This window comes from Protopterus annectens, chromosome 5.part0 (assembly GCF_019279795.1).
Source record: "Protopterus annectens isolate FY-2018-M chromosome 5.part0, PAN1.0, whole genome shotgun sequence".
Classification (NCBI taxonomy): Eukaryota; Metazoa; Chordata; order Ceratodontiformes; family Protopteridae; genus Protopterus; species Protopterus annectens.
Genome location: NC_056735.1, coordinates 1,551,889,679 through 1,551,961,767, shown reverse-complemented (window position 1 = coordinate 1,551,961,767; position 72,089 = coordinate 1,551,889,679).

Sequence of the window (72,089 nt, the reverse complement as noted above, 5' to 3'; positions counted from 1 at the left end):
CAATCATCCATCCCACCTGTCCATACCTTACCACATCAGATGTAGAACACTTTATCTCTTTGTACACCAATGTAATTGCTTTCTTTTAAATCCACTTACTATACTACAGAAAATTATATAGCTCTATGATCTTAATAGTGGCAGCTGTTTATATGACATCATTTTTAGGGCCTGTAGTGTGACAGTCACACTCATCTAACAACCTAGGTTAATTTCTCTGAAACATGCATGCAGAGTTATGTTTACCAGCCCTAGACTGCACTAGGAAGCTTGTGCCTTTCCTTTTATATGCATTGTAGACTGCAAAGAGATCTGCACATACATGGGCAGGTATGTGATGCTGATGGCAACATGGGCATTTTTATTCCATTCGCATAGCCTTAAGGGGCACTATACCACTAAATTTCCATGACTGGTGGTGCATTGTCAGGTTCTGTTGCTCTTTCATTTGTCAGAGCTGACTCCAAGAGTCACCTTGTGAGCAGCCATCACTATCTAAGAAGTATTCAAGCAAAACGGAGGAATGGAAGTAGGTTGCCAGGTCTTTCTTCTATATCATACAGCCTCACACTCATACCTGTGGCAAATTTAGTGTTCCCAATATACCTAAGGCATGTCTGTAGAATATGGAAAGAAAATGGATTACCTCAGAAAACATTAAACTGTTATGTCCAGGGTTAATATCTTGTGTGATCAGCACACCTTGTTTCTTCCCCAAATGCACATGCCTGTTCTTGTTGTTGCACAACTATACTGTGACATTGAACTACAACATGTGTCAATGGGAACCTGCTACCATTTTTCTCTGGATATGAACCTGTGAAGAGGCCATGGCTTCTGGAGAAGCTGACTATGGAAGGGCTCCATAATGGTGGAGGAGAGATGCAAAAAAATCTTAACACCTCCAGCAGTGGCAACTCTGAATCTGCCTACTTGAGGACTCCATTGAGAGGCACCTTGTACAAGGATAATGCCTGGCACTGCTTTGCAAGAGTGATGAGTGATACCACAGCCATCACCTATTGTAGGCAGTAGTTTTGTCACTATTACAGTGACCTGAAGTGATGCCAACCTGACCTTCTTCTCCAATAAGAAGAAGAGGCTAGGGAAAAAGGAAGTGGAGTTCTATAGTAAGCATGCATAACTGGTAATTTGTTATACACAGGTAGGCATTCTTATACAGCAATATGCAGTTATTGTTCATCATGTTTTTTTTTTTCTCTTTTGTGTGCTTTTTAGGATCTGGTGAAATTGATGAAAATAGGCTGATATACAAGTGAAGGCAAGCATACCAGTTAAGTCATTTGGGTACATATGTGGAACTGATGATATAACTGGATATCACTTAGACAACTACTTCACTGGCTTCTTAGTCACCTGTTTCACTGTCCATGTTTTTGTTGCTGCAAAACACTTTCACCACTCCTTACAGCTTTGCTTTATGTATCACATATCTTGTAAGTGCAAGTGGAACTGTTATATCATCCTAGCTAAAGCCAGGTGTTCCCAACAGTGTCATACTGATATCGATAGGCTGACGGTGTGTGTGGGACCACAATCACAGTTGTCATCATCAGCTTCTGACCAGTGTGGTCGGCATCATTCAATGTCATGTCCCTATATAAACACCCTGCTATTAGTGCACAATGCTCTTATCAACATGCCATGGTTAGTCTTTCAATGGACATTCAGCCACAAATGGCCATGTCTGCTATAGTTAGCATACCGCAGGCAAGCAACTGTCAGACTGTCAAGTGGCACTTAATGGTGGCTGTCATATGGCAGAAATGCAGTATTATTAATGGGCTAAGGAGTCTTGTGTATACTTCTGGAATGCTGAGCCAGGATATTTTTGACATGGTCTCCTTGGTGCCTATTAGGCCATTATTTGGTAGTTTGTGAATGCCACCTGCTGCTTAGCTTCTCAAGACTGGGTACTAAATGTTCTGTAGGGTGCTTTCTACCTAACTTTGCTCCACCTTGCACTCAAATTGTTTGCCATTCATGGCTAGTGTCACTGCCCCACACATGAATGACTGGTTATGTCGCATGTACCCATCCTCTCGTGGTACACATAATTCTGCATTGTATTTGTGTCAACCTCTCTACTGATTTTCATTTGCCATTGCATATCTAAGTGCATTTTACTCCTCCATGATCTGTACTGCCAACTACTGTAGCACACGGTACTGATAATTGCTTTTACTTTTGTTTTTTTTCTCTTTATTAATCTCTTTTTCTGTTTTTATTTGTCATTTGTTGTTTTGTTTCTATCCATTTATGATTATATATTATACAGTGTAATCCACAGCATTGGTTGAAGTGAGACTGGCCACAACACCTTTCACCTGCCGTGGGGTGACCTGCAGACCTTGCTGGTTCCCTGCACTGCTCTTTGTCAGCTATGGTTGGAGGAACCCCATCTCATGATGTCACCAAGATATCCCTCTGGATCATCTAGTAGGAAATGGAAGGTCTGTTAACAGCCTTGGGGGACCAGCAGTGGACAATTGGATTGTCATCCTGGAGCATGTCATTGCACAGTAACAGAGTCTTACAGCTTTCTGATCCAGACCAGCAGTGCAAACAGTGGTTGAATGACCTAAGGTTGGGTTGGCAATGTGCATTTTGAAGTCATATTTCCCATCATGGTGTTCATTTTCCTTGTACTACATTTCCTTCACAATTCATATTCTATTTTACCCCATCACTAGTTGTCCCACCCCATCTTTCTATCTGTGTTCATAGGTTCATAGGTTGGTACTAGGCTATCAGCCCTAGGGCCTATACAAGCCTAGCCATAACAATTCCCTGGATATTTCTTCCCACGATATTTACTTCCCTGGACCTCTGTCTAGCAGGATGACTGACGTGATCTCCGATGTGGTCAATCCCCATTTGTGTTAGCACTGTGTTGTTTTGTTTACCCCTACTACCATTCCTCTACCCTCCTTCCTAACTTCACCTTCCCAATTGTACATTTCTCTTCTATCTGTCTGGAAAAAATAAAAAAGGGAAAAAATAAAAAAAGGAGACATGTTCCAGTGAGAGAAAAAAAAATGTTCCACTCTTCCTTTCACCTTGCACTTCTGTACTTTCTGCTGCTTGCTCTTTCCCATTTCTACTTGTTTTATGCACTCATTTATTTTTGGTTTCTAATATAAATGTAGAAGAGCCTTTGCTATGCAATCTTTATCTGGGCTGTTGGCTGTGCTCATAGAGGTAAATCATTGCACATGTAAACATGTATGATTGTGAGCATATAAGATGCATGCTACTAAGCCCATATGGTCATGCAACTCATTGTGTTATTGTTCAAGTCATTGTATGACCTGTTCCTGCCAGTGAGCTGAGAACTTTTTCAGATCTTGTTATGCAATGTTGAGCATACTGCATACTTAATCACTATTGGGCCTCACTATACTATTTTGACTGTGCGATTTTGCCCTTACACATTCACCTAAGTGATTTTTTGAATCCCAGCCCGAACTTTTTCAAGTTTCACAGCTAATACCCTTGCAGTGAGGAATAAATTGAGTTTTTGTACCCAAAGCTTCCAGTTTTCAAACAAATGTCGTTATTGCACAGTAAATCCAAAGGGCTACAGTTAGGTGGATGGGACATATTTTCCAGTGTGATGTATACTGACATAATTCCAAATACAAACTCTCTTAGAAGTAAATAGATTTCTTAATTTCTGCAGATACATTTATTCTATTCTTTATCAATAATTCATGACTGGGCATGGGTAACTAAGGATTTAAATAAAAAAAAAACACAAGTATGGCAAGGTGCATTGGCCAAAAGCACCTAATTCCAAAATCCAAACAGCCAATACTCAATATTTTATTGTGAAAAAACAGACCAGTTTTGGCAAAACTTTGCCTTCTTCAGTGTAATTCCTGAAGAAGTCCACGTTTTGCCGAAAACAGTCTATTTTTTCACAATAAAATATTGTATGCAGACATTGAGTGCTGGCTGTTTGGTTTTTGTAACTAAGGATTTACCCATGGTTGGTGTGGTTTAATCACAAGAGTAAAGCCAAAGTGATTAAACAAAGCCAACCATGGGTAAATCCTGCACTATCTGTGCACAGAAATAGATTATTGCTATTATACAATGACATTATTTAAGAAATAAAAGTGTTACTTTTTATAAATAATGTCATTGTATAAAATAACTTTAGCATTCTTCCATCAGGTTGTGGTAATATGGGCATGCAAGATATGACCTGTGCATGCTCTTCTGTACAGAGAGTACTTTGGTGTATCTGGCATTTTTTTCCAGTGTATCTTATTTTGCACCGTCACTTTAAAATTGCTGTATGTCTACATTTAACCAGATGGTGCATACATTTGTGTCACACCTTTTGGTCTAGTATTCATAAAACTGTAGTTTTCTGCCAAATCATCATGGGATGAAGTCACTAAATAATAACAGACATGTCCCTAACAATGTGAGAGGTTCCACGGTATGACATGATGCTGTTTGCAGAGGAACTCCTAACACAACTTCTTCTTCCAGCTTTTCCCAGTTAGGGGTCGCCACAGCGGATCACTTGTCCGCTCATGATTGGCAGTGGAGTTTTACAGTGTCGAGTTGCCAGCCCGGCGCCCAACCTTCCACAGAAGGCACACACACACACGCACGCACACCTAGGGCCAATTTAGAGTGTCCAATCCACCTGCAGCATGTTTTTGGGAGGAAACCGGAGCACCCGGAGGAAACCCACGCGACTACAGGGAGGACATGCAGACTCCGCACAGAAGGCACCCCAGCCGAGGATCGAACCGGAGAACCTCTTGCAGTGAGGTGACAATGCTAACCATTGCACCACCGTGGCCATCCCAGGAACTCCTAACACAACAATCCTTTCGATTTGTACCATTATTCTTCTCCACAGAGAGGTTTACATAAGGGGGATTTTTTTAAAAGCTTGTATTCTCTACTTAGCGGTGCAGAGAAAGTAATTTAGCAGAACTTCTGGTGGGAAAAAACAATATTCAATGGGCAGTCTGATTGGACTGTCCAACCAGCATGCTCATTTTTGAATATTAAACTACCTTCGTTAGTTTTGGTTTCAGCTCCTTTAATCAAGTTTTGGCTTTTAGAAAAGGGTAGAATCTAGAATACCTTTTAAATATTACCTTAGTACTTTAACATTTAAAAGATGTAGATGCTTTTCATGTAGGTGCACTTTTCTGAACGAAATTAAGTGTGAAATTTATCCGACAGTACTGAGTACACAATAACTGTTAGTGCAACTGTCTGGCTGGACTTATTGTTGGCATATGCTGGATTTACAATGTGCATGATAGTTGGGATGTCCAGTCAGTTTGTAATTTTTTAAACAGGAATAACCCTTTATTATATAACTGCACCATTTTTCCACATCTTAGCACTGTGTAGAGTTTGTTATGTGCAAATAAGACACACACACAAGATGTATGTTTTAATCCCTTTGAGGTGTATTCAAACTGAGAGTGTATGTGAAGCACATTACATGCAGGTTCCTGTGACCAACTGGTTAGCATTACAACTATATACCCATTAAATAACAGGAAAGGGGGTTACTTCGTATGAAAAGAAAATGTGTAGCTGCTTAATTCCTACATCACATAGAAATTGTAAGATGGAAAGTACAGTTGTACAGGTCCTACTTACCCATAAGAGTAGATGTTCAAATTTCTTCACTGCTGCAGTGCCTATGGGTAGTGTCCTGCCAAAGATACAGCACCCAGCCAGCTTAACAAAGCTTTAATTCCCCTCCCTCTTACTCTGGCTGCTGCTAGGCTGCACCCTTTTTGGACAGAAGTATATCAGCAACCAGTGTGAGGTAAATCTTCAGGATTTTACTGCCCAAAGAAGGGAAGGCAGATTCATCCTGAACCAACAACCAGCCATCAATAGTTACCATAAAATCATCCAAACAACAACAATAACAACAGTAACAGAGGAGGATGTATCCCACTCAACAATATATAAAGGGGAAAGGTGGGTGGGTGCAGCTACTGCAGCACTGCAGAAATGTGAACATCTACTGTTATGGATAAGTAGGGCTTAAACAACTATACTATGTTCTTCATTCTCACTGCTGCAGTAGGCTATAGATAGATTCCCAAAGCTTACCCTACGTAGTGGGGGAGTAAGGATAAGGGTCCAGCAGCTCCAGGAGAATGGTGTTAGCAATGCCCGTCCTGGATCATATAGAAGGAATCCAGTTTGCAGTGCTTTGTGAAGGTATGAACAGAGACCAAGTTGCTGCCTCTTAAATATTTTTAGAATCCACCCCTTTCCAGTATTTAATTAGAAATTCATATAAAAGGATAGGGCCCTGGTAGAATGTGCCTTAATTTTGCCTAGAATAGATATACCATGGTGGAATAGCAAAAAATAAAAATAGCAAAAGGACAACCATCTAGATATAATCTGTGTGGACATGGGTTGGCCTTTCTTAGTCCCAGCATAGGAAACAAACAGCTGTTTAGCCTTCCCAAAGGACGTGGTTTTGTCAAAGTAGTACCTGAGCTACCTGTGCACATCCATTGTATGTAGAGTCTATTCTCGCTTGTTTTTGGGCTATGGGAGGAAAACTGGGAGATTGGTAAGCTGATTCAAAGTAAAATCAGGAGCAACTTTAGGCATGAATGAAAGATTTATACATTATGCAATCCAATCCTTGTGGAAAACCAGATAGAGTTAACCCAACATGAGAAATGTAACTCAAATACTCACTTGCAGATGCTAGAGGAACAAGTAAAACAGTAGTTCAAGTAATAAACCACAAGTCAGCCTGAAAGACTAGATCAAAAGGAGCTAATGTCAGTTTTTATAAAACAAAATAGAGATCCCAAGGAGTAGGAATTTGATTGCTATTGTGTCTCATGTGCAGCACTTCTTTCAGAAACTGACTATAAACATACAAGCAAGAGAGAGATCCGTAGGCAGACAAAGTGATACGGCTGCAAGATGCACCTTGATGAAAATATACAAGCCATCATTAAGAAGTTCACACAAGTATTTGTGAACCAGAGGTTCTGCTTCAACATAAGACCTTCTAATAGGTTTCGTTCCCTTCTTTAGTACCTGCTACATGTCCTTGTAAAAAGGGTGCCTAAAAGGTATTAAAATTGAATCATCCAGGTTGTCAGTTGTAACTGATTAATGTCAGGGTGTATCAAACTGCTTTTGTGCTGTGTCAGTTTTTCCAGGCTGTGAGGAAGCTTGTGGTCCTTGTCCTTGGGCAATTCCATAAGAAGGGAGAACCAGTTTTGACTTTCCAAAAGAGAGCAACCACAATGATGTTTGGTAATTCTTTCTGAAGCTTTGAAGTATCTTGGAAATAATTGGAAAGGGTGGAAAAGCAGACATGAACATTCCTGGCAAAATATCTGTTCTCTATGCTTAGCTGCAAGGATGTCTCAAACATGGAGAAAAGATATTCTGTTAGGTGAACAGATCTACTTGAAGTAACCTTAACATTTGGAGTAAGTGTTGGAACATGCCTGTATGAAGTGACAATATGTTTGGGACCTGCTGAGCCTCCCTGCCACAATCTCTTGCTCTGACAGTATGTAGGAAGCCTGAAGAGCCAGAGAATGCTGAAGAACCAACTCCCAATCCATCATTGCCAACTGGCAAAGAGGGTGTGACATGTACCCCCTTGTTTGTTGAGATACACATCACTCTGGTGTTGTCTGTGACCACTTGTAAAGGGCTGAAAGCCTATAGATGGTGTACAGTTTTCAAAGCATGAATCCTTGCCAGCATCTCCTTGATTTATGTGCTTGGTTTGTCTCAAGAGTCCACAGATCTTATTTATTTATTTATTTATTTATCATTTGTTGAACGGGAAAGTCCGACTAGGTTCCACAGATCCTGTTTTCAGCGGAGGCCCGGGGAGAAATCCTCCAGAAGCATGTCTTTAGAATATTTTAGATTTAGAAAAGATACAGAATCTTGCTCTTTTACTCCCATGGATACAGCACTCCAGGCATAATCAGAAGAGTCTATCTGGACAGACAGAACTGGGGTTGAAAGAGGTAAAAGGAGTCCTGAACTGAAAGCCAATTGATCAGTCCACCACTGCAATTCTCACCTTATAAACTCCAGCATGGGAATCTGAAAGTCCAATGGGTATAGGTACTGGGTACAAGAATTTGTTTAGGTGCTATTAGAGTTTTCTCATGTATAACCTGGAAAGTGATATCATAGGGATCATGGTTACCATAAGGCCTAGAATCCTGAGAAATTCTCTTGAAGGAACCTGAAACCGTTGAGAAAAAGTCAGAAAGACTTGCTGATTAGCTATTACCTTTTCTTTTGAAAAGAAAGACTTTTACCTGAATGCATCTATCAAACATTTCAAAAAGACAATTTTGTGAGAGGGTGTGTTGTAGGTTCAGGTGAAATCCCAGATGTGACAGGAGGTTGGATACCTTTGTTAAGGACTCCAAATATCTGGGATAAGATTCTGCACAAATAAGCACATTATCTAAATAAGACAAAATATGGACATCCTGCCATCTGCAGTGAGATACCACTATGACCAAGCACTTTTTTTTTTAACATTTGATGTTCTGTGGAGACCCCAAATGGTAATGCAGAGAACTGAAAATGTGATCCAGATACAGCAAACCTTAAATATTTCTTGAAACTGTGAGCAATGGGTATGTGATGGTAAGCATCTTTGAGTTCTAGTATTACCATACAACAATGGTCCAGAAGCAGTGGAATCAGCGACTGTAGGGTCACCATCTTAAATTCTGGAACCTTCACATAAAGGTTGAAAAACGACAAATAGCATATGTCTCCTTGTGTGCTCCTCTTTTAATACTTCTATAATACATAGCACATAGCAGCACACATGATTGGACTTTATTTTTTTTAAATAAACGTATATGTAAAGAATTGTTTCTCTTTTGTTTGGCGGGGGGGGGGGGGTGACACACCAGCAGAGTCAAGATAGGCATTTTCCAAATTTTTGACATGCCGAGCCCAAAAGGTTCGCCATCAACATTCGTCAAAGATACCCACACCTCCAGGTAGGTGGCACAGCACGAAGCATCAGAGACTATCCATGTACAACTAACAGTGGGTAAAACTGCCTTCCAGTTTATAGCCTGCTGCAGACCACCCTCCCAAACCCAGGAAACCCACTCGGCCTTCCTGAGAACGCTGGAAAATATGAAGATCTCTCCAAACACCATTATATTGGGCGCCTTCAACTACCCAAACATAGACTGGGAGCATTACTCTAGCTCCAACACCCTAGCTCAAAGGTTCCTAGAATTTATAAACTCAAATGCTATGGAACAACTTGTTACCACTCCCACAAGAGGGGAAAACATACTGGACCTGATCATCACCAACATGGGGACTCTATGCTCCAGACCAGAAGTGTATCCCTCACTGGTAAGATCAGACCATAAACTAATCTCACTGGATATTCACATCCCGACCCCACCCCCTGCCCAGAAAACCACAGTGAAAAACTTCTCTAAAGCAAACTTCACACTCCTCAAAACTGAGGTGGAATCCTTCAAAGCCCCCGGGCCTGTGGAAAATACGGCCCAGACCGCAGAATCCTTTATAAACGCATTCTTTGAACACCTTCAGGAATGCATGGATCATGCAATCCCAAATAAAACCAAGACCCAATCCTCCAAAGGCAGACGTCCTGTCTGGTGGACCCCAGACATAAACAAACTATACAATAGAAGGAGGAAGCTACTACATGATAGAGCAAAATCCCAAAAAGGGAAGACATCTTTGATCAGTGTTAGCAAAAAACTACGGGCACTCATAAAATCGTCTAAGGCCAGCTTCAAGAGAAAAATTGCACAGGACACTAAGGATAATCACAAGGCTTTCTTTAGTTATGTTAGGAACCTGGGTGGGAATTCCCAGATATGCTCTGAATTAGTCCAAAATGACAACAAATACACCAAACCCACAGACATTGCCAACATCCTAGCTGACAGGTTTAGCGCAAACTCCCCACCCCCCTCCCCACCAAAAGGGCAAATATCTATCCCAGCAGAGTGCTGCCCCCCTGACATGTCAGATGCTCAGGTAAGAGCCGCCCTCTCCAAAGCAAAAAACACAGCATCAATGGGACCAGACGGTGTCCCGGGCTGCGTCCTACATGAACTCCAAAAAGAGCTAAACCCAAACATAAAACTACTGTTCAATCTCAGCCTTACCACAGGATATGTACCCAATGAGTGGAGTACAGCAACAGTGGTCCCTCTCCACAAAGGTGGTGCCTCAACGGATCCTGGAAACTATCACCCCGTAAGCCTGACAAGCTTGGTCTGCAAAGCTATGGAAAGGATCATCATGGACCTCATAAAAAAAGATATTGGGGACCTACAGACACTGGATCCTACCCAGTTCGGCTTTGTTAAGGGCAGATCCTGCCTCTTAAACCTGGTCAATTTCTTTGAAACAGTCACCAAGGCCATTGACGAGGGGAAGGTGGTCCACACAGCCTACCTGGACCTCGCAAAAGCCTTCGATACAATACCCCACTCGGGCATTATAGATAAGCTCACCAGCTTAAATATAAACCCCTATGTCACTAGATAGGTTGCAAACTGGCTCAAGGACAGAACCCACATGGTTAGAATTGCTGGAGCCATGTCAGACTCCAAATCAGTTACAAGTGGCGTCCCACAAGGCTCAGTCCTGGGACCTCTCCTGTTCGGTATATATTTCTCGGAGGTACAGGCCAACACGGAAGGACTGTGGTTGACCAAGTTCACAGATGACTGCAAAACGGGTGCTATAATAGACTCTCCAGCCGACACAAGCGTCCTCCAAAAGGGCCTCATAGAAACAGACAACTGGTGCCAGAGCCATGGCCTCAAGCTAAACGCCAAAATGTGTATAGTCATCCCCTTTGGCAGAAACAAAGTGTCCACAAATTACCACATAGGTGGTAATCCATTAAGTACAGAAGAAGTAATTAGGGACCTGGGGACCCAAGTTGATAGCAATCTCTCATTTGACAACCACGTGGCCAAAGTGGTTAGAAAAACATTTTATATAGTCCACCTAATCATGAAGGGATTCACATCTAGATCAGGGGAGGTCATCGTGGCTCTTTACTCATCCCTCATCAGGCCCATAATTGAGTACAATACCCCTTTTGGGATGTACCTTACCAGACACCTGCAGCAACTGGAAAGACCCCAAAAGTACCTCACCAAGAGGATCAAAGGGCTCAAACAGATGCCATATGCTGCACAGTTAAAGAAATTCCAGCTATACTCAGTGGCATAATGCCTGCTCAGAGGCTATCTGTGCCTGATGTATAAAGCCATGTCCAACCCGGAATTAATAGACATGCTGCACCTCAGAAAATCCAAATCCCATCGAGCTACGCGCTTGAGAGACTTGAACCTCAGCACTGAAATAAATAGGACATGCTGGAGGGACAGATTCATAACCCAGAGGCTCCCTTCACTCTGGAATAAAATCCCAGTCCAGGTTAGGCAGAGTCCCTCATTGACTCTCTTCAAGAGGAATCTTGATGAGTGAATGGGGGATCGTAGGTTTACCCCAGGTATCACTTCTGTGTCACTGTTAGACAGAGGCACAGTATACTAACCTCGAAAAAGGGCATAGCAAAATTAATTTAAAATGGGTGGCGAAAGCCAAACACACACTGGCTAGGCTTATAGGGCAGATAGCCTAGTATGAACCTATGAACCTATGAATCACTGCTCTAGAGAAAGGGTCAGCACAATCATATATATTTCTCAAAACATGCTAGAAATTTGTGTCAAGTTAGAAAGTCTGATTAACATATGACCTTGTCTTCTGGGGACAATGAAACTACATTTTTCCAAGCTATAATCACACTTCATCACAAACCTCCACATGCAGCCCTGATAATTCAAGATCCTGAAGGCAAAAATAGTAGAAGCAAACTCTCTCTTATCTTGCTTGTCTAAGCACTTGTCCTCCTGGTCAGAGGGCCAAGTTAGTGAAAGACAAAGATTTCTTGTTAGCTATTGCTGCTGAATTTATTGTGCAGAATCGTCTGACAGTTGAAAATAAAGACATTTATAATCTGAAGAGACACTATACTGCTTATGAGCTCTGTTTGGATCTGCAGCCATTGTGAGTCAGGAGTCTTGCAGGCACCTTTAAAAATGCCTTCTAGAACCTGCAAAATGGGAGGAATGAGTACAGAATTAGAAAATCCGTCCTCCATTGAATCATAAATTCTGTCCAGTTCCAGAGAAGACCCTGTTTGCTCCCAAGAAAAAAACATCTCGGGGTCTAGCAACAGTTTCAGCAAAGGAAAAAGAAAAACATCTTATGTTAACTGCAATTTCACTATCTGAAATGTTGGTGTTTTGGGTGATGGATGTCTGAAGAGATCACCCCTATCTCTGTCAGAATCCTAGTCATCTGCAAATATATTCTGTGCTCTGGCAATACCTGAACTAGAACTGTAAAAAGGTGAACAGACCCCAGAATTAACTAGCTGCAAATTACTCTCAGCCAAAGATATAGCATCTAACTTATATACAAAAACAACCTTATCATCTGTCCTGTAATTACATTTTTGCTTCTTTTTTCTAGGAATATCCCTACTTGTCAAAAGAAAATCTATTGTTCATGGCAAGAAGTCTCTTTCCCTGCACCACTCCTGTACATAAAGTGTTTGGTTCTCCCATACCTTTAACCTGTACTGGAACAGCTCATGTGGCTGTTTAATTCTTGGTACATAGTGGCCATTACAGCTATACCAGATGGAGTTGAGGCAACAGATAAGTAGTCTGTGGCACCATCTCTGGCCACACCAGTCACTACTGACAGGCTGAGGCAATAATTTTACTTGTTTTTTTTTTTTTTTTTTATGTACAAGTAGAATGGTAGAAGCAGAATCAGCAATATTATCCTTGCTGTAGTCAGAGAAGAAACCAGACTGCCTGCACAGTAAGTTCGGTAACACTGACAGAACATAAGTATTCACTAGTAAGTACAGCACTGCACTTCCTTCCCCTAAGGCAAAACAATTCTTATGCCCGTAAACACAAGCAGCATTACACTGAAATTCCTGTCACCCTACCTTCAACTTTTAGTCAGAAATATCACAGAATACTTATTACCTTAAAAATAAGAAAGCTTTCTAATTACATTAAAAACAGTACCAGGTACTGTATTCACGGATGTTTAATTCCTCTAATACTGCAGTTCTTGTTTCACAAATCTCAATACCAGTATTTGGAATTACCAAGGGATGAAGGTGCTGGGTTCAACATCTGTTCAGGTGTCACACTGCCAGCCCAGTTATCTGGAATTTTGTAAATAATGATATGTCATTTGTGAATATTAATATGATTTATATAGAAGTGTGACAGAAGGAAATAGTCAGCCCAGCTATCTGGAATTTTGTAAATATTTATATGTATTAGAACTGTATGTTATGTGTATATTAATCTGCCGATACAAAGTTATGTGTTGAACAGGGTTTGTACAGTACTGACCTTCAAAGATATATCCACAGTGTACCCTACTGAAACTTAGAAGATTAACTTGCAAAACTTAAGAATAGTTGTGCTCAAGTTACTTTATAACTGGGGCATAAACAAAATCTGTTATCTCTGTTTCAATGCAGAAGCAGGCACAATTTCTAGAGCTAGACATTTTTTGTATTGTCTTGAAAGAGAAGTAATTACTAGATTTGAGATGCAGAAGTATTTTATTGTTTTATGACTTTCAGGATCTGCAAACATCTGGCATATATATTTTTCACAGAGAGATGCAAAAAATGCTTGCACTTTCTGACAATTGGGGTAGCATGGGAACTAAAGTCAGGTGACAAAAAGTGATGTCATCCAAGCTAACCCAGCAGTAATATTTGATATTAATTTAAGAACTCTCTCCGAGAGAGATTGTGCATTTTATACTTTGTCTTTGACCTAACAAGAACATCCATTCATCATCACCATCTGCACTTGCGTTGCTGTAATGAAGTCTAGAGTACAGTAATTTCTCTTAGATACAGTTAAGAATATAGTGAAGTATAACTTATATGTTTTCTTTATTTATTTGAGACTGTCCTGCAATCTTGTTTTAAATATCTCCTGTGATTTTAAACTCTGAAGTAACTGTGTTGATTTACTGTGCATTGTCTTGTTCTTTTATTATTTATTATTAAATATATTTAAACCTATCTTTGTGGCTGATATCTGTAAGACATATTTAATCTCTTAGAGTACTTGCATATCTATTTCGTGACACTGTACAGGTCACTCCTAAATAGCCTTGCTCTTAGTCAGACTACCATTTGGATTAATAGTAACATTACATGGTAGGATTGTACATCCTTTAAGGGCCTTAAGTAGCTGATAAGTAGTGGCTGGTGGCAGCTGGAACTACCTTATAGTCTTGGCAGAAGGGGGCATAGCTAGTAAACCTGTGCCAGCCTTTCCCCAGTGTGTGTGTGTGTGTGTGTGTGTGTGTGTGTGTGTGTGTGTGTGTGTGTGTGTGTGTGTGTGTGTGTGTGTGTGTGTGTATAAATCAAATCTCAAAGGGTGTGTGTCAGCTACTTGGGCAGGGACACAAAGTACTGACTAGACAGAGACGGTGTGGGAGGTCTTAGCTTGGCCACTCAGCTGAGATCTCAACTCTATAGCTGTGCTAGTGGGGAGTCTTATTGGGGATCTGGAGAAAGAGGGAGAAACCAGCCCCAGATTGACTGTGATCTCTGTGTGCTCTTAAGGGAAACTGCACTTAACTGTGTGTGCAGTTGTCACACTCACAGTGTGTACGCCCCCTAGCTGTTGCCAGTGTTGAGGATTGAGGCTCCTTGATTACTGGGCAAGGGACAAATCTTTCTCAAATGTAATCTGGCTATGGTATCATGAAAATCATTAATGTCATGAGGCCTAGAATTTTGAGGCACACTCTTGCATAGTTTAGAAGTGAGAAATCCATGAAAATGTCATGATAAGTCTGAACTTTGTCTTCTGGCAGGAGGGCCATCCCTTTTTCTGTGTCTGTTTAACATCCCAGCAAAACAATTCACTGAGAGGGTGAGTGGAAGAAATTTATTTTATTTTATTTATTAATTTGACATGTGTTTACCGGGAAGTTCTGACTGGATGTGAAGTCCATTTTCTGCATAGGTTTGAGGAGAAAAACTCCACATTGAAAACAAAACAGAGCATTAACTTAACATTTTACATTGTCGTGGATTTGTGCAATAGCAATAACAATAAAAATAACAATAACATGACAGTGCACAACCATAGTAGTTATATACAGCAATTATATGACACAGTCTATCATATGAAAATTGAGACAAGCTAAATCAATCAGCAAGTGTTGTTTTTAGGGAAAATCTTATTTACATAATATGGTACTGAGGAAAGTGTCAATAAACAATTAAACAGTGATCACTAAATAACAAATAGTGAGGTGATAAGTGACAGGATTGAGGAAGAAGCTAGACTGAGGGTTATTGATAAGGATGTGTGTGAGATAGAAGATCAAGAATAAAGTGAAGAGTGATGATAGTGGAAAGAATGGTGTATATGAAGTTGAGAGACACAGTAAAAGAGATAATAAAGTGGGGCTAGTGAACAGCAGGTGGTGGAGTTATAAAAAGGTTATGCACTTGTGTATGTGTTAGCAGGGTGTGATGAAGAGACAGGAGTGCATGTGAGGGGTGAAGTCATCCAGGATTAGTACAAGAGCAGAGCCATGAGTTGGATAGGTAGGCTTTAAGGAGCTGTTAGAATTTAAACATCTTAGTAGTATTTATGATTTCCTGAGGGACATTGTTCCTTATCTTTGTGATATGATTAGAGTAGAGTGAGTCACCAAAGATATTGTTTGATTTTGTAATGTTTAGTAGAAATGTGTTAGAAGATCTCAGGTTTCTAATACTGGTCCAATGTTGTAGTAGTTGTTGGAGAGATGGACATTTGTCAGGTTGGTATATCATGGAAAGGGCAGCTGTTAGTTGGGTGAAGTTTAAGAGATTTGACAGCTCAAGCTATTTCAGCTGATGAAGAGCATTACAGTGGTGGGAACTAAATGGAGCGTTAGTTGCAAATCTAGCAATTTTGTTATAGCAAGATTCAAACATGGCTAAGTCTGGTTTGTTTAGGACAATAAAGCTAGGTGAAGTATATATAAGGGTAGATAGTAAATGGGTTCTGGCAAAAGATTGCCTGGTGGAGTCTTTGAGGTAAGGCTTGATTCTGTAGAAGGAGCCTAGTCTGATGTGTGTTTTTTGATTACTACTGCTAGGTGTTTATCGAATTTTAAGCATGTGTCTAGAGTTACCTCAAGCAGTTTTGTGTGAGTAATAGGTTCTATTATGGTGTTGTTAGAAGAGGCGATAAAAAGAATGTGTGATGTTGGTGGGATTTTCGGTTGGAAAAGATCATTAGTTTAGTTTTATTTAAATTAAGGATAAGTTGATGTTTAGAGATCCAGGTTTCTATAAAAGTGAAGGACTGCTGAGTTACCTCTTGAAATAGTGAGAGGGAGGGTGCAGAGCAGATTAGAGTGCAGTCATCTGCATACTGGATAATGGTGGCAGATTGAGTGGTTTTATGGAGATTGTTGGTAAAGACCGAAAAGAGGAGCAGGTCTAGAAGTGATCCTTGTGGCACTCCAACTAAGACAGATAGTAGAGAGGAGAGATCAGAATGTGATTTAACAGCCTTTTGGTTTCAGATAAGTAATGTTGGAACCATATGAGAGCAGGTTGGCTGAGGTTTATTAAAGAGAGTTTATGTAGGAGCATTTGCTCAGACACAGTGTCGAAAGATTTGGACATATCTAGAAAGATGGAGGCAACAAGATGATTATTGTTTTTAAGTTGGTTGACAGTGTGTGTGTGTGAAGCTTAATACAGCAGGTGTGGTACTATGTCTGGGTGAAATCCATGTTGGATGCTGGAAAGTATATTGTTGGAAAGGAGATGATTCATGAGTTGGAGGTGGGCACATTTTTCCAGTATTTTAGACAAAGGAGGCAAAATTGCTATTGGTCGATAGTTGGAAAGGTCTTTTGATATTTCTCCTTTGTGAAGTGGGATGATGTAGGATATTTTCCAGAGTTTTGGCACATAATGTTCTGTAATGGAATGGTTGATTAAGATAGAGATGGGATATGCAATGGCAGCAGCTGCTAGTTTTAGATATTCTTTGGGCAGATTTTTTGAAGGTTCAGTTTGAAGCCCAACTGGCAAATGAGGGATGCTACTTCTCTAAGGGCTCCAAGCACTCAGATATAGAATCTGCACAAATCAGCAAGTTATCTAAATAAGGAAAAATGTGGATGCCTAGGTTCTGCAATAGGCAACCACTGGGGCCAGACACTTTGTAAACACTCACATTGCAGCAGATAGCCCAAAGGGTAATACAGAAAATGGATAATGTAAGCCAGACACAGCAATTGAAAGCAATAGGAATATGATAATAATCATTCTGGAGAGCTACAGTCACCATGAAACAACAGTCTAGAAGCAATGCTAGGACCTACTTCAACTGTAAGATGAGCATTCTGAATTTTGGAACTTTTACAAAGGTGTTTAAAAATTTATAGCAGGTCTCCGGGAGTAGTCTTTTTTTGGTACCAAAAAGATTCTGGAGTAAAATCCTTTGCCTTTGCTTATTGCAGGCACTGGTACTATGACTCCTGCTTCTACCATGTGATGGACCACTTGAGGAAACAGCCCTGTCTGGTCTGGTGGGAGTGGGGGGAATTTCTTTGAAAGGGTGAGGACTTTCTATCCACTGCCAAGTTTATCCTCTCTGAATTATACTCAGAACCCATTTGCCTAGCACTACTTACATCCAGGCTGCAGGGATGAAAGAGAATATGGGGGAAGAAGGAAGAGAAGGAAGGGCAGCAAGGGAGCAGGGGTGCTCTGTGACTCGGCATAGTCATTATTTTGCATCAAGTTGATCCCTTTTTGAAAAGGAATCCCTGTTGTTTGGTTTTGAATAATTATTCTTCTGCCATTTCCTTTTGGATTTCTGAGTTTTGTTTGGCTGAGATTTTGTTTATTCTGCACCTTGAAGGAGGACACATTGTTTGGAGAAAACGCAGGTACATGAAACATTCTAGATACACGATGCATTAATTTGCCTCTATACTACCACGTTTTGAGAATCTGTGTAACAGAGGGCCCATGCACTAATTCAGAACTTTGAATTCAAAATTTTAGCTTTTAAATCATCAGAGAAGTTCTGATTAAGTAACCAAACATACTATCTTAATACAATAGAAGAAGCAATATTTCTTGAGACTATATCTGAACATTAAAGCACAGCTCTTAAAGCACATTTCAAAACCTTAGTGAAATTAGAAAAAAAAATCATCCATATAAGACTTTTGCTCTGCAAGTAAGGATAAAAAAATCATCCAAATTGCTCATACACTGTAAAATAAATTTCCCCATATAGCCTTGATAATTTAACATTCTAAAGTCTAGATTACTAGAAAGAGATAACCTTTTGCCTTGAAGATCTAATCATTTTTCGTCTTTATCAGGAGGCTTTGGATTATTTGTAGCAATGACTTTTTATTTGAGCAGGCAGCTGGGGAAACAGCATGGCCAGTAGACAAATTAGAAAATAGAGTTTTCACATCAGAGGAGACCCTATATCTTCACTGAATCTTTTTCAAGACTGCTGAATTAGATACTGGTAACTCCAGGCAGCTTAATAAATATCTTCCAATGCCAGTAAGAGAGGAGATAGCTACAGAATTAGGCGTCTTGGCCTCTGTAAGGTCACATGCTCTGCCTAGCTCTGGGGGTGTTCCCATCTGCTCTCAAGTAAAAACCTCACCAAATCTAGCAATCGTCTGAGGAAAAATGAAGACTTACTTTGAATTAAACTCAACTGGACTGTAATCTAGGAAATCACCAGTGTCCTCATCATGTTCCTCATCATTCTCTGAAATGACCCAAAGGTCTCTAGCCAAACTACCACTAGAGCCATGTAAGGGAACATGACCGCCAGAATTAGCTGTCTGCAGAACACTCTTAGCCAAGGAACCCACATCAGCCTTATAGGTTCATAGGTTAGTACTAGGCTAACTGCCTATATGGGCCATTTTAAGCCTAGCCAATTACCCCATGTCAGAATCAAACCCTGTACCTTATGTTTCTAAGATAAGCTCCTTAACAATTATGCCAACCTCTCACCTATAATCTGTTTATTAGCTGTATGATGAAGCTTCTATTTCTTTTTGTTGTGAACTTCAGTAGTAGATAATCTTCCCATCAAATGCTCTGTTGGTATATGCAACCTGCCCCCACCAACAGCAATTTACTCTCATTTGTTTTCCTTCAAGCAAGAATCAAGCATCAGAAATTATGCACTCATCTGCACTAGGGATCACATATTTTTTTGCTTATATGTCTTAAAGTTTTTTGATATGACTGAGGCATCCAGATTATGTTTGTTTCCAGATGACAAATCCATACTTCAGTACATGCTCTTTCCAATTTTCAACATTACATATTGCTTAGCATAAATGTTCAAGGTACTCCACATAGACCAGTCATGGCCTGCTCCCTACGGTGGGTAAACCAGTGTTATCTACTTCACTTTTACCTTTCTTTGCAAGGACCTACAGCACCCAAGCTAAGTGAACATGAGCCATCTGTTACATTGCCTGGGCTTTATCCCTAAAGCCACAGACGTGTCTTTTAATATTATGTTTTGAGTCACATACTTTCACACATAATCTCTTCAGTTCACTCTCACTTACTCTGCACAGATTTTACAAATTATGAAAATGTCAGGTATTTTTCTACCAATAGCCTTTCTCTTTTTTTTATTATTTTACAGCTCACAAACTACTATGGCTCCAATAAATTACTCATGTAACTCACCAAATTCATAATCCTTTGTTCAAATCTTCAAAATCAGTAACAGACACCTACTGTTCCTATAAGACCATGTATCCATGCTAAGATAAAATGATGTGGGCACTTTTTCTAAGCTCTACCAAATTTATGAATTTATCTTATACAGCTGTGTGTGAAAAGACAGTAACCAGCTTAGAAAGTATATCTTGTGTTTCAGGAGGGAAATGTAGGAAATGGACTAAGCTGTACTAAAACTGCATTGAATGAAGAGAAATATTATTTAAAATGTAAAATGAGTTGCACTGGAGTTATTTTAGTAAATGGGTAGTATTAAAAAGAGGTGTGTAAAATTGTGTATAGCAGAAAATTGTTAATTTGCTTTGAAAATGCACTGCACGTTGATAAAAATGAGATCATCTCTGTTATTCAACTGAGCTATAACCATACTCATGTCATATCATATCATATCATATCATATCATTGTATATTTATGGTGGTAGCAGTGGGATTCAAGATCTGTACTACTACCCGTCCATTACATACTTTTGTTAGGCAGCAGTGAAGATACTGAGCATTACATCTTTCTAACCTGTAAAAGAGTTGTGTCACTGAAAAGTATGCAAACCTTTCCAGCAATGAGTTAGGTATTCAACACCAGTATATTTTACATAGCCATTATTTTATTTTTAGTTAGTATTGTAAGGAAAACATTCAAAAGGAGCACTGTCGAATATGAAAAAATGTCAGTCTTAAAGAATGTAACTGAAAGTTATCCAGCCTGCTGGTATGACAAAAGATGAGAAGATAACTGCCTATGGTGAAACTAAAATGTAGTCTACTGAAACCCCGGTATTCCATGATAGAAGCTATAAGTGCAAATCATAAAGGAAAGAGACTCAATACATCCTCTGATGATCTCAGAATCATGCTAAAAATAAGGAGATTAGAGATAGAAAGGTTGAGACCTTTTAGAAAGGGAAAAAAGCTTTAGCTGCAAAAATAGTGAAAGGAGTAAGAAAAAAGGGAAAACAGAATCAGCATGAGACAGAGTGGTATCACTCCATAAAAGACAGTTAAGTAGTGAGGCCGAGTAGAGATCAAGGCCTTGGAGTAAAATGAATCCAATGTAACCAAATGAGGCATGTACTGAATCCAGTGTAATCAAATGCGGCATGTATTGAATCCCGTGTAACCAAATGGGGCATGTATCGAATCCAGTGTATCCAAATGGGGCATGTATCGAATCCAGTGTAACCGAATGGGGCATGTACTGAATCCAGTGTGATCAAATGCGGCATGTATTAAATCCCGTGTAACCAAATGCGGCATGTATTGAATCCCGTGTAAGCAAATGGGGCATGTATCGAATCACGTGTAATCAGCTGCGGCATGTATTGAATCCCGTGTAACCAAATGCGGCATGTATCAAATCCAGTGTAATCAAATGCGGCATGTATCGAATCCAGTGTAATCAAATGCGGCATGTATTGAATCCCGTGTAACCAAATGCGGCATGTATTGAATCCCGTGTAACCAAATGCGGCATGTATCGAATCCAGTGTAATCAAATGTGGCATGTATTGAATCCCGTGTAACCAAATGCGGCATGTATTGAATTCCGTGTAACCAAATGGGGCATGTATCGAATCCAGTGTAATCAAATGGGGCATGTATTGAATCCTGTGTAACCAAATGGGACATGTATCGAATCCAGTGTATCCAAATGGGGCATGTATCAAATCCAGTGTAATCAAATGGGGCATGTATTGAATCCCATAGGTTCATAGGTTCATAGGTTCATAGGTTCATAGGTTTATACTAGGCTATCTGCCCTAAGGCATTTATAAGCCTAGCCCAAATTATTGTGGCTTACGCCACCCCTTATATGAAAAAATACTGTGCCCATTAGTTTGTTGTGCCTCTGTCCAGCAGTGACCCAGAGATGATTCCCGGGGTAAACCTACGATCTCCCATCCACAGGTCTAGATTTCTCTTGAACAGAGTCAGCGAGGTGCTCTGCCTCACATGGACCGGGATTTTATTCCACAGCATAGGGAGTCTCTGAGTGATAAATCTATCCCTCCAGCACGCCCTATTTATATCCGTGCTAAGGTTTAAGTCGCTTGCTCTAGTGGTTTTGGTGGATTTGGATTTTTTGAGGTGGAGCATGTCCATTAATTCCGGGTTGGACATGGCCTTGTATGTCAGGCACATGTCACCTCTGAGCAGACGGTATGCGACTGAATAGAGCTGGAGTTTCTTCAATCTGGCAGCATATGACAGATTTTGGAGTCCCTTTATCCTTTTGGTGAGGAACTTTGGGGTCTCTCCAATTGCTGCAGATGTCGGGTGAGATACATCCCGAATGGGGCATTGTACTCGATCATTGGTCTGATAAGTGAAGAGTACAGGGGAACAATGACCTCACTAGATCTGGATGTGAATCCCTTCATGATCAGGTGGGCAATGTAGAAGGTCTTTCTAACCACTTTAGCAATGTGAGTGTCAAAAGAAAGGCCACTGTCAACCTGGGTCCCCAGGTCCCTGATAACCTCTTCTGTGCTTAGTGGATTGCCACCTATATGGTAGCTTGGGGTTACCTTGTTTTTCCAAGGGTATGACTATACATTTTTTGGCGTTTAACTTCAGGCCATGGCTCTGGCACCAGCTATCTGTTTCAGTGAGTCCCTTCTGAAGGATATACGTGTCCGATGCACTTTCCACTATGGCGCCCAGTTTGCAGTCATCTGCAAACTTTGTCAGCCAAAGTCCTCCCATGTTGGCCTGTACTTCTGAGAAGTAGATGCCAAACAATAGGGGGCCAAGGACCGAGCCCTGTGGGACACCACTTGTGACCGGCTTGGAGTCTGACACAGCGCCAGCAACTCTAACCCTGTGGGTTCTGTCCTTAAGCCAGTTTGCAACCCATCTTGTGACATATGGGTTTACATTTAAGCTGGTAAGTTTTTCTACAATACCCGAGTGGGTATTGTGTCGAAAGCCTTTGCAAGGTCAAGGTAGGCTGTATGGACTGCCTTTCCTCATCAATGGCCTTGGTGACTATTTCAAGAAGTCGACCAAGTTCAAAAGGCATGATCTTCCCTTGACAAAGCCAAACTGGGTCGGGTCCAATGTCTGCAAGTCCCCTATATCTTTGTTTATGAGCTCCATTATGATCCTCTCCATAGCTTTGCAGACTAGACTTGTTAAGCTTATGGGGCGGTAATTACCAGGGTCCGAGAGGCCACCTTTGTGGAGTGGGACCACAGTTGCCGACGCCACTCCTTGGGCACGATCCTGTGGTAAGGCTGAGATTAAACAGCTGCCTTATGTGCGGGTTTAATTCCTCATTTAGCTCGTGTAGCACACAGCCGGGGACACCATCCGGTCCCATTGATGCTGTGTTTTAGCTTTAGAGAGAGCAGCTTTCACCTGCGCATTTGAGATGTCCAGGAGGCTACACTCGGCTGGGATAGTTATCTCTCCTTTAGGGGAGAGGGGTGAAGTTTGCACTGAACCTGTCTGCCAGTATGTTGGCAATGTCTGTGGGTTCAGTGATTTTGTATCATTTTGGACTAATTCTGAGCATATCTGTGAGTTTCCACCCAGGTTCCTAACATAGCTGAAAAAGGCCTTATGATTGTCCTTTAATCCATGGCAATTTTTCTCTCAAAATTGGCCTTAGTTGATTTTATGAGTGCTCGTATTTTTTACTAATAATGATCAGGGGTGACTTCCCTTTTATGGATTTTGTTCTATCATGTAATAGCTTTCTCCTCTTATTGTAAAGTTTGTTAATGGCTGGGGTCCACCAGACTGGACGCTTGCCCTTTGTGGAAAGAGTCTTGGTTTTATTTGGGATTGCCTGATCCATGCAGTCCTGGAGGTGTTCATAGAAGGCATTTGTAAGGGCTTCCGCAGCTTGGGTTGTGGTTTCCTCTGACTCAGGGGCCTTGAAGGATACCACACCAGTCTTGAGTAGTGTGAAGTTTGCTTTAGAGAAGTTCTTCACTATGGTCTTTTTGTTTGGGGTGGGGCGGGATGTGGATTTCCAGTGAGATTAGTTTATGATCAGATCTCACCAATGAGGGATATACTTCCGTGTGGAGCATTTTGTCCCCATGTTTGTGACAATGAGATCTAGTATATTTTCTCCTCTCGTGGGAACAGTGACTAGCTGTTCCATGGCATTTGAATTTATGAACTCCAGGAACCGTTGGGCTAGAAAGTTAGGGCTTGAGTAATGTTCCCAGTCTATATTCGGGTAGTTGAAGTCACCCAATATGATGGTGTTTGAGATACATTTATACCCTCCAGTGTCTTCAGGAAGGCTGTGTGGGGTTCCTGAGTTTGAGAGGGTGGCCTGTAGCATGCTACAATTTGTAGAGCAGTTTTGCCTATGGTTAGTTGCACCTGGATGGTTTCCAAGCTTCATGCGTTGCCACCAACCTGGAGGTGTGAGTATCCTTTATGAATATGGATACACCCCTCCTTTTGTGGAGTGGTCCGGGTTTTGGGGCCGAACGCATGATATGAGGTAAAACCTAATAGTGCCGGGTGCTCTCAGGAGCCTTGAACCAGGTTTCAGTTACAGCACAGACATCGATGTTCTCCATACTGAGAAGGGCCTCGAGTGCGTGCATTTTGAGATTTAGACTTCTGGCATTGAGCAGCATTACCCTCAATTTCTTCCCATTTTTGTTTTCTAGGGTGGTAGGTTTAGAATTTGAGCCTTGCCTAAAAAGGCACTATGGGGTGGCAAGAGCCTTAGCCAATATCCGGAATCCCAGGGTGACAGGTGCAAGCCGCCCCTTGAAGCAGCGTGGCTTGTCAAGCATGTCATCCCAGGCAGACAGACACTGGATCCCCTTTGAATGACACCAGACATTAAGCCAATTGTTAAAGCTGATCATCTTGTCTCTATATTGTGGCATCATTCTTGGTGAAGGAAGGATACTGCTCAGGGTTAGGGTCATACCTGCCTGGGCTACATAATCAGAGAGCTCCTCTATGTCTCTTTTCATGCAGTCCAGGGAGGTACGTCAGGTCGCTCACACCAGCATGGACAATGACTGTGTCATATTTGTACTTGCTGTGGAGTGACCCGAGTGCTTGTGTTATGTGGCGGATTCTAGCGCCCGATAGGCAGCTTACTGTGACCCTCTCCTTGTTCAGCCTGGTGAGTGGGACGCCAGTGTGTCTGACTATGGAGTCACCTATGACAAGTATGTTTGGTGTTGTATTTGGCCTTAAGGGCTGTGACTGCTTTGCACACTGCTTTTGTGGTTTATGTGTTGCTTGTGGGGTGTCTTGAGGTAGCAGTTGTTTGGGTGTCTGCTTTGGAGGCCTCTGCTGTTTAGGTAAATTTTTACTCAGAGCCTCCGAGTATGTCTTTGTGTGTTTATGTGTTTGATTCAGTGGAGTGGTAGCATTATGTGAGGCTGGTTTTGTGGTGTGTGTAGTTGCCTTCTCCTCCTGTCTGGTCTTGCCAGTCCTGAGTTGAGAGAGCTCAGCCTCCAGTTTGGCTAAATAGCTGCATCTCTCGCAAGTATTTGTGTTATGTGGGAGGAGGAGAGGGTTGTCTGTGTACATGAGGCAGTTATAACATTGCCTCAAGATTCCCAGATTCACCAGCTGGACCGGAGAGGAGATTGACAACTGACCTTTGGACATGCTAGAATAATATTGGGAAATCCTTAATTGAAAACAAGGGCCAGTGGGGAGTGAGGGTGTAGTGCTTTTAATTTTTAGTGCTGACTTATATAATTGCTTTAGTGAGCAAGTGCCAGGTAACTTGAGTGCAATGTGTTACAAGTAACTAAATGCAAAACGACAAACAGTAACTTTCTTTCAAGTGAAACAAGGAAATAAGTACAGTAAGCAATGCAGATATCACTAGTGATCCACAGAAGCGCTGAGAAGTTATTAGGTGAATTAGCTTCCAGGGAAATAACAAGCAAACAAACAACAAGCATATAAACAAAGCTAGATTCAGTAGGCCTGGATCTAGTCTATGCTAGAGCAAACAAGGTGAACCAATTTCAGTAAGATACAGTTCAAATATTCAGGCACTATAAACCTTTAACCAGAAAATTCCCAGCTCAGAAGGGCAGAGTCCAGCCTCTTCTCCCACAAGAGTGCAGACCACGAACCTTCTTAATGTAAAATAACTGGCCTGAAGCCCAAGTGCCTAAACCAGAACTAATACACTTGGACACTGGGCTCTCAATCAGCAGTTCCCAACTTAGAAGGATGAAAGCTACCTGTCCTGCCACCACAGTGCTTGCCACAAACCTTCCTAATGTAAAACAACTGGTCTGAAGCCCAAGTGCTTAATCCAAAAGACTTGAATGATAGCTACACTTTAATCAAGTTACAACCAAGCAGTAATAAATACCATTGAATACTTTAGAGAATGTCTGGATTAGTGCTCAAGTTACACAAACAAAGCTAGATCCAGCAGGCCCGAATCCAGTCTATGCCACAGCAAACAAGGCGCACCAACTTCAGTAAGAAACAGTTCAGATATGCATGCACTATAAGCCTTTAACCAGAAATTCCCAGCTCAGAAGGGCAGAGTCCAGCCTCTCCTCCCACAAGAGTGCAGACCACGAACCCTCTTAATGTAAAATAACTGGTTTGAAAGCCCAAGTGCTTAAACCAGAATTAATACACTTTTAGAATAACAGACACTGAGCCCTCAATCAGCAGTTCTATACCTAGAAGGATGTAAGCTACCTGTTCTGCCACAACAGTGCAGACCACAAACCCTCTCAGTGCAAAACAACTAACTGGTCCGAAGCCCAAGTGTTTAAACCAAAAGGCTTAGAATGAGTTACACCAAGCAGTAATAAATACAATTGAGTATTTTAAGATGATGCAAAAGTAAAAAGAAGTAGGTAAAAACACAAGGACAGTAAAAGCAGATGAAATTTTTTTTTTTTTTTTTTTTTCTGAACAAGTGCTGAGATCAAAGAAACAGATTTGAGTGCTGAAACTAGAAAACTGGCTAGTTACAAGAAAAAAAAACAAGCTAGAAGGCTCCCCACAAACACAGAAGGGCTTGGGGGCTCAGAAGCCTACAAATAGTCTGTACCACTTAACAAGAAAGGCAGGAAATAAGCTTAATTTTTTTTTTTCTATTTCCCAGATGCTCTCTTTGTACACAGTAGGAGTGCCTGAAATCAGAATATGATCTCACTGCACTCAGTTGAGTGAGCAAATGAGATGGGCCCAGAGGCAGGCTGAGAGGTGGGCAGTTTCAATGCCACTAAGATTAACACCAAAACAAAAACAGGGCGGGTGGGTGGGAATAACTGAAGAGCAGAATATCCAGTTAAAAATTCCTTCAACACTCCTTCATACACAGTTTAAATCAATTTAAATACTGTATTTTTTAAAAAGTGCATAAAAAGGTACTTAAATTCTCTTATACGTCCAGTTGAATATAACCAAGTTCTTAGCTTGCCAAGCTGAAGTTTTAAAGCAGGAATTATTTCACATGCACCAGTTTAAATATGCAAGGACAGGAAATCAATGAATGTGGCTACCCCCACACCTGTAATTACTAGCAAATAACAAAATTCAGCCAACACTAGCTTTTAGTTCAAGTTACTGAAGAGCAGAATAACCAGTTAAAAATTCCTTCAACACTCCTTCATACACAGTTTAAATCAATTTAAATACTGTATTTTTAAAAAAAAAAGTGCATAAAAAGGTACTTAAATTCTCTTATACGTCCAGTTGAATATAACCAAGTTCTTAGCTTGCCAAGCTGAAGTTTTAAAGCAGGAATTATTTCACATGCACCAGTTTAAATATGCAAGGACAGGAAATCAATGAATGTGGCTACCCCCACACCTGTAATTACTAGCAAATAACAAAATTCAGCCAACACTAGCTTTTAGTTCAAGTTACTGAAGAGCAGAATAACCAGTTAAAAATTCCTTCAACACTCCTTCATACACAGTTTAAATCAATTTAAATACTGTATTTTTAAAAAAAAAGTGCATAAAAAGGTACTTAAATTCTCTTATACGTCCAGTTGAATATAACCAAGTTCTTAGCTTGCCAAGCTGAAGTTTTAAAGCAGGAATTATTTCACATGCACCAGTTTAAATATGCAAGGACAGGAAATCAATGAATGTGGCTACCCCCACACCTGTAATTACTAGCAAATAACAAAATTCAGCCAACACTAGCTTTTAGTTCAAGTTACTGAAGAGCAGAATAACCAGTTAAAAATTCCTTCAACACTCCTTCATACACAGTTTAAATCAATTTAAATACTGTATTTTTAAAAAAAAAAGTGCATAAAAAGGTACTTAAATTCTCTTATCGTCCAGTTGAATATAACCAAGTTCTTAGCTTGCCAAGCTGAAGTTTTAAAGCAGGAATTATTTCACATGCACCAGTTTAAATATGCAAGGACAGGAAATCAATGAATGTGGCTACCCCACACCTGTAATTACTAGCAAATAACAAAATTCAGCCAACACTAGCTTTTAGTTCAAGTTACTGAAGAGCAGAATAACCAGTTAAAAATTCCTTCAACACTCCTTCATACACAGTTTAAATCAATTTAAATACTGTATTTTTAAAAAAAAGTGCATAAAAAGGTACTTAAATTCTCTTATACGTCCAGTTGAATATAACCAAGTTCTTAGCTTGCCAAGCTGAAGTTTTAAAGCAGGAATTATTTCACATGCACCAGTTTAAATATGCAAGGACAGGAAATCAATGAATGTGGCTACCCCCACACCTGTAATTACTAGCAAATAACAAAATTCAGCCAACACTAGCTTTTAGTTCAAGTTACTGAAGAGCAGAATAACCAGTTAAAAATTCCTTCAACACTCCTTCATACACAGTTTAAATCAATTTAAATACTGTATTTTTAAAAAAAAAGGGCATAAAAGGTACTTAAATTCTCTTAACGTCCAGTTGAATATAACCAAGTTCTTAGCTTGCCAAGCTGAAGTTTTAAAGCAGGAATTATTTCACATGCACCAGTTTAAATATGCAAGGACAGGAAATCAATGAATGTGGCTACCCCCACACCTGTAATTACTAGCAAATAACAAAATTCAGCCAACACTAGCTTTTAGTTCAAGTTACTGAAGAGCAGAATAACCAGTTAAAAATTCCTTCAACACTCCTTCATACACAGTTTAAATCAATTTAAATACTGTATTTTAAAAAAAAGTGCATAAAAAGGTACTTAAATTCTCTTATACGTCCAGTTGAATATAACCAAGTTCTTAGCTTGCCAAGCTGAAGTTTTAAAGCAGGAATTATTTCACATGCACCAGTTTAAATATGCAAGGACAGGAAATCAATGAATGTGGCTACCCCCACACCTGTAATTACTAGCAAATAACAAAATTCAGCCAACACTAGCTTTTAGTTCAAGTTACTGAAGAGCAGAATAACCAGTTAAAAATTCCTTCAACACTCCTTCATACACAGTTTAAATCAATTTGTGAATGTAACTAAATGGGGCATGTTTCAAATCCAGTGTATCCAAATGGGGCATGTATTGAATCCAGTGTAACCAAATGGGGCATGAATTGAATCCAGTGTAACCAAATGGGGCATGTATTGAATCCAGTGTAACCAAATGGGGCATGTATTGAATCCCGTGTAACCAAATGGGGCATGTATTGAATCCAGTGTAACCAAATGGGGCATGTATTGAATCCAGTGGAACCAAATGGGGCATGTGTGCTACAAAAGCCACAGTGACAGTGACAGTGATGAATTGTCCTGAAATTGTAGCTGCTCTAGATTGTCACAAGGCTTGTATCCTACTCAGGTAAAGAGCAAAGAAATCATTAGTAAGCTGGCTGTCCTTCATCAAATGAACCATATTGTAAAACCTGTAGTTGTTAGAAGGAAACTTAATTTGCCCAAGCAGCACACTCCAATTTGAGTAATGGGATGGACCCATTTTCAGGTGTCATTGGAAAGGTTAATTTGTGGCAGAAAGGAGGTAAGGGAGGCAATTAGATGGCATTGTTTCATCATCTCGTGACAGAAGTTCGAATAGTACCTTCTGTACATGCAGTTACATGCAGCCAGGCATGGAGACAGTCATGTGCAGAAGGTAGGAGTGGGGGGAAATCCAGCCAATGTCCACAACAGCAACATTGTCTGGTGTTGTGGCTACTTCAGAGAAAGAAATAGGCAGTAGTAGGAGGCTGAAACCTCAGCCATATGTGCCAGAAAGACTTAACCTAGGAGTTATTTTAAGGGAAAAATAGTATAAGAATGTTGTGCAAACATAAGCCTTAGTTCTCAAAAATACTGGACTTCCTTAGAAAGGGGAAATGGGAAGAATGCCAAAGAGGGATATACAAAGGCACAACTCTCAGATTCATTTTACAGGAGTTGAGGGGTGTAGCTAAGAGAACTCCTAATCCTCAAGAGCAAAGGGATCCTGTATACTGGAATAAGGGATTATTGTACATAAAATGGTCTGCTTAGTAAGGCCTGGAGTATAAGGTGGTGCAGCAGATGGTAGTCTCAAGGGCCTATCAAGAGGTACTTTTAGCCATAGCCCATAATAGTCCCTTTTTGGCCTTATAGGCATAAAGGACACACACGCAAGGTTTATACAGATTTGTTTTTAGCCAATAATTGCAAAATATATGAGGTGGTACTGCAAAGCTTCTATGTAGTGACAACATGTTGGTAAGATAGGAAATAAAGGCAGGGTGCTCCCAGCAGGTAGCACACCATTTTATATCAAGAAATCAAATGGGTTTATTGAGGGAAGATCTTGTATAATCAGCCTGGTACATATTGATCAGTACATGTGGGAAGCTGAGGATATGGGTCTGCTAGAACATGTGGTGTAGTTGGATCTGTGGTTCTGCATAGCACAATGCAATCTTGGACATATTGTACAATATAAATGTGAACATGTATATGCAACAAATTGGATTAGTAACTTGTTGACAACAACATCCTTTAGCATCACAGAAGAAGAGATTCTGCCTATGGATTCCTCTTTTACAGTGGGAACTTCACAGGAGTCAGTTTTAGGCTCAGTTTTGCTTAATTCTGTTTATGTCCAATTTCCCTGTAGAAGAAGGAGTGTGCTCATGAAGTTTTCTGAAGATTCCAACATTGGGCTAGTTGTGAACTTAGTCAAAGGTCAAGAAATAATTCAGAAATCTCTGAGTAGGTTACATTCATGGCTTAAGAGTAATTCTATGGAGTTTAATTTCACCAAGTTACAACGCTCTCATTTTAGATACTGTACTTTTGCTGTTTGCATACCATGAATAATATTATTCTAAGTGCAGAAAGTAGGAGAAGGGATTTGGTATTATTGTAGATAGCAGGATTACCTATGAAGATAAACTACATATGGTTACTAGGAAGTGATATTCTGCCTTAAAGGATATCTTATGCTGCATTTCTAGCATGGAATGAAAGTGTTCTCCTTCCATTCTATAAGATGATAATTGGACCTTAGATTGAATATTGTGTGCCAGCTTGTTATGTATAAATGAACTTAGTGAGATGGGAAAGAATCCATACACTTTTTACAAAACAGATCAGTAGGGTTAGATACTTGTCATATACTACTAGGCTGAGGGAGTTCTGTTTGTTTTCTGTTGAAATAAGCAAACTAGTTATAGGTTGCTTTGAGGTGACCTGATCTTAATCTGTAAATGCTTTTTCTTTTTTCTTTTTTGGCAGCTTCTTTAAGGAATGTGTTTATCTTATATCCATCTGGAGCTAGAAATTATTGACTTTATGTTAATTTTTCAGTTTTAAAACTTGTTTAGGGAAAAGTTTATTCCAAGGAAGAGCAGGTACTTTGTAAAATGCATTGCCATTGCGAATAAGAATGGATCACAGCTTGAAGATATTTAAATGTGTACTAGACAATGATTTTTTAGTAATGTTTTCACATTTCCATTAATATTTGGCAAACTTAAAAATGGTCCCTTTGGAGGCTTTGAGTTTTGAGTTGGAAACAAAAAACACACTGATCATAGAACAATCGAAGGGCAGGTTTATCTATCAGGGTAAAGAAATGTCTGTTAAAATGGTAGAAGTGTTTGGCCAGGTATCAAAAATGCAAAAACATTTAAAAAATAACAAAATGGGTGAGTGCAACGTAAAATGTACCTCTCACCTCAAGCTTAATTTCTTGATAGTGTTAACCAAACCACACATGAGTCTATTAGAGAGGAAAATTGTGAAAAAGTTAGAACAAGCTCAGAAAAATTAACTTTTTTTCAGAAGGGATATGTGAATAAGTTTTACTAAAGCTACACTGAATTAAGAAAATATAAGCATTTTTTTATTCTCGATTATGTAAATGTAAAGGCAACTGCTAAACAGTAATTAAAAGAGGTGTGTGAAGTCTATGCAAGAGAAATGTATCTTTCTTTTTTTCTGGGGATTTGAAAATGAAGCCATTTCTGTTTCCTCAACTGTACAAACCTCTGCAGTACTTCAAGCATAATACTGCTTTTTGAAGGAAATCACATTAGGCCAAACAATGGTGAAGTATAAAATTCAGAAAGAAGCTACAGGATATCTTGTGTATAAATCAGAAAGAGAGACACATTATATATGCTTGCTAGAAAGTCAGCTGTTGTATTTTTCTTCTGGAGAATCTAGAAATTGGCAAAAGTTAATTTGCATTATACTGCCTCTAAGGACTTTTAAAAATTCTAATTTTGATATTGAGAGCTAGAGGCACAGTGAGGTCTTCAGTTAAATGCAGCTAAAACTCAACTAAGCTGACAGCGTTTGCTGTATACAAATATATTTTTAACTTTCTTGTGCAAGAATATTTCTGTTTGCATATTTACTTTTCAATTGTAATACTTTATCTTTTTTTCTAAGTAAAAATAAAGTTTATTATTATTATTGAATGTTAACTTGTGACTGATGATGTATTAATTTATTAGCTTAAGAGTATATATGTTTAACTGTTATACAATTCACTGTGGACTTCTACCCTTTCAAATGTTGGTGTTTAAGCTTCTGCTACCATTCAGATATCTAAAGGTTGATCACATTGCTTATTTTCATTTTATCTTCCATCTTACCTACTCGGTGGCTTCAATTCCTTTACTCTTTCAACCCATTTATTCTATTGGGAGTGAGATCCAGGCATCTCAAGGCTAGGCAAAAGTGATATGACTCATTTGTTCCTACTTGTGGTATATCTGCACATTTGTTCCCCTTGAGGTGAGAGTCAGAAGGAAGCAAGTAGCCAAATACCAGGTCCATTGTGGTAGCCTTCCCTCCTCCTGGGTGTACTCTACCACACTTGTGGTAATACTACAAGCTGCCTGGTTGCTGCTGTCCTTGGGGAAATTTGTTTGGATGCTGTCTAGGCTATGTATAGAAGCATACTGGCAATGTATGCTCTCAGAAGTGTGCTCCATGGGTGCAACAAGACAGTTGTGCAAGTAAAACTTACCATAGCAGTAGATGTTCGAATGATCACTGCTGCTTTAGCTGTATGGGTTATATCCTGCCAAGAATATAACAGATGACCATTTCCAAAGCTTCAGGGCACTTTTTTCACACCCAAATTTTCAAGCAGTTGGGTGCAAAGTCCTTCAGAGCTTTCCTACCAGCAGAGGCAGGGACACTGAGTTCTGAAAAGTTAGTTCTAGGATCAACAAAAATAAATGTCCATACCCTGACATAAAAAAGCACACTTAAAAACAAGGGGGTTGGAGGGAGAAGATACTGCAGCAGCGATCATTCAAACATCTACTGTTATGGTAAGTTTTACTTACACAGCTGTACTGTGTTCATCATGTTGATCACTGTTGAAGCAGTCTTATCTATATAGGTAGATTACCTTAGGTAACTACATTAGCGGGGTGAAAGGGAAGGAGTCCAGGAGCTGCTGGAGAGTGGTCCTAGCAAAGCTTGATCTGGACCTAAAGAAAGAATCAAGCTAATAGTGCTTTCTAAAAGTATGCACAGAGCACCAAGAAAAGCTTCTAAGAATACTTCTGGAATCCAACCCTTTCCAAAAAGCCATAGATGAAGCCAAGGCCCTGGTAGAGTTGGCCTTGACTCTACCTGGAATGGATTTTTTATGGTGATTATAACAAAAAGTAACAGCCACAATTTGGAAATAGTCTGTTTTGCTACAAGTTGTCCCTTGTACCTACCTTTATAAACAATGAACAATTGATTGGAAGACATGAAAGATTTAGCTCTGTTGTGATATTATCTGAGTTGTCTGCAGGCACCCAGGGTATGGAGTATCTTTTCTCCCTCATTGTTAGGTCCAGGGATGAAAATAGGGAGATGGATAGTTTGGCCTAAAGTAAACTCGGATACCACTTTAGGCAAAAAAGGATTAGTTCTCAAAGAAACCATGTCCCTATGGTAACTGAGATAGGTTTGACTCACCATAAGAGCTTGTAACTTGGATACCATTCTTGCAGAGGTCAAAGGAATCAGTATAACTGTTTTCCATGTTAAGAACGTCAAGTCAGCCAGATTATCTGGTTCAAATGGAGTTGGTCTTAGCTTCTCTAACACCAAATTAAGCTCCCAAGGACAGGCCACTGATTTTCTTGGAGTCCTCTTATGTAAAACCCCTTCCAAGAACATTTTGACATAAGATTGCATTGAAAGAGGGGGATCCATTGGCAAACATGCTGAAATGGCTGATAAATGAACCTTGACAGAGGAATAGGAAAGGCCAAAGGATACTAACTCACACAACTATTGCAGAACCAGAGAACAACTAGCCTCAAACAGGCGCTGGTTATGTTGCTGTCATGAACTAGAAATCCTTTTCCATTTGCTAATATATGATTTTATAGTAGCAAGCCTTCTTGCTTCATTTAGTTCCTGCTGCACATCTTCAGCAAACAGGTGACTAAAAGGAATTAAGAATTTATCATCCAGGTAGTCAACTGAAGATGACTGATGGGGTGTATCAAGCATCCCTGTTCTTGTGTGAGTAGATCCATTCTGTGGGAATCTTGTGGCAATTGCCGCTGGCCATTTCCAAGGAAGGAAGAACCGTAGTTGCCTGGACCGCAATGATCTTGGTGAATTCCTTCTGAATCTTCAGAAGTAACCTGTATGTTAGTGGAATGAGTGGAAAAGCATACAGGAACATTCCTGTCTGAGAAAAAGAAAAGGCATCTGTCTTCCAGGCCTTCTTGCATGGAGTCCTGTAACAGAATCTTGCTAATTGATTGTTCAGAGAGGAGGCAAAGAGGTTTACCTGAGGAACTCCCCACACATGGATCAAATCTTGGAAGACCCCTTGATCTAGCTTCCATTTGTGGGGATCTACCCTGGTCTTGCTCAACTTGTCTCAGATACAAGTTTGCTATGATGGAATCTAGGATGCCTGCAAAGTGAGACTGTGTTGTGAAGCTACTGTATTTACCAAGCTAACACAGCTAGTCTGCAAAGGGTTTATGACCTGGATCCCCTTTGATTGTTGATGTACCATATGACTGTGGTATTAACAGGTCCCAGGGACCAAAGATGGTTCAGAGAGTTGAGTACCTTGATCAGGGCAAGCATCTCCTTGATATTTGTGTCTGCATCTGTCCTTGGTGTCCCACATCCCCTGCACTTGTATCCTTCCTGAAACTGCTTGTCAAGCAAACTCCAACATTTCTCTGGTGACTGACTGTTTTGGAGCAGGGCTGGAGAAGAGGAGATCTGGATTTAAGGATATTTCTGGTCTCCACCTAAAGATTTATGTTCTGACAAATCCCAGCACTGGGATTTAAAAGATAAAGGGTGTTGATGGTAGGATCAAACAGATTTCAGAAATGTCTGCCTCTTTCTCATGTGGAGTCTTGCCAGGGGTATCATCAGCCAAATAGATGCCATGACATCCGGAATCCTAAGGTATTTTCTCTCAGTGACTGGTGTCTGAGTGTAAAACCTTAGAAATAGATAAGGATAATGATCTGCTTTTTCCTGTGGAAGTAAAGCTCTTTGAACTTAAATGTCTGGTTAACAACCCAGAAACACAGTCCTGTGTGAAGGAGTCAACTAACCCTATCTTAGAATTCTAGCTTGTTTAAGAGATCTTTCACCCAAGACAGACGTTCTTAAAACTTTGAAAACAACTCTGCAAAGATAAGCAAGTCATCTAAACATGGTAAAATGTGGATAACTTGCAGCCTGCAACAATCTATAACTGAAGCTAGACACTTTGTGAACACTCTAAGTGCAAAGGATAGCCCAAGGGGTAAGGCAGAAAACTGATAATGTGACCCAGGCACAGAAAACCTTAAAAAACTGTCTAAAGTCTGGATTAATAGGGATACGATGCTAAGCATATTTTAAGTCTAGTGTTGCCAGGAAACCTGAAAGAGGAAGAAAAGGTGACATGTTTTGAAGTGAAACCATTTTGAACTTGGGCACTATTACAAACAGCTTTAGGAAAGAAATATCTGGAACTGGTATCCAATAATTTTCTTTCTTTGGCACTAGGAACATCCTTAAATAAAAACCCTTCTCCACCTGGGAAGGAGGAACTGGTTCTATCACTCCTTGGGACAGCATGTGATGAAGATCTGGTGGAAATAAAAGAGTCTGATTTGGAGGATAGGTAATGTCCCCCTCTGAAGGAGGAATTTCCTCTCAATGTCATCTGTAATCTTGATGAATGATTTTCATAACCAATTTGTCTGAAGCTATCTGTTGCCAAAGAGCAGTGGCGGCTGGTGTCTTCAAATCAAAGGGGGGCTGCAGGAGACAGCTGAATGGGTGGGGTCAATGGGAAGGGGTGAGGCCAACTAGAAAGGGGAGGAGCTATGCTCAAAACCACAAAAACTAACTAAATACACTGCCCTGGGTGCCAAACCGTCATTATGAGAGTCCAATCAAGACAAAATGAAGTGTAGAAGAATAAAAATATTTCAATGCATTGGCTGCATGACAGCTTACTTAATATCTAGATGGAAACAAAAGGTTATGAGGCATGAAAAATAAATTACTTTTTAAATACATTAATGGAATGCCAGTCAAAATCAAGTATAAGAAAAACAAGCAGCACTCAACTCAAACCACTTCTTGCACTGCAGTTCTAATTATAATTTATATTCAGCTTTATTAAAGTACCAAGTAACATGCTGAAAGTAGAAATCTCTGATGCCCTCACTTGTAAAAATGTTTCTTATCCAAAAAAGACCTGCTGCCTGACAACTATCTACTTGTTTCATGGGGAAAACATGATCAAAGTAAAAAATGAAAAGCAAACAAGAAATAAGCTCAAGATACATTGCTTAAAAGGATTACTGTACAGGTTATGGACCACAAGACTGGCATTCTGTTTAGTTTACGGGTAAAGCCTGCAGAGATGATTGGAAGTCTCCAAGTGTAATGAGCTTCTTGTAATAAAGGACAGTATTACATTATTTTAAATACTGTCATATGCATTTCAATACCCAAGGCTTATACATTATCTAGTTAAGTATTCTCTACATGTCAACAACAATAAGGCTTTCAGTGTTGGCAATTCTTTAACAGTATGCTTATTAAAGCTTACTTGCATCTTACGATCTCAGCCAAGCTTACCTGATGGTCATTAAAGTATTGCTACTTAAACACAAAGCAACAGGCACTTTGAGTAATAAGCATAAATCAACTATAAAAAATATGACAGAAACCAGACCATTCTGCAAAAATCAAGGACAGATGAAGAGCCACTCTAGTACTTGTGTCTACCTTGGATGGGGGGGATACTCTGCACATTTACACTGCATAACTACTCCTTGCCTTGCTTCGACACATCCAGAGTCACTACATGGGGGAGTGGGGTGCAACAAGAATGTCACAATTTGAAATGTCTCTGGCTGACTGTGATGGCCCTGACACATTTGTCATACCTCTCAACCTCAGAGCAAGAAATCTGGACGAAGTGGGGCAAAGGCCCAAAAATAAGGACAATTTTTAAATATTGCTCTTATAAACTTAGAAAGATAATAGAATAGGTCTTGCATTCATATGAATTTTCTGAATGGTATGAAATCTGAAACTCAAATGTCTGTCATTATTTTCTAACTTCAGTCTTTAATGATTTGTCACTAATTTGCCAAAAAACACAATTTTATGAAAAATGGACCAAAAATGTGATGTAAAAATATAAAATAGCCACACAATACAGCTGGGAACCTGTCAAAGAAGGGACACTTTAATATTAGTACTGCTAACTTGAGCAGCTGACAAAATAAAATAATCTACATGCATTTCTGAAATAAAAGTAATCTATAACTCTGATTATTACAGTTATTTCTTAATTGTAAACCCTCCATGTTTTCTTCCAAAATTGCTATTTTGCAGAGGGATTATTAGGGGGAAGAGCAACAGTTTGAGCCAAAATCGGGGACAGTTGAGAGGTTTGGCTATGCCTAATTCTATAAAGCAATTTATTTGCATGTACCTCTCAACCTGTTAATACAATAAAGCTGGACAAGGCCAAATATATTGGGGGAACATATAAACAGTACTAAACATTGCTCTTGTATAAACTGAGACAGTTGATAGAACAACAGGTCTTACATTAGCATGCATTTTTCTGAAGGTTATGAAGTCTGAAACTCAGTGTGTCACTATTTAGTGACTTCATTCCTAAATGATTTGCCAGAAAACCACAAATTTTATGAGGAACAAACCAAAAATAAGAAGCAAAAATCTATTCATTCTTTGAAAATCTGGACAGTTGGGAGGCATAGTTCAGCTGGGGCTGTCTTTAAGTTTGCCAACCTTCCCCCTCACAAAGGTCAAATGGAGCCTCCCCCTGCAGCCATTCCAATGATCCATTACTTGGCTATTTCACTCCATTTACCATAAACACTAATGTGCATACTGATTTACTTCTATGATGATTTGGACTTCATTTGAAAGTTTTATTTTGCATTTTACAGCACAAACACTAAGACATCTGCTAAACAAACTTGGCATTAAAACTTTTCTGCCCTTGAAACTCACATTCATTGAAACAGCATTGAAATCCACATTCAAAGAAAATACATTTTACCAGTGGCAGATAAAGATTAATTCTGGGCTGCTTTCAAATCATAGGCCCCTTGCATATGAAACATACATGTGCTCTTTGATACACCTTCCTATTGTTATGAACATTTTCCAGTAAACTATGAAACAAAATGCATGCACCGAAACAAAATGCATGCACCCATAATGACAAAACTGCCCAGTTCAGAACATTTCCATCATAAAAGTCTACTCAAACTTCTACAGTCCACCATTATCAGTAAATATGCACAATTATACAGTCCACCATTATCAGTAAATATGCACAATTCTACAGTCCACCATTATCAGTAAATATGCACAATCTCTGAAGAAGTAAAAAAGTCATCTAAATTCCACATTAAATAAATCTGTAACTAATGAAGAGGTTGCTGCTAGCAAACACCTTTATATTTCATGGCTTCATCAAAAAATAAAGTGTATGATACCCCTGAGGAATAAATTGTCTATATTACATTAAAAATGATAAGCTAGTAATATTACAATAGGAAATGGATGGCAAACTGATACAGGCTCATAGTTAGCATCCTAACTGTTTTACGGTAGCATTCACCTGTTATGGGAGTAGAACCAACAACCTTCGGCATCAAACGCAAGTATACAACCTGTTGTGCTATTAACAATGTAAGCTGATTTAGCACAAGCAGCACTAAACTTCTCTTCTCCTGCAGCTCTCAGCTCCTTGTAAAATCTACTCAATACTCAACTGCATCTCAACTTCGCAGCACAAGAAATCTGGAAAAAGCCAGATTTATTGGGGGGGGGGTCAAAAGCCCAATAAACAGGGACACATTAAACATTGCTTGAATAATCTTGGAAAGTTGCTAGAATAAAATGCTGTGTTACCACCATACATTTTACTGCCAAAGTCCCTGTGCAAAAGAGTCAGAGCAACATACCACTATGCCAAATCAGCTGCTTTGTGAAAGACAAATGCTGTTACCACCATACATTTTACTACCAATGTCCCTATGCAAAAGAGTCAGAGCAACATACCACTATGCCAAATCACCTGCTTTGTGAAAGAAAAATGCTGTGTTACCACGATACATTTTACTGCCAAGATCCCTGTGCAAAACAGTCAGAGCAACATACCGCTACACCAAATCAGCTGCTTTGTGAAAGAGTAGAAGACTGAAACTTAAATGGCTATCATTTAATGAATTCAGTTCTCACCATAGCTGTCAACCTCTTAGCACAAACCACCTGGACAAACCCAGTAATGAGGGAATACAGCCCTCAAACATATTCAGTGAATTCAGTTCTTGCCATAGTTGTCAACCTTAGCACAAATAACCTGGACAAAGCCAATAATGGGGTAATACAGTCCCAAAAATAAGGACAAATTTCAAATATTCATCTTATAAACTTAAGTTGCGTTACTATGTATTTTCTGGAGAATATGAAGTCTGAAATTCAAATGCCTGTCAATTTTACTTCTGACGGAACAAAAACAATTTTCAGCAGAGGCCCAGGGAGAAATACTGCAGACACATGTCTTTGTAAAATGGCAGGACACCAGAGCAAATCCACACAAACACAGGGATGAAATGTAGACTCCACACAGAAGGCACCCCAGCCAAGAATCAAACCAGAAAACCTATAGCTGTGAGGTGACAATGCTACCACTGCACCATCAAATATATAAGGAATTAAACATTCAGAAACCTGAAGTCTGAAATTCAAATGCCTGTCAATTTTATTTAACATTTGTTAATCAGGACAGTCTGACTTGGAACAAAAAAAAACAATTTTCAGCAGAGGCCCAAGAAGAAATAATGCAGACATGTCTTTGTAACATGGGAGGACACAAAAGCAAACCCACACAAACACAGGGAAAAGATGCAGACCCCACACAAAAGGCACCCCAGCCAAGACTCAAACCTGAGAACCTGCAGCTGGGAGGCAACAATGCTATCACTGCACCATCAAATATCAAGCAATGCAGCATTTAGAAACCACAGATATTATGAGGAACAGATCAGATCAAATATGAGGCAAAAATCTGCAATTTTTTTACAAATGGTGGTGGGTAGGGAATTCAGGTCTTTAACACCTGCATACAAGGTACAGGGTTCAAGCCTGAGGTATTCCCTACCACACCACCATGAGTTTGTTCTAGCCACCAGTCTATAGCAACTGGGGCATTTTCACACACACACCCCCCCTTGAGCGATCATCCATAGCTGTCTTACCTGGAGCGATGTAGATCCCATCCCTTTGCGCCATAAATCCATAGCTGCAAACCCCCACCCACTGGAGTACATCCATAGCTGCAAACCTCCACCCGTTGGAGCACATCTACCACTCAAGATCTTCCTCCGACGAGAGTCCGCACATCCACCACGCAAGATCTTCCCCCGACGAGACTCCAGACTGCCGACATTGCATTCCGAGTCCAATGAGTTTCCTGCAACAATCTATAGACTTCTGGGATCTCTGCTCTTACATGTTTCCCAGTCCGGACTGCTAATGAAACAGTCTGCGCATGCTCCTGACTGTCTCAGCAGCAGTCCGGACTAGTGAGCATGCGCGAAAGTCCGTGAATTTTTATTTTTTTTTATCTTTTATTTTCTTTAATTTTACAGTTGGGGGGCTGCAGTCTGGCAGTCCAATAGCACGGGCCACCCCTGCCAAGGAGGAAAATGGAGACTCAGACTTTCTGGAAGAAAAAACACCATGGTGGAAGGGGTTCACGAGGTCTTCTGAGTAATCATTCAAACCTGTTGGACTGTACATGGTTTTGCGTGGTTCAAGAATTCTTTTTGGAATCCTCTTGCCATTTCTTCTTAAACATCTATTTACCAGTATTTTGCTGAGACTGATTATTCTGTTTTTTTTTGCCAAGACTGGATGAAAAGATAAAAAATCCTTTGAAAATTTTGGAGAATGAGGTCTGAAAAATCATAAGAGATTCCCAGAATCAGCCTGTCCCTTTCATCACACTTTTTGATCACCTCTCCAGCACAGGGGCCAAACACTAAATCCCTATCCAAGGGAGAATTTAAAATCTCATTTTTAACATTACACAGATCAATGGCAGAAATAGACTGCAGAAGGTCAATAAAACTCAAAACGTCAGAAGTTTGATAAAACAAATGAACACTGTAATTAGGACTGTCCATAGAGATCCATGCGATATAACACAAGTAAGCAGGATTTATTACTGTGCAACTAAATTAATAACTGATAAAGTTCTACCACAAGAACACAAGGTAGTGAGGAAAGGAAGGGAAGAAATTGAATACCATCATGGAAATATTGAATAGAGAAAACTATAAAGCAATTAAGACAAGTAGTGTAACTGATGGACGAATATAGAAGAGGGAACAAATCAACGCAATACTAAGAAAGATGGATGTGATAAAAGCAATGCAAAGTATTAGAACAGACCAGGATCTGTCATCACAAATAACAACCTAAAAAATCTTAGCACAGATGGAAAAACTTAGAAGATATGCAAATAAATATAAAAGAAAAGTACAAAATAAGCAATTTGTTGATGACCCAAATAAATTTTATAGAGAGCTGGGAAACAAAGTAAAATGAGTTGAAACAGTACACAAAAAAGAAGAAATAGATGCATTTTGGAGAAGTTATTTATAAAGATCCTGTGGAACATAATGAAGATGCTAATTGGATAGAAGAAGTAAAAGAAAGAAGAAGTTTAAAGGTACAGGATATGAAATAGGATGAAGTAACAGCCAGAGGGATTGAAACATAGTTAAGAAAAGCCTCTAATTGGAAAACCCCAGGCCAAGATGCAGTGCATAACTTTTGGTTAAAAGTACTAACATCTTTGCACAAAGATTTAGCCATGAGTAAGAACTATTTATATGCACACCCTGAACAGACACCAACCTGGCTAACAACAGGAAAAACAATGCTCCTACTTTTGAAGTAAACCTACAAGCTACCCTAAAAATTATAGACCAATGACTTGCCTTCTGAAGATGTATAAACTATACATGGGAATTGATGCCAACAGAGTTTATAGTCATTTAGAAGAAAACTCAATTATGGCAGTAGAACAAAAGGGCAATAAAAGAAAGTCATATGGAACAAAGGATCATTTGTTGCTAAATAAAGTCATAGTGGAGAACTGTAAAAAGGGGAAGAATCTAAGTATGGCATGGATTGACTGCAAAAAAGTATTTGATAGTATCTCACATTCATGGATAAAGTACTTAAAAATGTATAAGATGCACCCTACACAGAACGAATATTATTACAGTGACCGTGAAACAGTGGCAGACCACTTTGCAATTAAGCCATGATAAAGGAAAATTATTATCCCAGGGATAAAAATTCAAAGGAGGGTATTCCAGGGTGAGTCTCTGTCACCACTGCTATTCTGATTTGTCTTTAATCCATTAAGCTGCCTACTTAACAGCTGAGGCCATGGCTATGATTTGGCTCCTAGAAAATATCAAAGTGTAAAGACTTTTCATCTTTTCTTTGTTGATTATTTAAAAGTGTATAGCTCATTAGATGAGGAACTGAAAGCACAACTGCAAGTTGTCAAAAATATTTCAGATAATATAAGAATGTCATTTTGTCTTGATAAATGTGTAAAAGCAACCTTTAAATCAGGAAAACTGCAGCACCAGAAAAACATCAGTTTGGGACAAGAATGAATAAAAAGAACTTGAGCAAGCGGGAGTATATAAATACTTAGGAACTGATGAAGGACCAACGATAAAACATGAACCAATGTGAAGAAAACTTAGTAAGGAATACTTTAGAAGACTTAAATTAATCCCGAAAACAGTGTTGACATCTAGTTCTAGGATCAAAATCCATCAAAATCCAAGCTATAAACCAATTTGCTCTTCCTGTCCTAACTTACAGTTTTGGAGTGATTGACTGGCCCCAAAACATGTTGGATAGATTAGATAGGAAAACAAGAAGGATGTTTCATGCTCACCAAATGATTTATAAAAATCACTGTATATCAAGATTACATATTCCCCGTTCCAAAGGAGGGATGGGCCTCCTTGAAATTGATTACATGTATAGATCTGCAATTGTGGGACTCCACACATATCTGCTGACCTCATAAGACCCTAATTAAGTGAATGTTTTGAAACATGAAGAGAATAAATCTAAGATGACTTCTCTGCTTCATCTAGCAGAAGCATATCGCCATCAAGCAGGAATGGAAATCAAACCAGAAGTGGATAAAATTCAAGCAGCAACTGAACGTGCCAAAAATCAAAAGAAAGAATTTAAGGTGAAGGTCCAAATGAGAAAGCAAGAAATGTGAAAAATGTATTACTATAGTTGCAAGTATAGAAAACTTCTGGAAGAACCTCATGTCGATCTGGAACGAATGCAGGAATGGTTAAGGAGAGGTGAAATCAAACCAAGAGATGAATGGTTAATATTTGTGGCCCAAGGTAGTGGGCTTCATACACGGTGGTTTTCAAAGTACATTGAACATGTGGGAGAAACAGACAGATGTAGGTTTTGTAAAATCGAATTGGAAACGGTCGCACGCCTTGTTGCTGGTTGTGACGTACTAATGGCATAAGGACTGTATACTGAAAGGCATAATAATGTGGCAAGACTGTTGATCTGGGGATTGTGCAAACAGTATGGTGCTGAAGTGGCTGAAAAACACTGGAAACATGAGCCACAAAGCAATATGGAAAATGATGAAGTTTACATCACATGGGATCAACCATTACCAACAGTTCAAAAGATAGATGCTAGAAAACCAGATATACTGGTCCATGAAAAGAAGACAAAAGTAGCATTGATCATTGAAATTGACACACCCAGTGACTACAGTGTCTTGTGTACAGAGAGACACAAAGTCACAAAATATCAGGATCTGCAGGCAGAAATGAGAGCAATGTGGAAGAAAGATACCCAGACAGTTCCAATAGTAGTAGGAGCAACGGGTATTATAAAAAATAATCTACAGTCGTATCTAAATATGTTACCAGTACATATAAACCTGTACAAATTGCAGAAGGACTCATTACTAGGCACATTGCGGGTGCTGCCAAGAGCACTTTTGGCTGACATAAAAGACTGAAAGAAAACTAATTTCATGAACTTTGATCATACTTTGACTTAGGAATGGGGTCCATTCCTGTCATGGCATTAACCCAAAAGATTTGGAGAAATTAAAAAAGGTTCTGAAAATGCAGCCATGGAAACCTCCTCAAAATAGTACCAGTGGCCATAGCCCTGGAAAAAATATCTGCAGAGTCATACACACACTGTAAACAATGAGTAGAGACCTGATCTGCAGAGTCATACACATACTGTAAACAATGAGTAGAGACCTGATCTGCAGAGTCATACACACACTGTAAACAATGAGTAGAGACCTGATATGCAGAGTCATACACACACTGTAAACAGAGTAGAGACCTGATCTGCAGTCATAGACATACTGTAAACAATGAGTAGAGACCTGTGCAATAGAAGAAGCTATTTAAAGTGGATTTTCCTCACAAGAAGAAACTGCAGATAAAACATTCTTCATACATTCCCAATTTGTCAGAACAAACTTTACATGTGATCCTGACAGTTCAAAATTCTGAAAATCAGAGTTACAGAAGTATACACTTTTTCCCCATACCTGACAATTATTTTCCCATCCTTACAGAAAGAGTTGGATTGGAATAACTAAATACTTAGCAGCAGTGGGATCAACTCAAGCTATAACTGCTGTGTTAGGTTTGGGAATAGTATATACAATTTTAAAAGACTGGGGATCTGTATACATCTTATCTCCTTTTTTAGTGGCAGCTGGCTGTCTATCAGTAAAATTGCAGGTGGTGACATACACATCCTCTAAAGTAGACAGAACAAGAGGAAAATCGGTGTAGGTTCTAGAAAATCTGTAACAACTCATCATAATTTCTGAGGGACTGAAACGCTCTTCAGATGAAAACATTGCACATTCTAGAAACAGTCTCAGAGAAAGAGAACCCCCACATGGAGAATAATCAGCTGTGTTCTCCTCTTTGTCTGAATCACAAATCTGAGGACAAAAAGTATAATTGTCCCTGCATCTTCCTGTTCAAATTCAGAATCTCAAATATCTTCAGGAAAAGAGGAATCCCTCTTTTTTACCAGAAACTACTTTACAAGAAGGATCAATAGCCTGAATAAAATCCTGAGTCAGACCCAGTAAACTAGTCCTATGAAAAGTAAACTGAGGAGGACTAGATACGTTTGTTTTTCTGTTTCTTTGTGACAGGAAAAATGAGGCCAACCATGTTAGTGATGACAGCAGCAGCTTCCACAGGGATGGGAACAGCATTCTGACACAACAGGAAAAACTTCCCTGTTTCTTCTCCCAGGACCAAGAAGATTGGCTCTCCCCTTCCCACTGAAGTGACCTCAAAATTCTCAGAGGATGTGGCTTATCACTGGTCCTTAGTGACTGTAAGTGCTACACCAGGGAGCTCTGGGGTAAAAGTTGGGTGGTCTGAGGTACAACAATTGGCCACAGCAAAGCCACCCACCTGTAGCTGAGGCAAATTGCTAGTCTGCTGTGGTAGCAAAGGCTATTTGCTTAATGTTTGTTTTTTTCTTTTTGTGGCTAGAAGAAGGATTGATGGTGGGACTGGTAATCTTTTCCATCAAGCCTACAATGGCGCTATTTTCCTATGGAAGGCAAGCAGCAATTGCCGGTAAACACTACCAGTCCATGAAAGTTACTTTTTTGACAGAAAACACATTAAAAAGAACTTTAAAATGCTGTGCCAGCCCCACATCGGTAAAATAAATACAATTTTGTCACAGAAAAAATTTTCATTTACTTTATACCGCTTTTAAACTGACAGAAAAAAAAAGTATGCTACAATCTTGAGACAGTATATTAAAATACAACACTCTGTTTTAAAATTACTTTCCTGAAGAGGAAAGTAGTAAAACAACAACAAAATTAAGAAAATGCTCTTCATTGGCAGTAAAAGTCCAAATGGCCTCATACCCAAACTTGTGTTTTAGTCAGCTCAGTTCAAGCTGCCTGACAGTTTGGGTGTATGGAAGGTAACTCAAAGCTTTGGAAGCTGGCTGGCTTTTATATCATTGTCAGGATATAACCCATACTGCTAAACCTACTGCAGCAGTGATCAATATGATGAGCATACCTAGTGATCCCACTAGGTATTACTCAAGTGGTGAGCAGGAGATGCCTCCCATCCCCAGAATGGTTCGGTTAACAACAGCCACTTATTTCCATCCTCCCCTGCTAACTTCTACAAGCACTAAACTGCTATTCGAACTTGACCCGTCTGTGACATAGCGAGGGCCTTATCCCTGTGATGGAGGCAACAAAGCTTGAGTTATTTTAAGTGTAAATAGTAATTTATGCTTTTGTTAACCAAAGTAGTTTGAATTTTGACAGAATACTATAAACTAAGGACAAGGGTGTTGAACTATACAGTTATCATTTAGCCAACTTTTTGGAAAACACTGTGAGTGTGCATGCATGCATGTGCATTTTTATAGGAAATATAATTTTTAAAAGGTTTTAATTACTGATGCTAGAGTGCACCAGAAAGCATGAGTTCAGTCTCAGGTGGGTGAAATTCTGCCAGGGATTATGACTCATATGTACAGTTATAAAGTGTAATGATGAATAGAATGTGGTGGGTATTGGCTGTTTCCAAAGGCAGCAATGTACATTTATTACATGACCTTAATGCCAGCCAAACATGTCCTTAAAGCCAGCCTTTTGCATTTTATATGACTTTTAGGAGAATGGACCATAATACCATATCTCTGTTCATATTGTGTTTGGTGCAGTGGTAATAGCTATACCATCAATATTTTTTTGGGGGGGGTACTGGGGATTCAAACTGTATACTACTGCTTATTAATCACCCTACTGTTTTGTCTTTTGTCTCATCAAAAAAGTAAAAAAAAAATGTACAACCCTGCTCAGTTTGGAAGGTGAACACTATTAAGTTATTTGAAAAGGGTCTGCTTAAAGGTGTGTATAGCTAGGCATCTTATGGTTTCAGTGATCAAATCCTTAGTATGTTCCTATGTTAAATATTACCAAGGCTTCTTCCCCAACATTATGCCAACTGTAGTACACTGCACCTTTTCAGGGTTCTTGACTAATGCACTCGTGGTGAGGAATAAATGAAATTTATGGATGCAACGTTTCCATTTTTCACACTTTCTCTTTGCCTTTGTGTGTGTGTGTGTGTGTGTGTGTGTGTGTGTGTGTGTGTGTGTGTGTGTGTGTGTGTGTGTGTGTGTGTGTGTGTGTGTGTGTGTGTGTGTGTGTGTGTGTGTGTGTGTGTGTGTGTGTATGCTTGCTTGTATGCTGATAATTACTAGCATAAGTTAATAGTACCTCTTTTGGGAATCAAATGACTCCTTCCCTATCCACTTGAAATATTTTCTCATGAGTTTCAAAGCTTCATGAAAGGAGATGTTGACTACTGGAGAATAGACTGTAATATTCACCGTGTCTGTCATAACTCAATAAAGCACTTATTTGGTATGAATAGGCCAGGCCCTTCTTTGGCACCTATGTTAGAATCAGGCATCTTATGGGAAACAATACCCAAGGTGGAAGCTCTGAAGGCATATATAAGAAGTGGGTAGGCTACTGCCAAACTTCCATGTATTCTTCTGGGAGTTTTCTGCAGCCAAAGAACAGATTGGACAATAGTGGAGTGAGTATCTGCTGCTCAGTCACTGGTGCTACCAGAATGTTTCTGTGTACACAAATGGCAGAAATTGTAGTAGCCATGACTGCTGTTTTTCAAAGGTCAAATAAGTTTACAGAAATCATCTGCAAAGCACATGGTATTTTATAAAACTACTCTGAAATACTAATTTGTTCCAGACTGATGCCCCCTTAGGATGTCTGGAACTGGTGACTGGCTGTTCTACAGCTACAGAAAATGGGTCTGCCTGACTTATCTCTGAAGCTGGAAGTCAACTGTATGCCTCCAAAGAGCCTGACACAAGTGGCGGCTCAGAGATGATCCACTGGGGCTAAGGGTAGACAAAGCTGCAGCTCACTGGGAACAGCAACCTTAGGCCTTTGTGGTACTGCTGAGATCTGTAGACCATGCTGTGCCTTCTAGTAAAATTCTTCAACATCACCTTTCTATGGTTTTCCAGATTTTCCTGTTGGCGCTTTTCTCTGTGTGACTTTTTATCTTCACTTATAGAAGAATCTTTGGCTGGAGGTATCCTGAGATCCAGTGATAAAAGATTCTTATATTGCAGAAAGGCCTTACATTTACAGGCATGGTAGAGCAAGTTTTTTTGTTAAAAGATTTGTAGTGCTCTCTTGTGGTGATCTGAATAACCAGGAACACTGGTATTTCAATTTTCTAGGGAAAATACTAGTATATCATGAATTAGTACTGTCTGAGTATCGGAAAACATTGCATCTTCAAGAAATATTTTAGGCCAGAGCACTCATTCACCAAAACTTGGGGGGGGTATTTATAAAAGCCTACATGATCATTTTTATCATGTGCGCGTAGCAGCGTGATGTTCACATGGTTGGGAAAAGCTTCAGATTCAGTCACTCTCAAGCAAATATGGAAACTTTTGTGGCATGAAAATTACAGCATAAGTAGCTGAATGTTATGCTAATGAAACAAATTAAATGGTGGAGTGATTTAACAACCTTTAAAGCAACGGTGTAGACTCTTTGTTCGTATTGGCCGTGTATTCAGAATCTTTTCAAATACAGCCACGGAAAGGAGTCTACACGCAAACAAAAGCAAGTAAAAGTTCTTAAAATTTGTACAGAACTGACCTCAACATGTAACCCCACACATATTATGACCTAACTACAGTCTGTGGATGCTAGAATATCAAAGTTACAAAATAAAAAATAAATTTTTAAAGGCCATGACATAAATGCACCTTTGCACCCCACCCCCAAAAGAAAATGTAATTGTACATAATGCATGCAGCTAAATGTTTGCACATCCTGAAATAAACATATGTAGTATGTAGCAGATATATGGGCAAAGTAATAGCTTCCCTTATGTTTACAACATTGTGCTCCTGTGCAGTTTCTCCACTTACACAGTTACTGTGTAGATTCCAGGCTTTTAACATGATGAAAATGCAAATTTGGTAAAAACTCATTGGAACTGCTGAATCCTAAAAAAGAGTAACTCTATAGGGATATTCACTTTGTGTAGGCACATCCACAGTGTTTTCGTTTTCAATGGATGTCAACAGTGATTGATGACATCGGGGGTGAGTCAGGATACACATTCAAAGTTGCACAGATCAGTCTGTGGAGGGTGAAAGTGCATGTAAGCTATGCACAAATCACAGGCTGTGTGTCATCCTCAGTATTTTGTTGTAAAACATGTTTTCTCTGTCCATTTCAAATAATTTTTGTACATTTTTTATGTCCTTCTTTGTGCAATGGTGCATATAATGCACCCACAAGAAATGGAGGAATGAATGGCAGCTTTTGTTGTGCTTCTCAAAAAAATTGTCCTGTATCACCATGTGTATGTGTAGGGCTAGAGTGCAGATGGTCCTGAGTTCGAGTATAGGGTGGGAAAGGTTTCCTTTTTATACTAAATGTTTACGTGATATCATGGGAATGGAGTAAGGTAATTACAATTTTGCCGTGCTTACTTTATTTATGCATAGCTGCACAGGGATATACAGAGGTATGCCTAGCACACTGATGCTCAAGCAGCAGGTGTGTTTAATATATGCTAATTATAGCATAAGCAGGTGAATTTCATTTTCATGAACCAATCCAACACTGTGCAAATATTCAACATGCTATAAAGCATGTAACCTCCATTCTTGTTTTTCCTAAGTACTTCAATACCACTGGAGTAAAGACAAGGAAATTTTAACTGACACAATGACACAATGCTAGGGCTTGTTGCAGCTATTCTACATCTGCATGTACTAGAGGCTGAACTCAATGCAGCTAGTGCTGATGACAATAGGCCTAGGCTGAGAAGGAAAAGATTGTTCATGCCCAGGATAACTTAGCAGATGCTACATGAATTGGAGATTGTGGAGTGCTACACCCTGGACAGGGACACATTACAAGAACTCTGTGAGCTCTACCACCCTCAACTCAGAGCCAGAACTAATGGAGAGAAACCCATCCCAGTGGAAGGTAAGGTATGTGTAGCCCTTAGAAAATTAGCTACAGGTACTCTTCAAAGACCAACTGAAGACATGGTGGGTGTGTCACAGATATCAGCATCCAAGATCCTCCACCAATTCCTGGATGCTATGCTCATACATGCCAGTGAGCACATATGTTTTCCCTGTGGTTCTGATAAGAGATCTAGCAATATGCAACAGTACTACTCTGTGGCGCACTACCCTGAAGTACTGGGTGCCATAGATTGCAGTCATATACACATCAAGGCACCACCTGGTGAGCAGGGTAGAATCTACATGAACCACAAGGGATACCACTCCGTCAACCGCCAAGTTGTGTATAATGCCCAGGGAATAATCTTGAATGTGTGTGCTGGCAATCCTGGCAGTTTTCATGACTCCCATATCTGGCACACATCACAGCTGTGTCAGATGTTTGCTAGGGGGACATCACACAGGGCTATTTATTGGGGGATGCTGGCTATGCACTGGAACATGGATGATGACAGCCATCAGAAGTACACACACACCCTCACAAGAATGCAATAATGAGGCACGCGCTCAAGCCAGAAACATCATAGAGCATGTGTTTGGGCTGTTGAAGTCACTGTTCCAGTGCTTAAATACATCTGGTGGAGACCTGCAGTATAATCCAGAGACATGTGCACACGTTTTCACAGTATGTGTTATGCTACACAATCTGATCTTGTGGGAACAGCTGCAGAAGGATCAGCTAAGGGAAGAGACACACATCCCCCCATCAACACCTAGGTCACCACAGTCACAGTCAGAGGAGGGCTCAGAGGTGGAACCACCAGCTACTGCACCTGCAGGTAGACGTACATGTTCTCAGTATGCCCTGCCTTTGACTAAAATACAATGCATAGCATATTCACTGAACACCTAGGTGCCTAATACCTTTCTTCTACTCGCACACATAGAAAAATTAATGCCAGGCAGCTCACACAACCTGTACTTCCCCAGTACTGGCTGTGTACTACTTGCATCAGAGTCAGCTCTGAACTCAAAATGTGTCCACTGCTGTATTTGCAAGTTAAGTCCTGAAGCTTTTTGAATGATATTATGGCATATCCCTGTATTTAGTAGGTTGGAACAGTAATTAAGTAAATAGTGCCATGGATTTGTGCAAAATCTACTTTAACATGTGACAGCAGAGAGACCTTTAGTTTACTCATATGTGTCCATTAGTAAGTACTAGGCCTCAGGTTTCAAAGATTCACACAGTCCTACCTCTGAAGTATACTGATGCTCACTACATGGCCTTATTTTTGCACTATACTCTTGCACTGCAAAATCTGTAAAGAGAAAAGTTAGACATTACTGATAGACATTGACGTTTCTGGATTCACCACCCTTCCCATGATCAAACAAGAAGCAGGAAGCAGAACAAGGAGATTAACAAGAGCATCATATCCTCGTTTGTGCCATACCAGTAACAACTTTGCTTACCCACAAAAGAATGGGCTATGATTGTTTGTGACATAACTCTACATAATCCCCTCCCACAAGAGCAGTGTAGCCTTGTTTGTGCCATAACAGTAACTCAGCAATAGTCTCTCCAAAGGAACAGTATATAGTTGTTTGTGCCATCCAACCTGGCCTTCTCTTTCTGGAAAATGCATATCATATAACTCCCAGTTAATATCTGCACACATTTTAAAGCCAATGATATTGAATGCCTTACATACTTGAATGTCTCACAGTACTGCTCAGATAACTGATGAAGTACTAAGAAACACAGACAAGTAAGACAAAGCTGTATATTTGCAAGCAGAATCCTAACAGGTTGCATGATCAGTAAGTGCACTACATCCAAATATAATAAAAAGGATTAAAGGTACCAGTCACAGCTGAAGATCTCATAGCAGTGTACATTCTGGTGAATTAGTTTGTGTGAACAATGACTTTAATTCTTTGCTGCATAGCTGTTTGTGTGGCAAAGAGGGCTAAGACATCCATCCTGTTTTCTGAATCTGCAGTGGAGTGAAAGTTCATATCCTGAACTATGTAGAAATAGCTGATGTGTAGTATCATTTTGTAGTGTGTATGTCATACCTTTCTTTTGCTCAGTTCACTTATGTCTCTCTTTTCATTTGTTTTCCTACTTTCTTCTTTTTTTTTTTATTCATCTGTTTTTTCAATGCCCTGCATAGCACAAACAAATAACTCAGGTTTGGTTGTGCTTATGTGGCTTGCACAAAGCATGGTATTGCTGAAACTGGACCATCTAGGAAGCAGGCAGGGAGACATAGAAACCAGATAAATTCAAGAAATGCTTTTGGTCATTATGAAAACCCTGAGTGGAGTAACTGTCACACATTAGCAATGCAGCTTGCGTTTGCACACTGCTAACCTATGCACAAACAGCTGTATCTCACATGCATGTGAACTTTGTTCACCATAACACAAATCTACTGCCCAATGCACAGCTTTCAACAGTTTAGATTTTTGCAGAATGTCCTGATGTTTGCATCATATTTTTGCCCTGCTCCTCATAAAAAGTTGGCTTTCTGGAAAATAATTTGAAAATACTTGACTACTGAAGCCAGAAAACAATGACAAACATTTGAATTTCAAAACTCTTGCTGTTCAGACAATGCACATTAATGCAAAATGTTATTCTATCAACTGTATAAGTTAGTAAGAGCAATATGTAAAACGTGCCCCTATGTTTGGTCCTTTTTCAACGCAATATATATGGCTTTGTCCAGATTCCTCACAATAAAAGGTTGAGTGGTATGGCCTGATAAGCTATGGAAATGTATATATGATGCTGTCTGATTTCAGTCCAAGTGTTGGCCACACACCCACAAGCATTACAACTTTGGGGTCTCAGTTTACTTTTTTCCACACATAAATCAACCACACAACAAAGTGTAATTTATAATGTTGTGTGCTTTCTCATGGACAGTGCCAGTTGGTGGTGCTCACAACCTTGCTCTGCTAAACTCAAACATCCAAATATATGCTCAGTAATGGTACCTGTGTTGTTATACAGCTAGGCTTCTAAGCAGCCTAGTGATATTAGGCTATTAGCCTCATATGACGCTATGACTCTATGAGCCTATGTAGGTCTCCCAAGCTATTGGTCCTCATATGGCCTGCTGATTTCATCTACTATAAGTTCACCTGCACTCCTGTATAAGCCAGACTTGTTCCATGGCGTGTGCATTAAGTACGGTGTTCTGTAGTCTGTGCACTTAGGTAGGGGTTCTGTTCTGACTTCAATTGACAGCATGTGTGTATTTGCATGTGTCTCTAGTCAGCAGAATGGAAGTTCATTCCTGCAGTTACTTCTCCAGTGGCATGGCTGGCCATTTCTTTGATAGCTGCTGATCCCTACACATTTATTCCATACTGGCCTCCCAAGCTGGTGTTCCTCACATGGCCTGCTGATGTCATATACTATAAGTTCGCCTGCATACCTGTATATGTCAGACTTGTGCAGTGGTATGTGCATTAAGTACTGTATTCTATAGTCTGTCTACTTAACTTAGGTAGGTGTTCCAATCTTACTGCAGTCAAGTGTTTTTGTGTGTGTGTGTGTGTGTGTGTGTGTGTGTGTGTGTGTGTGTGTGTGTGTGTGTGTGTGTGTGTGTGTGTGACTGAGCTGTAGCTTGATATTACAGAGATCTTTTTACACTTGCAGGTGGGACACATATCTTGCCCTCAACAGACACTGCTGATGTTCTCAGCTATAAATGGGTTGTTGGACACAATGCAAGTCAGACTTGTGATGTGGTGCTTGTGTTATATTCAGTGTTTTATAGACTGTGTACCTTGGCTAGGTGTGGGTTCTGTTCTCACTGCAGTCAACTGCGTGTGTGTGAGTGTGTGTGTGTGTGTGTGTGTGTGTGTGTGTGTGTGTGTGTGTGTGTGTGTGTGTGTGTGTATGTGTGTGTGTGTGTGCCTCTCTCTGTGTGAGCTATAACTTGATATTACAGGCAGCATTTTACACCAGTAGATGTGACACTATTATTCCCATATGCTCAACAATGCTGAGGTCATCGGCTACATCAGATTATTGTAAACACATGTATCTCAGCAGGGCATGATCAGATTGTGGTCTGGATTCCAGGCAGATATGTTTTAATCTATACACATACATCATGGCAAGGTTTGTTGTCTCTGTGTTAGCTTGATGAGAAAGCACTGTAGGGTGTCCTGCAGTTGCATGTTTCTGGTGAGCTACATGAAACAGAGAGCATGATACTGTACTGTTCTAATGAGATTATACTACAGTGCTGTCGTGCAATCCAGAGATCTGAATGTAATGGCCTGACTAATGATGTGCACCATACATTTGTACTGGATAATTATTAAAGAGAACAGTTAGAAAGTAATGAGACACATTGCAGTTGTTGATGTTACAACCCTTACAAGAGAATACACTATAAAGTAATGAAATGATGATGTGATCTACTGTACAACTTGGCAAGGCAAATATAATTCACAGGTACAATTGTCATTTAAAACAACACAAATGTAGATATACTAAAGCAATAATGTAGCTAATTACCCTGTACATCAGATGCAAAGCTTTAGTTTCCTTGAATCAACAAGAAAGAAATCAAGGATATGGCACAGTTATTACTTGCACAAGGTGCTGTGGGGGGCAGGAGGCCTAGGCTGACAGCAAAGGTTGTTGAGCATGTGTGAGTAAGAATGGGGAAGCAAGCAGGGTGATCCATGTAATTGTTGTATGTCATACCTCTCAACCTGGAAACATCATAATCTGGACAAAGCCCTATGAAAAGTAGGTACAACTGGTAAAAATCTGTATACTTATTAACATAAAATTTGCATACATAATTGTGTAACCCCACCCAATCCAAAGAAATTGTGGGATACCAACATTCAAACACAAATTGAAGAACAGACAAAATATTAAACACAAAATATAACCAGAACAAACATATTGTATTTATATAATCCTTTGAACTTGTATCAAAATTTAAACTTGTATAAAACTAAAATACAATTTATTTTATAAAAATAAAATTAACTGCATTGAATCAAGAAATATGGTGACAGCTGACAACACACAGCAGCAGACAACATGTAGAAAATTGGAAAAGGGGGGGTGATGATAATGATTTAATTCCAGTTAAGCTTGCATTGCACTAGTTAGGTAGATTATCACTTATAGGATTCAACTGCCCAAACAGAGATTTTCCCTGTAAAGAGGTACAGATGGTAACCCTAACTGCAGGCAGGTCTGAATTAGGTGGTAAACCTAACTGCAAACTGGTCCAGATTATTTCTGGACAGGGGTGTAGCCAGAAATGTATATTTTGCACCCAAGCCTCTTATTGCTGTCCCCACCACCCATCTCTCATTAAAAAAGTGTACTCAGCCCTCAAAGTTACCCCTGTGCATTTCAGAAAGGGGTACACAATTTTCAACTGTTGCCACTTATACCTATAAAAAGACAAATTTAAGAGGTGCATTACTATCTTGTATGCATGCTTTGTATAGTTATATACATCAGCCAGTAGATTTGCAGTTCTAAACATAATGTAGTGTTACAGCCATATAATTTCCATAGAGATGTTCAGACAAAAAAGTACTAATTTGAGTACACTGAGTGTGCTTAAGCTATACCCTTACTTATGGAAGTTTTATCTGTACCAAAATGCCAGCCCCTCTTGATATTGGTTAAAATGGTCAAGAACCACATCACCATTACTCTCTAGCAGGCAGACACCAACATACTTGGATATCAAGAAGCTCACTTACAAACCACAGCAGACATCCTGATTCAGCACACAGTCATGCTGAAACAATGTTACTGTCTGAAATAAACACATTTTATAACTAAAGTGATCTGATGCTCATTTTACAAGCTCTTATCATAGAGATGGTAAGGATGAACAACACTGAGCCCAACATCTTCTACAATAAGGAAACATGGAACATCTATGCCTTACAGTAAAATTACATCTTTGTGTTTTCTTATAGACTGAAAACTGCAAAACTTAGCTTGTGAAACAGGACAACTAACTACTGACTGACAAACTGCATGTTAATGAAGAAACATGGGACAGTTTCAGGTTTCTTGTAAGAATTCATCAACACCAAAGCCTCCAATAAAAATTACATTTCAACTAGGCATCTTTGCTCTGTTAAAAGTAAATGCTTTAGATTACTTCAGTTATTCCCATTTTTATTTCTGAATGCCAAATAAGAAAATGAATACAGTCAAAGTAAGAATGAGTACTTAGGAAAAAAAAACCAATATAAAAAAATTGCACAATTTAGACAAATCATGGATATCATAACAAAATTCAGTAACTCAAGTACAGCACTAACCATAAAACAAGGCAAACCATGAGCAAGTGAAAGTTAAAAACTTTTTGACACAAGACAGAAAAGCAAAGTCACAGACAATACTCAAAGCAATCCACTTGTCACAGGTGTTCTCTTGTTGGACACACAAACTAAAGCCCACTGCACCAGAACGGTGCAACGTAAAAATCTGATTCTGACTACAAAAAATGCAAACATATTGCTAAACAGTAGCTACAGTTGATTTTTATATAAGCTGTGAAATAGAGCAAGCCCATTTCCCAGTGGTCTAAACAGGGTTTGCTCAACATGCAGACACATGCTTGGTTTCCAAAGCTGCAAAGTAATGAGAGACAAAAAAAGGGTATAATCACATGATGTTTTGCAATACATAGGTAGAAATAAGGAAGATCCTGAGTTTGACAAATCCCTGCTGTGTGACGCTGACACAACTGATACCTTTTAAAATTGCCAATTATAATTCTAGAATGTTACACCATAAGTCTGAATGTAGCAAAGTGGGATTACAGACATGATATAAAAAAAAAGAAATGCTGTGATAATAAAATGAACCAACAGCATGTAACGTACAGCCAGGTTTCCCGCATTATCACACACATACACACACACACACACACACACACACACACACACACACACACACACACACACACACACACACACTCCATGCAGCGGGCTTCAGCCTTGAACCTGCTTGCTTAATATAATCAACTCCCTGGTCAGTACATCTTTAGGAAAGGAAACCTTAATACAAAACAACCATTTTAAACGTAATTAATTTTGACAATCAGTGATGCTTTGTCATATTTACTGGGTGCTACCAATGTTTTCAGTAGGAAAAGAGTATCTAGAGAAATGTTTTGCATCTATGTGAGTAGTGACTATGGTTAGAATGGTCATCTAGAAAAATAGCTTTGGTTTGGGTAAATAAAGGAGGGCCAGTCAAGGAAACACAGACGTCAGTAGAATCGAAAGGGAAAACAGCAAGCAATTACTCTTGGAGGCAAGAGATGGGCATAGGATACCATGTAAATTTTTCAAATCATTTATAAAGTTAAGCGTGTCCAATACAGCTATAGGTGTTTAATAATATTAAGCTATACACCTCAACATCTTAATGGGTGAGTAAAGGAAAAGTCAGAAACTTGGAAACAAGTTTATTACTCTTGACTATCCTTCTTCTGGTAACATACACACACACACACACACACACACACACACACACACACACACACACACACACACACACCAACAACACTTTCTGGTTACAGTAGGCAAGGAAGTTAGGATAGGAAGTAAGGGAAGCAAAACAGAACAGAAAATAGCAGTATTACTACTACATACTAGCATACTGTGATGTACATCTGCATCTGCTTAAGCAGACTTCATATACAAACTAAAGTTGACTGAATTCAGCTATACAAGTCCTGTCTGATAAAATATGTCACACTGCATTTTTTTATTCTTTTTTTACTTACCTATAAGCTGAGCCACCAGACTGGGAAAAGCTGCTATATTCCCTCCAAAACAATTCAAAGCTGATGTCATTGCATACCCCCTGTATGCTGGCAATGCATAGTGACATCAGCCATAAATTTAAACTTATAGTAAAAAAAAATCGAAAAAAATCGGGAATTAAAGGGGTCACTCATGAATTCATGGCACCCCATGACAGGGGTGTAGCTAGGATTTTCAAATTTGTACTGACAGCTCTCAAACTGCTACCCCCCTCCCCAGCCAAGCTACGGCCATTCTCATAATTCACGGTTCGCTCTTTTAGTGTCGATGAAGAGGCATTCGCTGTAATGCCTCTTCAGTAATATAATATAAATTCACTCAAACTCGGTTCCTTGAATTGAAAATTAACCTGAAATGTCAGTTCTCTGAAAAATGCAGCATGGTAGTTGGGTTAGAGACTTTATGCTTTTGTTTTCTGTAACTAAGGTACAGGTTTTGAGCTTGAGTAAATTACTAACCACCTGCTACCACTAACTAGGATGTTTCATTCACACACCCCTACCTACCTCTTAGTGCAAGAAATATGGACAAAGCCTAAAATAAACAGGGACAGATATTAAATAATGTTCTCGTGAACTTAGAAAGTTGCTAGAATAACAGTATTTGTGCTAGTATGAATTTTTCTAAAGGACATGAAGTCTGAAGCTCAAATGTCTGTCATTATTTAGCAACTTCAGCCTTCAATGATTTTCTAGAAAATCACAAAATTTATGAGGAACAGACAAAAATATGGGGCAAAAATCTGGACATTCTGCAAAATGTGGACAGTTGAGAGGTATGCTACCTACCACACACACACACACACACACACACACACACACACACACACACACACACACACACACACACACACCCTCTCAACCTCTTACAGCAACAAACTCATAAATAAAACTGAGACAAAGGCCCAAAAATGAGGACTTTTTTTAAATATTGCTCTTATAAACTTAGAAAGATAATAGAATAGTAGTAGGTCTTGCATCAGTACAAATTTTCTGAAAGGTATGAAATCTGAAACAGAAATGTCTGCATTATTTTCTAACTTCAGTCTTTAACAATTTGCCACTAATTTGCCAGAAAACTGCAATTTTATGAAAAACGGACCAAAAATGTGATGCAAAAATATAAAATTGCCAGACAATACAGCTGGGAACCTGTCAAAGGAGGGACACCATTTTAATATGAGCACAGTTAACTTAGAGCAGCTGACAAAATTAGAGAATCTACATGCATTTCTGAAATAAAAGTAATGTATAACTCTGATCATTACAGTTATTTATAAAAGTAAAGTAAACCCTCCATGTTTTCTTCCAAAATTGCTATTTTGTGGAGGGATCATTAGGGGAAGAGCAACATTTTGAGCCAAAATCAGGGACAGTTGAGGTTTGGCTATGCCTAATTCTATAAAGCAATTTATTTGCATGTACCTCTCAACCTGTTAATGCAATAAATCTGGACAAGGCCAAATATATTGAGGGAACATATAAACAGTACTAAAATTGCTCTTGTATAAACTGGGACAGTTGATAGAACAGGTCTTATTTTAGCATGCATTTTTCTGAAGGTTATAAAGTCTGAAACTAGTGTGTCATTATTTAGTGACTTAATTCCTAAATCATTTGCCAGAAAACCACAAATTGAGGAACAAACCTAAAATAAGAAGCAAAAAATCTATTCATTCTTTGAAAATCTGGACAGTTGGGAGGTATAGTTCAGCTGGGGCTGTCTAAGTTTGCCGCCCTTCCCCCTCACAAAACCATGGTCGAATGGAGCCTCCCCCTGCAGCCATTCCAATGATCCATTACTTTGCTATTTCACTCCATTTACCATAAACACTAATGTACATACTGATTTACTTCTATGATGATTTGAACTTCATTTGAAAGTTTTATTTTGCATTTTACAGCACAAACACTAAGGCATCTGCTAAACAAACCTGGCATTAAAACTTCTCTGCCCTTGAAACTCACATTCATTGAAACAACATTAAAACCCACATTCAAAGAAAAATACATTTTACCCATGGCAGATAAAAATTAATTCTGGGCTGCTTTTAAATCATAGGCCCCTTGCATATGAAACATACATGTGCTCTTTGATACACCTTCCTATTGCTTTGAACATTTTTCCAGTAAACAATGAAACAAAACTGCCCAATTCAGAACATTTCCATCATAAAAGTCTAGTCAAACTTCTACAGTCCACTATTATCAGTAAATAATATGCACAATCTCTGAAGTAGCAAAAAAAGTCATCTAAATAATTCCACGTTAAATAAATCTAACTAATGAAGAGGTTACTGCTAGCAATCACCTTTATATTTCATGACTTCACCTAAAAATAAAGTGTCTGATGCCCCTGAGGAATAAATTGCCTAAATTACATTAATAATAAGCTAGTAATATTGCAATAGGAAATGGATGGCAAACTGATAACAGGCTCATAGTTAGTGTCTTAACTTTCAGTACAACAGCATTCACCCCTTATGGGAGTAGAACTAACAACCTTCTGCATTAAAAGCAAGTACACAACATTTTGTGCTACTAGCAATGTTAGCTGACTTAGTATAATCAGCACTAAACTTCTCTTCCCCTGCAGCTCTCAGCTCCTTGTAAAATCTACGCAATACTCAACTACATCTCAACTTTGCAGCACAAGAAGTCTGGAAAAAGCCAAATTTATTGGGGTGGGTCAAAAGGGCAAAAAACAGGAACACATTAAACATTGCTTGTATAATCTTGGAAAGCTGCTAGAATAAAAGGCTGTGTTACCATCATACATTTTACTGCCAAGGTCACTGTGCAAAATAGTCAGAACAACATACCACTATGCCAAATCACCTGCTTTGTGAAAGAGAGGAAGACTGAAACTTAAATGGCTATCATTTAATGAATTCAGTTCTCACCATAGCTGTCAACCTCTTAGCACAAAACACCTGGACAAACCCAGTAATGAGGGAATACAGCCCTCAAACATATTCAGTGAATTCAGTTCTTGCCATAGCTGTCAACCTTAGCACAAAAACCTGGACAAAGCCAATAACAGGGTATTACAATCCCAAAAATAAGGACAACTTTCAAATAGTCATAAACTTAAAAATTGTATAAAAAGGTTGTGTTACTATATATTTATTGCTAGAATAAAAAGTTGTTTTACTATGTATTTTCTGAAGAATATGAAGTCTGAAATTCAAATGCCTGTCAATCTTACTTCTGAAGAAACAAAAACAATTTTCAGCAGAGGCCCAGGGAGAAATACTGTAGACACATGTCTTTGTAAAATGGCAGGACACCAGAGCAAATCCACACAAACACAGGGATAAGATGCAGACTCCACACAGAAGGCACCCCAGCCAAGAATCAAACCAGAAAACCTATAGCTGTGAGGCAACAATACTGCCACTGCACCATCAAACATGTAAGGAAATAAACATTCAGAAACCTGAAGTCTGAAATTTAAATGCCTGTCAATTTGTTAATCAGGACAGTCTGACTTGGAACAAAAAAAAACAATTCTCAGCAGAGGCTCAGGAAAAAATAATACAAACATGTCTTTGTAACATGGGAGGACACAAAAGTAAACCCACACAAACACAGGGAGAAGATAGAGGCCCAGGGAGAAATACTGTAGACGCATGTCTTTGTAAAATGGCAGGACACCAGAGCAAATCCACACAAACACAGGGATAAGATGCAGACTCCACACAGAAGGCATCCCAGCCAAGTATCAAACCAGAAAACCTATAGCTGTGAGGCAACAATACTGCCACTGCACCATCAAATATGTAAGGAAATCAACATTCAGAAACCTGAAGTCTGAAATTTAAATGCCTGTCAATTTGTTAATCAGGACAGTCTGACTTGGAACAAAAAAAAACAATTCTCAGCAGAGGCTCAGGAAAAAATAATACAGACATGTCTTTGTAACATGGGAGGACACAAAAGCAAACCCACACAAACACAGGGAGAAGATAGAGGCCCAGGGAGAAATACTGTAGACACATGTCTTTGTAAAATGGCAGGACACCAGAGCAAATCCACACAAACACAGGGATAAGATGCAGACTCCACACAGAAGGCACCCCAGCCAAGAATCAAACCAGAAAACCTATAGCTGTGAGGCAACAATACTGCCACTGCACCATCAAATATGTAAGGAAATAAACATTCAGAAACCTGAAGTATGAAATTTAAATGCCTGTCAATTTGTTAATCAGGACAGTCTGACTTGGAACAAAAAAAACAATTCTCAGCAGAGGCTCAGGAAAAAATAATACAGACATGTCTTTGTAACATGGGAGGACACAAAAGCAAACCCACACAAACACAGGGAGAAGATACAGACCCCCCCCCACAAAGAAGGCACCCCAGCCAAGAACCAAACCCAAGAACCTACAGCTGTGAGGCATCAATGCTATGTTGCTACCACTGCACCATCAAATTTCAAGCATTGCAGTATTTAAAAACCACAGATATGAGGAATAGATCAGATCAAATATGAGGCAAAAATCTGCAATTTTTTTACAAATGGTGGTGGGTAGGGAATTCAGGTCTTTAACACCTGCATACAAGGTATAGGGTTCAAGCCTGAGGTATTCCCTACCACACCACCATGAGTAATCACCAGTACATCCCACCTGGGGCATTTTCACACACACACACACACACACACACCCTCCCCCATATTACTCACCAACCCTCGGTTGCAAGACCTTCTAAATAAAGTCCTTGATTGAGACCAACATAACGTGTAAATCCTCCTGCTCGACCAACATAATGTGTACATCCTCCTGCTTGACCAACATAATGCTTGAATCCTCCCGCTCGAAAAGCATTTGAACTGGCCGGAAATACATGCGCGGTGAGCTCCATTCCGACTGGATGAGCTGACGTCATCGTGCAGTAAAGCGCAAAAAAAAAAACAAGTGAAAATTTAAAAAGCTACCCCCCTTCTAAATAAGTTGTACTGAAATCAGTACAGTGCGTATGCCTCCTGACGTCCCTGCCCCATTATTTTGCCATCAGTGTGTTGGACAGGTGTGAGCTGTGCATGGTAGAGCTGTCAGTTCATCGTTGTCTCCCCCGACCATGAGACCTGGTTCTGCTAGGAGATGCACTGGCACCTCCACACCCAAGGTCAGTTGAAGTGCTACTACCTGAATGTGACTGTTGTCTGCTGGATGTGCTCCCTTCACGGGAATGCCCAGGACCACGACCCCATGGCCTGCTACATCTGGGTGTGGAAAGCACACTCCCTGATGGTGCAGGGGAAGTACTGCCACTACAGAAGTGTGATCTGGCATGGGCACGCTGGCTAGCAGCAGATGGTGTGGCTGACCTACGCCCATGTGGATGGCGTCCTTGCCCCACCAAATGTGTCATCACAGACACTGGATGGTCCATGATATGAGTCCCTCATTCCATCACTGACACTTCATGTTCTAATGTGTCATTCAACTGATCCATTGAAATGGCTACACAGTGGAGGCAGTCCTGGATGTCAGACTGTGCCACATCTAGAACCCTGAGCATTTGTATGAAGTGCCCAACTGAACATGCCTATGCCTCCATGCCAGCCTAAACATCCATTGAATGACATGGGAAGAGACACACCTGCACCAGGTGTAGAAAGGACAGCAGGCCTCCTCAGAGCACCCCTATCAACCCTCCTGTGTGACACTTCACCAACACTTTGGCAATTGACAGCTTTAAGAGGCAATGAAATTGCAGTAACCACACTCCCCTGATCACTGTCCTTGTCCTCAACCTGTCCAATATCTCTGGCCTCAGAGGTCTGGGTATGCATAGCCCTACTGTCTGTGTCTGGCAACAATGAAAGGGGGTCACTGGATGTCAACCTCTGTACTAGATTCAACCTCTATACCCCCCAACTGTGCCTCAGTTTGGCCAACATCATCATCAGTGTCTGTTGAGACACTATCAGGTGTCTCACTGTCCCACTGTCACACTCAGCTGTGATAAAAAGGGAAGAACACAGGAATGCATTAATACCTGCACTACTATGCTACAATATGGGATAAAAAAGTACACTGCTGTCACTATTACAGACAGTACAGCAACACATACAACAGGCCTGAAAGGACACCTTATGAGATATCCTGAAATTTATCTACAGTACTGACATAAATGTATTAGGCTTACCATCTGCAGGAGGCCTGCATCTCTGTATTCCTGATGGCCCTGAAAGAAGTAAAGCAAGAGGTAATGGTAACAGCATCACATTTAACAGTAATACAAGAGGTAATACATTTACAGTTCTGTATCTGCAGTACCTCAAATGTCAGCACGGATGTGGCTGACAACTTTAAATCAAGCTTCTTACTGTAGCAACCCAAAATACACTGACCCAACAAACAACTAACACAGACATATACATCACTGAAGTTTGTGCACTATGCCATAGTATTCTAGTTATTATCTAACAAAATATACCTGGAAGCTCCTGTTTGGATGGAGGAGATACACCCACATCCAGAACATACTGTACTATGGATTGCTGGGAGCTGTCCTGGGTGGTAAGGTTCACCAGGAATTCCTCAGTGGCAGTGACACTGGGTTATGCAGCAGGGCCTCCACCTGTGACTTGGCAACCACATGCCACTGCAGCTGCACCCCTACATGCAGCAGTTATCATGTCTGTGGCTCTGTGACATACCTGCTCGTATGTGGGATTGTGTCACCCAACAGTGTTAATATTGGCCACTAGTTCATCCCAGTGGGCTGTACACTCAACCATATTGGCCCACCCCATGGACAGCAACATGGCAGCATGTTGCCTTAAGGCATCAATTATCAGATTATTCTCTGCATCTGTAAATGGGGGCCTATGATGAGCAGATATATTGTGCCCTACAAGACAAAAGAATGATAATGCATATGTGTATCACATAACTACAAATTAACTATTTACAGATAAAGCAGTAAAGGAAGGCTGTCAGTATTCCCCTGGATAAACATGAAAATGTCCTCATATTTCAAAAAATAACAAACAGAGGATACAAAACAAGAAGACTAACAAGAGAAACATATCATTGTTTGTGCCATATCAGTAAGTAAAATATGCTCACCCACCAAAAATAACAGTCCAGTCTAGCTAGTGCCCTAGCACTAACTCATCTTTGTTCTCCCTCAAACAAAATGACAGGCTAAGGACCCACTGTGCCAACAAAACATCTCTGAAATGCTAAAAGTGCTATCAAAGGACCTGTCCATGAAACATGTGTACATATTTATAACACAGCTTTCCCTTTTCAGGTGCACTCTAAATGCGGTGTACCTGTGAAATGGCTTGGCAACCAAGGCCATGCCATCATTACACTTCTAAATAATGCATACAGATTAAAATGTGAATGCCATTACTTCACATTTATTCTTAACTACATTCCAGCACATGCATTATGTAGGTAACAAAATGGGAACATACCTGTTGGAGTGCAATACTCCTCCGTAGAGATATACTGTGGAGGAATCCAGTTGTCTTGGTTAGTTGAACAATGTACTAACTTTCCTCAACATCAGTTTGTCTAGCTACACATTTGCCTTTTTTTATAATGGAGTACATTATTAATGGATTGCATCTGTCTTAGTCTGTGCTCCAGAGATGTTAATTACTACATAAGCAGGGGATTTGCATGCTAATCGACCAATATTGTGAAGCTATTCAACAAGATATAAAGCATCCATGCAGACTCTATGCTGGTTTTTCCTCGAGCTTTCACAAAGTGTGGAGTACAGACACAGCATTTACAAGGTAAGTCCTGAACATGTCCTGTAATGTATAATACAATTTTGGCATGCACTTGTATTTCATCATGTGGTACAGTAAGCTGGTAAAAGGTGGGAGATGTGTACAGAAAGTCAAGTAACATGTGACAGCAGAGAGTTATTTCATTTGTATGTGTCCATTAGAAAGTAGTAATCTTCAGCCATGCAAGATTCACACATTCATAGCTGTCCAAAGTACTGGTGATCAATGCATGGCCTCAGTTTAGCATCATATGTTTGTAATGGAATATCTTTACATAGAGAAGTTGTGCCATAACATGACCCTGCTTCTTGAAAGAACAGTGTACCCTTGCATGTGTCATAAAAGGAATTCACCTTTGCTCCCACCAACATAAGAGCAGTGTATGCTTTTTTGTGCCATCCAACCTTGCCTTCATTTGCTGACAACTGCATGTCACACTATTCCCAGTTAATATACACACACACAATGTGAGGTAAATGAGGCAGACTGGCTTTCTCACTGCATATCTCTTTATACTGGTCAGATAACAGCTGAATTGCCAAGCAGCACAAATCGGTATAATTTCAAGCAATAGTTCTAACAGGTTGTGTGATCACTAAATGCAGTACATCCAAATATATTTCAAATAATACATGTATAAACAACAGCTGATGACTTGATATCAGTTAAAATACATTGTGGAAGATTGTTGTGTGATGGATAACTTAAAGTTGTTTGCTGCCAAGCTGTTTGTATGGGAATCAGTGATAAGGCACCCATCCTGCTTTCTGAAGGTGCATTGGAGTGACATTTGAAATTCAGACCTCTGCAGACATACCTCCTGTGTAGTAATACACTGTATTTCCCTTTTTTTTCTCCTTCTGTCTTACTATAGTGGGTGAGGGGGGGTTCATTGTTTGTACAATGCACCACTTAGCGCAAACAGGTTTGTCTATGCTAATCAGTTTTGTGTGTAGAGCAGCATTGCACAAAATGGACGACTGGACCACCCAGGTAGCAGACAGGACCCAGACAACCATAAATAGAAACCGGATGCTTTCTATTAATGTAATTATGCATCTCACAAACTGGCTAAGTACCACTGCACTGTAGTCAACAGTGAGAACCTAACAATGAAAACTAACTTAGGGGAAGTTATGCAGCTTATTCTGTTGCAGCAGGCGTTAAGTCTAGGTCTGAAGTCTAGATGGTCCTGGGTTTGAGTACAGGGTATACTGTTGTGACATTGCAGTATTTAGCAATGAACTGACACATAGAGAAGGGATTTCCCAACTTTTCGCTGTCAGTACAGGACTAACATCCATATGGTCCAGGGTTCGAATACAGCGTATGCTAGTCAATTTTAATGTTGTTCCAATTCATATTATAGTCACTCTCACTTACAGCATTTGACCTAGTATAGCTTATAAAATATTTATATGACTTAGGACTGACACAGTAATGTTTTGTCAGTTATGATATTATTTAGTAATTTATGTATTGTCGACTTAATAGCAAATGTATGACTGGGGGTATATGTTTAGGCAAGTATATTCTTGCTGTGTGGCTTGGCATGCATTTCCCATTGGACTAACACAGTTAGTCAGTCAGATTTGCCTGTATCTCAAATAACAGAAATTGTATTAGTTGCCAAACTTCTGCATCACTTACCATCGTACAAACATGTTGCACCCTTTACATCCTGTTTGTGCAATAGTAAGCGATGAACAGCTATTTTAAATGCTGTCAAATCAAAAAGTGCACCCTCTGAGTAAACGCACTATGTGCAACTGGTGGGAAATTATCATTGTACATTGGTCTTGATCTGTCACAGACATGGAAGGCATTTCTGGAGAGAGTTTGAGATTTAGGGTTCAAAGGTGGAGTGTCCAGGAGTCAAAAGTGTTTGTTGGACTCCTAGTGAATGACCATGGGCACCGGCTTCTGCAGATGCACTATCATGGCTCACAAGAAAGGACAGAGGCATGGAATAGTCTGGTCCAGGCTCTGACCAGTGCTACTGGTATCCCTGCACTGGTGAACAGTGTAGGAACCACTACTGAGACCTCAGGATGAGCAGAAGGGATACACTCGACATTTAGATGGAGTAATGTCAGACTGGTGGCACCCCACAGATGTGTAAGTATGCATTTCAGACATTATTTGCAATAGTTTAAATCTGCATATAGTCAGGCTTGGTATTCATAATGGTATTCTGTTCTGTTATGTTTTTTCCACAGCTGAGGCAGATCATGATCTGAATGTTAGAGCCCATGAAAGTAGATTGGCACTGATGCGAACAGCATGCTGTATGTATGCATCACAACAGTACTGTTATTGTAGCATTAAAAGTTAAAGACTGCTTCATAATACCTCTCAACTGTATGGGTTTTGCAGAATATTCACAGTTGCCTCATAATTTTGGTTTGCTTCTCATAAATTGTGTTTGTCTGGCAAATCTTAACCAAAGCATTGAGGACTGCAGTGAGAACATATCTATGTCTCATACTCCATACCTTTCAGAACATCTGTGCTAATGCAAAGCTTGCTATTGTATCACTTTTCTAGGTTTGTAGAAGAATATGTAAAATGTGCTGTTATTTGTGTACCTTTGTACTCCCAGTATTTATTGCCTGGTTCATATTTTTGACTGTAAGAGGTTGTGAGGTGTGGGCTTAGTTGGTATGTAATACAGTAATACCTGTCAACTGTACAGATTTCCACAGAATGTCCAGTCTTTGTATAGCTACAGATATAATTATGGTTTTCAGTCAAATAACTGCATACAGGTTGAGGAATGATGTCACTAAATAACGTCAGACATGAGATTCAGACCTCAGACCCTTCAGAAAAGTCATGCAAGTGCAAAACCTGTCACTGTATCACCTTAACAAGTTTGTAAGAGCAAGTGTGTAAGGGTCATCCCTATTTTTCTGACTTTGGCCCCCTATTACATATGACTTAGTCCAAATTTATTACTGTAAGAGTTGAGGCCTAGGAATGCAATAGTACGAAATAGATCAAACATCTCACAACTGTAAAGGGAAAGTATGCATGCAGTACTCTGTGGGAACACAGAACACTATGGCAGTAGAGAGTAGTCAGCAGTTGTGGGTTCAAATACCGCAATTACCAAATGAACAAATATTGTTATGTTTTTATCACTATTGCACTGTAACTGCAGACCTCTCTAGCAGTGGCACAAATAGCCTGCTGGAAAATGTAATTAGTAGAATTGGAGCCTGCATATGGACTATATATGCACACATCAAGGACTGCTGGCTGAAATCTGTACTATAGTGTGCATCTGTTATCAAATGGGTATTCAGAAACATTACAAAAACCTTTGTTTAAAATTTGTACTGTTAAAAGTAAAGGTAACATAATAGAGCGAAATAACTGTATCCCTGCTTTGTATGTCACTTATGATGTTGCTAATGTTCTTCCTTTTTTCTCTCTCTCCCCACCCTTTTCTTTTTTTCCACAACACAGCAGGGTAAGCTTGTCCCATGGAAGCCACCTGCCCCCACTCCACCAGCTATGGCACCACATCCCAGCACGTCAGGGACACAACCTGGTAGCATTCTCTCTACTGCCCCTGCACTACCTTGGTCCTCAGGTAGTTCTGTCCCACAGGATAGGCAAGTGGTTCCCACCGGGAACAGTGGCAAAGGTGGTGATTTTATCACCCGTGATGAACTGCAGAGTTGGTGCACAGGATTGTGCACCACACAGTCGGTGCATGCCTATACCGGGTGGAGACACTGCTTTTCATTGTTGTTCTGAATACTACAAGGAGACTCAGATGTCAGACATTGCAGCCATTGGAGCTGTGAGGTGACAGTGATGACAGTCCACTGGGTGAGGACGTGATTCTCACTGTCGCCAAACTTGATGTCCATGGACTTTTGATGTCTCCCCCTCTGCCCAGCCATGGTGTTCACACCCCTCTTGTGTCGTTCACCATCCCTGTGTCTTATCTTGTGTGTCCTGTCTGTCATTGCTTCATCACCTACCCACCTTACCTTACCTACACATACATAGGTCCCTACACCAACATTCCTCTCTCTCTGCCAAAAAGAAAAAAGGGCACCTGTCTCAAAAAAAATATTGTCCCATACATAGCTCTCCATTTCACAAAAGCATCTTCATGACACCCTTGATTTGGTCCAATTGGCTATACAATGTGATTGTGTTGCGGTCACCTCATTATCTGGAAGTGATAATCGAAATTCAACTAATATTCTTCATATATTAACATGTATTGCTGTTGCAGAAACGGATTGCTATTATTCTTTCCTATACTGTTCCTGCACATTCCTGCCCTCCTTTCACTTTGTTTTATTCCCTGCTTGCTCCCTATTTCACCACTTTCCTGTCTTCTCCATTTCTTTTCTTTAGAGAATCTGTGTGCGATGGTGTGTATTGCGCAATTACATGCACCTACGGCAAAAGCAATTACAGCTATTATATAAGCCTGTATTTGAAACCACTACCATATTCCACAAAAATGATGACAGATTCACAAGTATTCCAATTTTTATTTTTTATTTACTCTTAAAAGTATGTCAAATTGTTACATACACCTGTATCTGAACCCAGTACCATCCGAACCAAAACAAGTTTGGATCAATTAAATAACAGATAGTGCTACAGAGTCAGTTGAACAGCAGGTGTATTTTACACACTGATTAGAAAATTGCAGACTTCATTGCTGTTGCATACACTGGCTACTTAATTGAATCTTTGGCTGCAAGTAGTAAATGACTTCAGACAGTGATAAGTTCCTTTTTTGGCCACATAGAACTGGTTCAAAATAAAGGTGTAGCTAATACTATTCACTACTAGTCTCATTTCTATTATTTATTAAAATGTTTATTTCCCTTGCTTAGCGAGGCTGTGTGATGAGCAGCATGGTACACACATGCTTTATAAAAATAAATAGCGATTGCACACTAAGGCTTTATAGGACATTGTCTATTGTGCAATGATGCTTTGTACACAGTTAATGTTAAACATATGACATTGGTGAGAAAAGGAGCAAGCACTGGGGAGTTCAACGGGAAAATATGAAGACAAAATGTAACAGTTAATATTAATTGAATAAAATACACCTGCTAAAGAACTGACTCTCTGACTCTGTGTGCGGATGGGTTAATGCATTGTTGTTGGAGGCAGATGTTATTAAGTTAGAAATGGGGTATAGGCATGAATTTTACAGGTGCTTATGATAATTTTACATACATTTACTGATACTACTGCCTCTTACCATTGCTTAGTGACAGCACACATCATACACCACTGTGCACTGATTTATTTAAAGAAAATAAATAGGGAATATAGGAAAGTGGTGAAATGGGGAGCAAGCAGGGGGAAACTAAAGTGAAAGAAGGGTGGGAATGTACAAGAAGGGAGTAGGAAAGAGCCATAACTATCCATTTCTTCAACAGTAAAAACTGAGCAGATATATGCAATATTAGCAAAATTTGGACTGTTACCTCCAGAGACA